Source organism: Papaver somniferum, chromosome 8 (assembly GCF_003573695.1).
Source record: "Papaver somniferum cultivar HN1 chromosome 8, ASM357369v1, whole genome shotgun sequence".
Lineage (NCBI taxonomy): Eukaryota > Viridiplantae > Streptophyta > Magnoliopsida > Ranunculales > Papaveraceae > Papaver > Papaver somniferum.
Window position 1 is genome coordinate 145,213,532 of NC_039365.1, and position 72,089 is coordinate 145,285,620.

Consider the following 72,089-nt stretch of genomic DNA (forward strand, 5'->3'; position numbering starts at 1 on the left):
TGGACTTTTTGCGGGATGGGCAAAGAAATGTATTCCAATTATGGCTCCTTAAAAGTATTGTATTTAGATGTAAAATAGTCCAAAAGGACTTGGGAGGCACACAGTTCCAATCCTAGGTTGAGAATTTTCAGAAAAGTTGGTTTAAAAGTTTTGTTACAAACCAAATCTAGGTTGGGCGGAATAATCTCAATATGCGATTTAGGTAAGAAAGTTGGTACTTCTAAGTTATTTTCATGGATAAGATCAATAGTACCAACACATACTTCCCCTAAATCAGAAATTGGTAAATCATGCTCACATTCATCGAACAAAACATCAAGACCTAAATCGGTATCATGATTGTTCGTAGTACTCAAATCAACATCGGAAGAAATAACATTTTGTGACTTAGGCAAGGAATCAGACACATCAAATTTGTTTTCATGCATATTAACATTAGTGTCTACAGAAGATTCAACTATTTCTATGTCATGCTCATCTTCGAAGAACAATTGTACAAGTACCATATCAATATCAAAATCATATGATTTTCTATGAGTATTAGAAGAAACAACATTCATGAAGGTCGAGGGCGAGAAGCCATATGTTATTGAACCAAAAGGTTCCACAATATTTTCATGTTCTTCTAACATAACATCATTATCATCATAATCTTCATAATCATCATCATGGTAACATGCATATTGGTCCTCATTAACAGTGGTGGTGTCATTAGTCGATTCATGTTCCTCTAAATAAGGTTCGTATTCAACATCATTTACATGAATGGGACTAGACACTTCATTAGGGACAACATACATTTCCTCATGAATTTCCTCCTTTTGTAGGTGAAGCAAAATCTGATCTAAATATGCCTGAATTCGTGATGTAGATCTAGCAAAGTTTTGCTCACTGAGTCTGAAAGCTTATGTGGTGGGGTCTAAATTCATGGGAGTACAAAATTCTTCATGTTCAAATTGTGGTGAATGGTACATGTGTGCATGGTCATTAGGGTTTATAAAAGATTGATCGCAACCCTCAAAGGATTGATTATGGTCCCAATGACTACCAGCCTCACAATTTGTGGGCATTTCATAATTTGGATTTTCATGGGATTCTCTAAATTGCCTATAATCATGCAAAATATAACAATATTTATCCGGGTGGTCTAAACCACCACATAAGGTACATGCATAGATTTCAGGTCGTCTATGTGAACTATATGCTACAGATTTCTCATGTGTTTGCATTTCTAAAGCAGTGATCCGAGCCTCTAACTGATTCACAAGTGACGAATGTGTGAGTTGGATATTGTCTAGATGTTCATTTTCACTCAATGGTGGATGATACATGTGTGAATAGTCATTAGGGTTTGCATATTGAGGTTCATGACCTACAGAAGGTCCATAATAATAATCCCTATAACTATTGACATCATGGTCTGTGGGAGGCTCATAAGGTGAATCTTGCCCGTAAGCTTCTCTAATAGATTTATTCCCAGTGGCAGACCAAAATTCAGACATGTTATGTTTATCAAACAATCACACAATTCAAAAAGAGAAATAAGGCCCACACTTTTCATTTATGGGTTTCAAAATTTTGGTTTTTAGGCTTTAAAGGTAAAGCCTATTTGGGATTTTTGGTTAAAAAGAGGGAGAAAAATTTTGGTTTTTGAATGGGAGAAAACTTTTGGTTTTAATTGGGAGATAAAAAGAAAAATTTGGTTTTTAATATTGGGAGAAAAACTTTGGTTTTAAAATTGGGAGCAAGCCCGCATTGGTGGAGCAAGAATTTGGTTTTGAGTTGGGAGAAAATTTTGGTTTTGTTGTTAGGAGCAAGCCCACATTGGTGGGAGAATTGTGCATCCCAAAAGGAAGTTTTGAACAGGCCCAACTGTTGGGTTGGAAGTTGGTTTGGGCTCACAAATTTGAAGCCCAACAGAAGTTTTTGAAATTGGAAAACTTGATAGATTTTCAAAAATTTTAAGCCCACTGTTCTCAAAGTTCCAAAGTTGTTGTTTTGAGTACAAGGCCCAGTTAATGTTCAAAGTTATAAGCCCATAGTCCAATTAAAATTACAAGCCCAAAAGTCCAAAAACACAAGCCCACTGTTGGGTTTAAAATGATATTACAAGCCTGGAAAAAATATAAACCCAACAGACAATAAAGAAGGCCCAGTTGGGCTTTGCTAATGGGTTCAGGCTTACTTGTTTTTGGAGGGAAGGCCAGTTGGGCTTTTATCCCCTTTTCTTTTGTTGCACAGCCCAGTTGAGCCTTGTTCAATCTTTCAACTCCAACAGCAGCAGGATCACCTCTTTATTGGCAGTAAGCTAGCTCACAGCCCACAGCAGCAACAGGTCATGGTCCCTTTTTAGCCATTGAACAAACCAATTGGGTCTTTGTCTTTGGCAAACCAATGCAGCACCACAATTCAGAATTTTTTCAGCTCTTTTCTTCACAGCACCACACCACCTGTTTGAGGCACTAGAACAGTTTTGTTCTGCTTCTCCTTCTCCTTGTTTTGCACAGCAGTTGCAGGTACCTGGTGGTTTTCAGAAGAGAGAATTAATTCTCACAGCAGCAAATTTCATGCATTCAAGATGACACATCTAACTCAGCATACAACTCAGGCATTCACAACATTAAATTTCAGCAAATTTCACAGTTGACAGCACCACACCACATTTACAGCAACAAATTTCAGGCATTCAAGACGACAGCAGCACATTCAAGCATTCACAGTATGTTAAACTTCACAGTATGTTAAACTTCACAGTTGCACTTGTTATAAAACCAAAAATGACCCAATGGTCAATATGCAGACTTAATGCTCAAGTACTCCAAGCAAATGCAGTAACAGATGCAGTTGTGGCAAGGCCAAGACTGGGAAGCAGGCAGTTACAGGGCAGGGCAAAGCTACAGACGATGACAAAATGAGCAAAGCCACAGATAATGGGCAAAGCCACAGATGCAGTGATGCTTTGCAGGTATGCAGGTGACAGAACAAAGAGAAAGCGAGCACATATATACACAAGGTTACTGTTTGCTAAGTATGCAAATGAGCAGACTATGTTACATGGCAGACTAAGCTAACACATGGCAGGCTAAGCTAACATATATATACAAACAGTATATTAAAAATCAGTAAAGTGCAAGAAAAGAAACAATCACACCGCTACCGAGTCCCCGGCAGCGGCGCCAAAAACTTGGTGTGGTTTTAGAAGAACCTACAACTTAGACCTGCAAGTATACAAGGTCAGTTGTAGTGAGTGAGGTAAGAAGGGGTTTGTCCTCAGGGACAAGGAGGGTGTAATGCTATTTCTTTGTGTTTTCCTAAATAATTTCCTAAAGTGGCAGTGACAAGAGCTAAACAATGGGAAATATACTAGGACCTTTGAGTCCACCACTAATTTACATTACTTGTTATGATCCTAACATTAACCTTGTCCTTACAACTGATAATGAAAGGGATGTCAATCCTCTACATATCTAAGGTCAATCTGATATGGATGATTCAATCACAACTAAGTTAATCCTCCTAAGAATTAACTGTCTTTTCAAGGTACAGCTAATCAAAAGGTTCATATATACTGTTAAGTATGAGTTGCAGTTCTACAACACCGAATAAATCTAACCACAATGGATGCATTACATACACTGTGAAAGTTAAGTGTTGAAGTCCTAAGACTAAATTTCATCCTAAACAATTAAGCATAACAAGGTTATTATCATGAACATGAACATCAAATAGAAAATTAGGGTTTCATCTAACCCTAGCAGAACAACTTAGAACATGAACTGTGAATTAAAATTAGAATTGAAACAAAAAAATTAAAAACCTAAAACTAACACTATTGGTACTCTGGCTAGCCCAGGCATACCCCAACAACACTAACCCCCATCTCTATTTATACCCCAAAATACAAAATTAGGGTTCTTACAAATCCCCAAATGGAAACAGTAAACTAGGGTTACAATTTTTACTTGATTGGATGGGATAATCCTTACCTATAGCGTCGACCCATTCTTTCTCTACTCTTCCTGCTCCCTCTCCTGTCTTCAATCACTTCTATAGACTCACCTATTTTACCAATTTCCCACCTAGGGTTTCAGAGATGGATAGAGGGGAAATTGGTGAAATAAGTGGCTAGAGATATAGGGTAAGGTGGTGTTTCGTTAGAGTGGTTATCGAAGTCGTAGGGTGGATGTGGCAGAGATGGTGGTGATGGCAGAGGTGGTGTCTGCGGCAGAGACAGGGTATGGGATGAAGACGGAGTGGATAAGAAAGAGAAGGTCGATGTGTTTATGGATTAGGGTGTGTTTGGGTCGACCTCTATTTTGGGTGTACATGAGTTTGGTGTTTGGGTGTTGAGCGGGAGTAGCGAACTTTGATGCACAGCGAGTAAAGAGCGTTGGATGATCCCATATAGATTGAATCGAACGGCTACGATGGAGAGGTATGTAGCGACCGTTGGATTATGAGATACAACAAAACTGACGGCTTCAGATGGAGTTAGGTACTATGGTGTTTGACAGGAGCTTCGGATTTTGATGCACAATGATGAGGTGGTCGTTGGATGATGAGATGGATCCAATCTGACGGCTCTCATGGAAATGGGTATGGATAATGGAAATGGATTTGAGTAAGTTTTTTGGGCCTTGGGTATGCCAAGCCCGTATCTTCTTTAAGAACAATTCTTCCTCTTCAAGCCCACTTTTAATTGATCCGTCTCTTGCAAACATCAATCTTCGCTGCCTTTCTGCGGGAGTCTTTGCCGTTTCTTTGCTCTTTTCGCTCCGTGAGTTAACCAGGCTTTATTTAGTACCTAAAAATGCAAAATTAATTGAGAAAGGTATTTATTCTTGAAAACAACGAAAACACAGAATATGAGATAAAATGGAGCGTTAGTGCACGAATGATGAGTTAAATGCCAATAAAAAGGTGCAAATATATACAATATTTGGCACTCATCAGTCGGCCATGCCTGGACGGTCCCACACCTTGCAATCCCTTGTCTTTTCATAATTATTATTTCCCTAATCTCATGAAACTCCTTCGTTTCAACAAAACTCATGGTTTCTCCATAGTTTCACGGTTTCATGAAAAGTAATAATATAAAACTGGGAAAGGTATTGTGGGACCGGGATACCTGGCCGGCCGTCCATGCCCTAGTCATGGCATGTCCCACACCTTACAGTCCCTAGTCTTTCATAATTATTATTTTCCTCATCTCATGAAACTCCTCAGTTTGAGCAAAAATCATGGTTTCTTCATATTTTCTCAAATATTGCTCAAATCATGAAAAGCCAAAAGCCGACATGGTCACACGGCCGGATAGCTTCTCACGGCAATGTTAAATGGTAATATATCCTTATTTTAATAGTTACAAAATATTGATCAAATAAGCACACATGCTCATTCGAGAAAAAAATCAAGAATTTCAGTCAAATATCAAACTCTTCTGAAAATTCAACATATTGCTCAAACGCACACCATAAAATACTGAAACTCTCAGGACTGAGACACGGACATTATGGTGACACGAGCATGCTTCCTTGACCGACCAGGGTAGGCCCTAAGTCTTGCACAAATTCGGTCCCACACATCTTAACAATTTTGACCTAATTTGCTCAATTTCTTATATTGGGCCCAGACTCTTTTCAATCAACTTGGAGTTTGCTCAAACGACCATCAGTTGGTCCCACGACCACCAAGGGCCGGTCTCATGACCTCTTGGTCGGTACCTCACTTTTCCATAATTAGGTTTTATCACCTAATGCTCAATCGAGCACTATTTCAATAAATGATGAAACCGGCATTTAATCATCATTCTTTCATCAACCAGTCAACTAAGGACTCGAGCACCCGGGCACCAGATGGTCGTCCATTATTCCATGTAGTCGGTCTCTCCCTCACTCATGACCTATTTTTCGGCAATTCATCAATTAACGAACAATTGATCGAAAATTAGGGTTTCGAACAAACGCTCCACAAATCATCATTCTGAGCAAGTTCAAACACTAATAATAAATTTATGTTGATCCAGCAATCAACATATGGATTAATTATATAATATTTGGTAGTCTACCAATATTTTAATTAATATTTTATTGGGTCACTTCACCAATAAATAATTCGTTGAATCGAGCAATACTTGCTCAGTTACTCGAATATTGACACAACTATCAATATTCAGTGATTTATCAGTAATTCGTCGAATTGAGCAATACTTGCTCAATTGCTCGAATATTGACCCGACTATCGATATACAGTAATTTCTCGGAAATTTTATAATCTTTCCTAATATACACAATGTCAATATCATTCAAAGAACTATACGTCTCAACAAACATGTTTGATCCATGAACCACTGAGCATTTGTCATTCATGCTCAATTCAACAAAACCTAGACTCATTGTCTAATCAGTCAACAACTGACTAACTAAATACATGTCTGTCATGCAGACTCCACAATTCGTGAGAAATCAATCACGTCACATGGGGGATATCAATTAGGGTTTTGGTCTGGCGGCCTACGGCACGTGGATTCATCCACGATGAGAAATGTGAGTAAGTCGTGCAAATATTGAAGGAGTTAGAAAAGTTGTGGGTGGACGGTTAACCAATTCTCCGCACGACTTGGAACTGGTTTCACCACGATCTTCCACTTTCCCACTATTTCACTCATGAAACCGTCACACAGCTGGATCAATGTATTCGTTATTCTGACAATATAAATAAGTTTCTGGATCCACGATTGAACAAGAACAAATTTTCGAGCAATCACTATCAGAAATTCCATCAATCGACCAGAACTTATTCGAACTCAACAGTTCATCAATTTTGCAGAAACCTTCAACACATCCACAATCCTTGATCATCATTGATCCCACAAAATTCGCAGCTTCCCTCCTACAGATCAACCCATCTCCCTCTTTGTGACCAAATTGACTCTGGAATGACCATTGACTTGGTTTAGGCCGGAGTCCTACAGATTGATCTCTCGAATCTAAGCACTCCCTTTGTAGTGCATCTGTGTGAGGTTAAGAAGTTTGCTCGGTTGAGGAGTCTCGTCCGGACGCTCGTCTCTTCATTTCCCTAAAAACCAGCAAATCGTTTTCCCCCATTTACAGATTGGCGACCACAGTAGGAGATTAATCTCTCGGTTGCAATCTCAAACTTTCACAAAATGGTTGATATTAGGTCAGATTCAATTACAAATCCTAACACAAACAACGCTAACACTAGCAACAATGGTGGTACTCCAGAAACTGATGAGTGCCAAATATTGTATATATTTATCCCTTTTTGTTGGCATTTAACTCATCTTTTGTGCATTAATTCTACATTTTATCCCATATTCTGTATTTTCATTGTTTTCAAGAATAAATATTTTTCTTACTTAATTTTGCATTTTTAGGTAATAAATAAAGTTCGGATGAGTCGCGGGGCAAAAAGAGCAGAAAAGTAGTGAAAAGCCGGGAGAAATCACGCAAGGAAACCGCGAAGAATGGTGTGCACAACCTCATTTTCTACACACAAAAGCGCCTCCGTTCTCAGCCGTCAGATCAGTTCTCAGAAGCATCCAACGGTCGCTCCCTTGTTGTTCATCAACGTTTGATATCTCCGCCTTACACTACAACACCTAACTCCATCTCACGCCGTTAGTTTCGTTGTATCTCATCATCCTACGGTTGCTGAAGGCTATGTTCCATATTATCGTTGGATGCATTTCAGATGGATCGATCCAATGCCTATCACTCGCCGAACATCGAAGTCTGATGAGTCCGATAAACACCGGAACACCAAACCCTATCTACCCTAACCGATCACACTTTTCTCTCACTCGATTTCCTCTCTTCTCCTTTCTTCTTCACAGCAACCTCCATCACCTGCTCCTCTACCTGCTACACCCATGTCCACCACCATAATCACCACCTACACCAACTGCCACCAACTACCCCCCATATCTGCAAAAACCCATCCACCTAGCCTTTATTGTTTCATCAAACCCACACTCACGCCTCTGAACCCTAGGGTGTGGAGTTGATGAAGTAATTCATGCTAGACACAGCAGCAGGAGCGTGAGAAGAATCAGAGCAGAGAGATAAAGCATGGGTCGACGATGTGGTGAAGACCTGTCAATCAAATTAGGTAAAAAAAATTCAAACCCTAGGTCTGTAAAATTAGGGTTTTTAATTTAGGGTTCATAGGTCCTTTTTTGTATAAATTGAACACAAGGGTGTCGAATAGAGGGTGTTCTTGGACTAGCCAAGTTACCAATTAGGTTTAATTTTAGTTTGTAAAATTTTAATTTCAATTTCAATTTATGCCTGATACTGTTTTAATTTAATGTTAATTTCTTGTTTGCATGTTGTTTTAACCCCACTGATAATTCCATGTTAATGTCTACTTTCAATTTCTTTTGATTTTCAACTTCAATTTCTTTATCAATTTCACTGTCTTATATACACTGTCCATGTTTAGTCTAATTTCTAGTTTCATGTTTAATTTGATGTTAGTGCACTGTCCATGCTAGGTTGTTTTATATCTGTTAATCCTCATTGTTTTGTCATTGTTAGTGCCATCTTTAGTTCACTGTAGTTGTTGTTCACTGTTGAGTAATGGAATGATAAGTTAAAACCTGGGTGCATTGTGTTGATTGAGTAGTGGGGAGAAACTAGTGCTCACTAGTGACAATGAGCAAGCTGGTTCTCTTCCCACTCTAGATGAATGCCTAAAGCCATTGCCTTGGCTTTGCTTTTCTTTCTTTTCTTTTTTTTAACTGTTTTGTTACTTCTTCTCCTCCCTTCCCTTGGCTAACAGCCTTGGTTTATTTGGTTTTGTTTCCAGCTACCTTTGCTTCACTATCACATTTACTTCACTTTCTGTCACTAATTCAGTTACACCAAAACAGCTCAGTTGTGTTTGAACACAACACAAAAATCTCTAGGAAAACAACAATAGCTCCCTCCAAGTCCCACCCCTGCTTATTCACTTTCTACTTTAGATCCTGTGCACTTGCAGGTGTAAATATAACCATAGTTTTAGGTTTAATTCCTTAGCTATCAGAAACCACTCACGCTTCCAACACCGGTGATGTTGATACCACTCCTCCACAAACCAATATTGGAAGCAATCCTCTCTTCGGACGATCTCCCGAAGAAATCAGAGAAAATCCGCCTACCATAGCTGATCTTGTGAAGGTGCAAGAGACTCTCGCCAAAAATCAGATTGACATGGATGCAACACAGAAAGAATATGCAATTATCTCAAAACTCTCAACGACAAGATGTCAGAGAAAGCTCAGGAGAAAGGAAAAGCCAAAGAAACGTCTTCGGCTGCTGATCCTGAAGTCACTCCAATCCATATAGTAGACGATGATGAAGTCCACAAGGCTGAAGATAACCCATCAACAAAGGAACCTACAGGCTTCATCACTCGTGAGGACCTGAAACGGTTCATGGAGGATCGAGGAAAAGACAAAACACCACATGTTCACCGTCATCAACCTCTATATGATCCCGCTGTTATGCAAAGATTTCCTCTCCCGAAGGGCTTCACCTCTCCAACGTTCACACTATGTAACGGGATGGGGAATGCTCGAGAACATGTATCTCGATTCCTGGAATCACTACGCGAACATGAACACAACCATGTCGTTCGTCTGAAGGAATTCTCGAAATCCCTGACAGGCCGAGTATACACATGGTACAACAACATTGCACTTGTGAGCTGGCTGGGGAGAAATGGTTAATGCTTTCTACCGGAAATAGTTCTTCGTCTCAGAGCATATTACTCTCTCTGACTTAGGAAGACTGTTTCATAAGAGCAATGAATATCCGAACGATTATGTGAAAAGATTCAGAATCCAAGCTTTGGATTGTCATGACCCGAATGGCAGTGAACAACAACTGGTGGACTTGTGCGTCAACGAAATGATCCCGGTCTACTTTCTAGAAAATCTCCGGTTCCAGACTTTCTCAGAGCTTCATGAAGCAGCCAGACGATCAGCGACTACTGCACCTGATCTACTGGAAACAACATAGTTTGCAAGGTCGAGGAACCTCAAAGCAGCCGACGCCTAGTCAACAAGCAGTACAATCTCCAACCTTCCATGAATGTTGCTCAAGGGAGTAAGAGAAAAGCCAAAGTGCATCCACATAAGAACGCTTCTCCAACATCCCAAGCTCATCCGAAAGTGGAAAGAAAGGATAACCAATCTTGCACAATCCTTGACACGGCATCAACGAATGGGGAAATGATCAAACGAGGACTCAAACTTCTCTCTTCTCATGAAGGAGTGATCGAGCTACTGGAAGTCTAGGTTCAAGATGGTGCAATCAAATTGTCGTTCATCAGAGAGAGCCAATTGAAGAAAAATGGAGAATCCCGAGTAATGTCACCGTCATAGATTCATCAATCATCCAACAAGTAACTGCAAAATTTTGAAGCACATCTTCAAAGAGAAGGTTGATCCACAATAGCTTCAACTGGGGACTGAAGGAGTACACACGAATCCTCTCCTAATCAGAACCTTTACACTCTCTGAACAACTAATCAAAGAAGCAGTTCAACCGTTGGTCGAGCATATCTGTGAAAGTGTTCTATCTATCTAAGGCACAAAGGAAACATATGTTCACAGCACCGAATTACATTGTGTCAGGGTCTGTCCATCCCGGAAACACTCCCCGGACCTTCATCCACAGACAATGAGATGCACGACTGGGGACTGCTTACCACAATGCATCTAAGAGGAAATGAATTTGGAAGAATGTTGATCGATGCTGACACTACCATCAACATAATTCCACTGAAAACCCTCATAGCTGCAGGCATCACTCGACAAGAAGCTACTCGTGATCCCATCTCAATCAGGGACCTTGAAGGAACGTTCGGAAATACTTATGGCTACATCACTCTCAAAGTGAACATAAGTTCAACCTGGACAGAAATCAAGTTTCACATAATTAGGAAGATCCAGGATATGACATGTTCTTCAGACAAGCGTGGATCCACGCTGAAAAGATGGCTATTGACAAAGTTCCTTTGGTTGTACATCTCTCCAACGAAGAAAGTTTTGATCCAGAAGATTTTGCGGATATTCCATCATCAACGCAATTTCGAACTTTGGCGAGGTTGAAGCAAGAACCTGCAAAAGATGCATAGACATTAATGAAGAGATTCCACACTCAGGAAAGTCTCATTCCTTTCATGTATGTGTCATTGATTTTCTCACATGCTATCCTAGCATGGGGACTCAATTCTTCTAGCAACTCTGCAAGACGTTATGAATGTCAGCTTCACCGCATTAGTATTTTACCAAGTGGTTTAATCTGACATTTCTCCAAATCGAGCATTGCGACATTCATTACTGAGATGATGTACAAGCATGGAAAATAATACTTTGGGCGTTTCTCCATAGACTTGCAGGAGTGTCAATATGTCCCACAAAATCAGAAAGCTCTGATGTCTGCACAAGTGTTGAATCCCACTACCATAATGAAAGGAATGCTGAATCAACAGAAGATACTCAGGGCCGAGATGATCAAACCTAAGACATTTGATGCTTAAGGGATATGACGCTTCAACGCTCAAGCATCTAAGAAGCCTTCAAATTGTACTCCCAATCGAAGAGTACACGTTCGATAATAGTGCATCTAACTTCAGCACAAATATCTCGACGATGATGCACTAATTCAACACCAGCACGATCAAAGTGTAACTAAACTACAATCTATAAGTCTTTATTATCCCATGATAAGACTTCTGAAACAGATGCAACATCATTCGTCAATAGATGGTACAAACTCCTTCAACTCTGCTGAGTGAATGAGAGATGCATCGGGGACTTGATCATATTGGAAATATCAATGCAATATGTTTCAATAAATGTTATTCACATAACAAGTCATTGCAACCTGATGTGGTTCCACGAAACGTCATCAACGGAACTTCTCTACATCACAAACCTTGCACGACCAATAAACCTTTTCTCCTCATATCCAGAATGGAGACTGTTGCTATTATCTGCCACAACAACATCGATTCCTTGACGAAGCCACTTCACAGTAAGGTTATGTTCAGGAGAATTTGGGTTGAATCCAAGTACACCTTCATCATTAGGTCAACTCACCAATTAGTTTGTGCATGTAAAGGCTCACTGGATGGACGAGCAAAGACTATATCGATAATCTAGCATTTTAGGTCTCTGGAGCAACTCCAACCATAGTTTCGACATCAACAAAGATATGTGAAGGAACTCCGTTCATGGTCTCAGCATCAACAATAATTTCTGGAGAAAATTCAATCGTGATCTCAGCATCAACAATAATCTCAGGCGCAACATCCAGCTTCATCAACTATCCATTCTCTGAAGCGTTACTCGATGGATCATACTTCTTAAAACCCTAATGATTCATATCAAGATGCATAGACATGAAAATATGTTCACATGAAAGTCTTCCCAAAGCTTGCACGACTGGTGGGCACAAGCCAAAGACTTCTACAAGATGTTCTCATCACCTCTACAAATGAGATACAATACACTTCAGGCCAGGGGTTTAGAAAAACGTACCAATGGGTGATTAATGGGACAATTCTTCCTGAATGAAAGATGTTTGTCTATGTCTCTTCTACAACATACCAAAAGGGCGCATCAATCGAACATACGAGCTGAAATATATGGCCTTTACCGTCAGGTCTATGAAATCTGAAAAATTTGTATAGGATTGCAAATTACAAATGTGCATGGTTCGTTGGCTGACCTCTACAGCTCCAAATTGAGTGATTCTTGTCTCATGAGATAACTCAGTCTCTTATCTTCAAAAGTTGGGGTCAAGCATCAAATTCCGACGTCGTATGAGGTTCTTACAGCTCCCAGAGCATACAACATGCAAGCAACAATTCTTAGACGGGATTCATAACTTCCACAGTCGATCGGTGTCCACCAGGTCTTTCCACTAAGTCCTTCATCAAGGTACCTTCAACTTCGACCACCCAGGTCTTTACATCAATTTTTCTACCTGGGTCCTCTATCCAAGTCTTGCCAGAAGAAGAGAAAACGAAAATGAGAGATTTAACAAAATACTGGGGGACTGCCGGTCTACTGATCATGATGATCAGTTTCACAGTCCAATACCCGTGGCTGATGAGTGCCAAATATTGTATATATTTATCCCTTTTTGTTGGCATTTAACTCATCCTTTGTGCATTAATTCTACATTTTATCCCATATTCTGTATTTTCATTGTTTTCAAGAATAAATATTTTTCTTACTTAATTCTATATTTTTAGGTAATAAATAAAGTTTGGATGAATTGCGGAGCGGAATAGAGCAGAAAAGTAGTGAAAAGCCGGGAGGAGTTACGCAAGGAAGCCGCGAAGAACGTTGTGCACAAAACCAAGAGGCTAGGAATGGTCTTGAAGAAGAAGAATTGTCCTTAAAGAAGATATGGGCTTGGCATACCCAAGGCCCAAAACCCTTACTCAAACACATTTCCACTATCCAAGCCCGTCTCGGATTTCAGCCGTCAGATCGAAGCATTTCAGCATCCTACGGTCGCTCCATCATCGCACATCAAACTCCGAAGCCCCCGCTTTACATCGCAACGCCCATCTCCATCTTGGGTCGTCCGTTTTGCTACATCCCTTCATCCTACGGTCGCTCCACGCTTACCTCCGTATCGCCGTTGGATCCACCTACCATCTTCCCATCCATCGCTCCTTGTCGCAGATCATCAAACCTCTCTGAACCCGCCTAACACCCAAGTATCGAACACCCTATACCCCTAGCCAAACGCCCCCTAACCCTAACTCTATCGACTTCTTCTTTCTTCTCCATCTCTTCTTCCTTCCCCCGTCTGCAGAACCCGTACCACCACCATGTCCGCCATCATCACCACCAACTCCACTTCCACAACCACCACTTCCACCAACTGCCAACAAACACCATCATCATCACTCCCAAATCCCTCTAACGTGCCCATCATTTCCTATTCACTGATTTCCCCTAGTTTAGGGTTTTGAAAATTAGGGAAAAAGAATTGATGGACATGGCAGAGAAATTAGGTGAAGCTAGAAAAGAAATCAAGGTATGGGAAAGGCACCAGGAGAAGCAGAGAAGACATGGGTCGATGCTAATTGAGGAGATTTGTCACATCAAGGTAAGAAAAACCCAAACCCTAATTTCAGTTAATTTGGGGATTTTCGAGTAAACTCTAATTACTGTTAGGGAGAAGCATGGAGGAGCATTATAGAAGATATGGGTCTGATTTGTACTGTCAAATTAGGTAGAAATAATTTACCTAATTTCTGTTTGATTTTAGGGATTTTTTTGGGAAGAACCCTAACTTGTAATTGGGTATAAATATGACTGTGGGTGTGATGTAAAGGCTTATCTCTGGACTAGCCAGTGTATCCCCATGAGGGCTGGACTAGCCAGTTCCTCTTGGGTAGATTTTTCTTCCCTGTTTTGTATTTGTAGATTTAATTTTAATTTTCAATTTTAATTCCAAATTCAGTTTTAGTTTATCTTGTTTCAATTCATGTTTTGCTATCCATGTTTTGCTATCCATGTTTTTCCATGTTCTGTGTATTGTTCAGTTTCTCCATTTGATGTAATGTTCTGTACTGTTTCTGTTATGTATGTTCTGAATCCCAAATGCTAGGACTAGATGAAATTATGAACCAGTTGAGATAGTCTTCATCATGTGCAGCTCATGTTCAGTGTTGCTAAGCCCTTAGACTAGTTGTGCTTTAATCAGACAATTAGCACTTTGGTAATTATTTTAGCTGTGATTAGAATATCCCTTAGGTTAATGGTGGATTCAACGTCCTAGTGATCATCCTCTTGTCTTCATTGTTTTCTTATTTCTACTTCACTGTTTTCTTCACATCACTGCCCTTGGCTTAGGCCTTGGTTTATTACACTGTCATTTTATTGTCTTTGCTTCACTGTTTATCTCCATTGTTGTTTGCTGTTTTGTGCCTTTCTTATCACTTGTTGTTCACTGTTAGTGGTGGAAGTTTAGGTTAGAATTCATGTAAATTGAGCTGATTGAGAAATGGAGGAATTTAGTGTCCACTGTTGCTTGTGATTGATTGTGCTGTTAAAAGACAGTCAATGCTAGGAGTAAAACAGTTGGACAAGCTTCTTCTCCTTCCATTCCATTTATGTATGCCCTGGAACATAGGCAGGCTAGAACCTCCACCTAGCTCCATTAGGGACAAGGATTTAACCAAAAACAGCCACTGCCTAGCATTTTTCCTGTTCTTCTTTGTTATCTATCTGTTTTTGTGGCTTCTTATCACTGTTTTTATAGCTGTTTTTATAACTGTTTTGTGCCCTGTTCTTCCTTTGCCTTTGGCCCTTGGCCATTGCCTTTGATTTATCACTGCCATGTCATTGTAAATTCGCATCCTTTTTCCCTGTGTTGCTTCCATGTATATGCCATTGTCACCTTCACCATCATCATTGTTGTTTGCTGTTTGCTTTTGCCATTGTAAATATCCATGTGTTTACCTTGGCCTAGTGCTCTGCTGCCTTGTTTAGCTCCAGCTGCACTAGGTCTTTTTGGCTTTTCTGCCCTTTTCCTTCCCTGGCCTTGCTGCCAGTTCTCCCCCAGCTGCTACTACTTGTTGTTGCTGTTGTTGCTGCTGTGCACTGCTTCTGCTGCTGCTGAAGCCACCACTGCTGCTGCTCCAGGTCCAGTTCAATTCTGGGCTACAAGTCCAGTCATTACAAAAGCACATTGTATCTGTTTAGAAACCTAATGCCCAACGGCCCAGTTCACATCAAAAGACATTGAGCCCAATTCACAGTCACTGTTAGCCCAAGGCCCAGTGCAATTCAAAAGACCAAAAGCCCATAAGTTCACAGTCAATCCAAAAGCCCACTGAGCCCAAAACCATTTCATTGTTACAAAAACCCACTAAGCCCAAAGCACAATTAGAAGCCCAATAGCAATTTAGAGCCCAAATAGCTAGAAACTCCAAACACCCCCAGTCTCTGTGGATCGACCCGTACTTGCACGAGCTACAACCGACGACCGTGCACTTGCGGTATTACTGTACGCCCGTTTTTATCGCTTAATTTTTCACACACCTCCGGGCCCACCAAGTTTTTGGCGCCGCTGCCGGGGACTTGGTGCTGTGTTGTTGAAGTTTTTCTTGCATCTTATCCCCAACTGCATCTGTTGTTAGCATTAGTTGTAACTTGCATATCTTGCATATTGCATTTACATCATTTTTATATTGCATTCCTGCATCTTTGATTTACTGCTTTGACTTACTGTTTTGAATGTTGTTGAGTTCACCAGGTACCATCTTCTGGTGCTCTTCCTGTTGTTGCAGCCTACCTGTGCTGCCTGGTGCTGCTGCTATTGTTGTTGTTGCTGCTGATCTGCTCCTGCTGCTAGGCCTGAAGTGGTGCTGCTGCCATTCATAAGCCAAGCCCAACTGGGCCTTGAGTATTGAAGCCAAAGCTTAGGATGATCCAAAGCCCAACTGGGCTTTTGCAACCAAACTGAGCAGCTGGGATGTGCTTAAGCAAGTAAGCCTAAACCCATTAAGAGAACCCAACCTGTGGGCTTCCATTTTTAATTTGTGGGCTTGTAATAATTTTTTCCATCTTTCTGTTGGGTTTGTAATTAATTTCTTGTGGGCTTGTTTGTTTAATTCCTTGTGGGCTTGTGGTTTTAGATTAATTTGGGCATGTTGTTTAAATTAAAGAAAACTGAACTTTTGAAAGCCCAGTTAGGCCTCATATTTTAGTTAGTAGCTAGCCAAAGCCCAACTAAATTTCTGGGACTGTGGGCTTAACATCCATTTGAAAACAAAACATTTACACTGTGGGCTTGACCCAAAAACAGAAAACGTTTTCAAAAGCCCAGTTGGGCCTCGACCTTTGGCTATTTAAGAGCCCAAATTTCAAATTGTTACCTGGGCTTGTTTATGAACTGTCGGCCTGAACCAAAGTTCAAGTGGGCCAAAATTCCAAAAACCAACAGTGAGCATTACTCACCAGCAGTGGGCCTGTTTTTCAAAAACGTAGCTGGGCTTCGCAAAACCCAACAGTGGGCTTGGTCTCCTTATCCCATTAAAAACCAAATGTTTTTCTCCCATAAAAACCAAAGTTTCCCAAATGTTTCCCTAAAAACCAAAATTTTTCTTTTTCCAATCAAAACCAAATGTCTCCCGACAAAACCAAATTTTTCCCAAAAGTCCAATCCCATTAAAAACCAAATTTTCTTGTAGATAGTTTCTTAGTTAAATCTTTTGTTTCTTTTGTATATATAGTGCTAATCCAATATGATCTCGGCTAAAAAATGTTGGATTTTTGCCTTGAATAATGGAGTTCTAATTTTGCTTTCGCCGAAATCGGGTATTCTCTTTCCTTTTTCTCTACTCAGCATAATCCTCTCCATATGTTGTATTATAATTCTTTACATCTTTTGAAACATTGAGGACAATGTTTAGTTTAGGTTTGGGGGTATAGAGTAGATACCACGATCACATGCCATAATTGAAAACAAGAACTCCTTCTTTTTGAAATCTTTTTGAAAAAATTGAAAAATTCCAAAAAAAAAAAAAAAATTGAAAAATTGAAAAAAAAAAAAAAGAAAAACATAAAAATGGAGCTCATTTACCTTGAAATGTTGACTCTTGTGCAAATATGTAATTATTAGGAGTCTTAGTCTAGATATTTAGGCACCCTGATTCTAGCACAATTCACATAGTGATAAGAAACTTGCACGCGCACGATCTACCAATACATGTATAGCCTCGATCTTCAAGGTGTTTGATAGGAAGTCACGATTGCCAATCACTTTAGAATACTGAACGAAACTTGACTAGCTTGTTCTTTGGTTGGTTGGGATAGAAGGTGGAGGTTACATTAAGAAAAACAACCATCGAATTTAACTGGGTGCATCAAAAAGGGCTACCTCTTGCAAAGTGTCATGTAATTTTTTGTTTCCTTTTGTATATGTATCAAAAGTGTCTCCTTGTCAAAAAAAAAAAAAAAAAAAATCAAAAACATAAAAAAAAAAAAGAATGAAAAAAAAATAAAAAAATCAATCAAGTATTTATCAATTCCATCCTCTCTGTTCCAAAAATAAAAGAGAGTAGTCAATGTAAATAAGAGTCATGTAAATAGTCATTTTGTTGTTTCATTGTAATAAGCAAGGAGGGTGTAGGCCATCGATGTATAACGCGGGTAAACTGAAATATCACCAACTCATTGGGTGAACATTCACAATTCTCGTAAAGCCGGACAGCTAGCTTGGCTTAGAATTCGGTTCTTAGCCTAAAAACTATCTCTTGGTGATTAGTAGTCATAACTTCAGGTCATTCTAGACACATGTGTAGATACACTTTACACTCTTATCACATGTCTTTTTTTGTTATCAGTGCTAGGATTGTGCCTTAGATAGCTAGATTGACATCTCCATTTTGCTGTGAGCTTAAACTGTCTTGCACATGTCACATTTAATGGAATCTGAGCTTATATTTTGACATAGAACTTTGTAGGTACGTTCTAAGCAAACCTTCACGAGACTTCACTCGTCCACTAGGGACACTTAGTGGTTTAAAAGGCTTAGTGCATATGCTAAATGCATTCGAGAGACCAGCGACAGTGGTATAGTTAGGATTTCCTTAGTTTTGTTTTACTTGAGGACAAGTAAAATTCAGGTTTGGGGGTATTTGATGAGTGCCAAATATTGTATATATTTATCCCTTTTTGTTGGCATTTAACTCATCCTTTGTGCATTAATTCTACATTTTATCCCATATTCTGTATTTTCATTGTTTTCAAGAATAAATATTTTTCTTACTTAATTCTATATTTTTAGGTAATAAATAAAGTTTGGATGAATTGCGGAGCGGAATAGAGCAGAAAAGTAGTGAAAAGCCGGGAGGAGTTACGCAAGGAAGCCGCGAAGAACGTTGTGCACAAAATCAAGAGGCTAGGAATGGTCTTGAAGAAGAAGAATTGTCCTTAAAGAAGATATGGGCTTGGCATACCCAAGGCCCAAAACCCTTAAACACATTTCCACTATCCAAGCCCGTCTCGGATTTCAGCCGTCAGATCGAAGCATTTCAGCATCCTACGGTCGCTCCATCATCGCACATCAAACTCCGAAGCCCCCGCTTTACATCGCAACACCCATCTCCATCTTGGGTCGTCCGTTTTGCTACATCCCTTCATCCGACGGTCGCTCCACGCTTACCTCCGTATCGCCGTTGGATCCACCTACCATCTTCCCATCCATCGCTCCTTGTCGCAGATCATCAAACCTCTCTGAACCCGCCTAACACCCAAGTATCGAACACCCTATACCCCTAGCCAAACGCCCCCTAACCCTAACTCTATCGACTTCTTCTTTCTTCTCCATCTCTTCTTCCTTCCCCCGTCTGCAGAACCCGTACCACCACCATGTCCGCCATCATCACCACCAACTCCACTTCCACAACCACCACTTCCACCAACTGCCAACAAACACCATCATCATCACTCCCAAATCCCTCTAACGTGCCCATCATTTCCTATTCACTGATTTCCCCTAGTCTAGGGTTTTGAAAATTAGGGAAAAAGAATTGATGGACATGGCAGAGAAATTAGGTGAAGCTAGAAAAGAAATCAAGGTATGGGAAAGGCACCAGGAGAAGCAGAGAAGACATGGGTCGATGCTAATTGAGGAGATTTGTCACATCAAGGTAAGAAAACCCAAACCCTAATTTCAGTTAATTTGGGGATTTTCGATTAAACTCTAATTACTGTTAGGGAGCAGCATGGAGGAGCATTATAGAAGATATGGGTCTGATTTGTACTGTCAAATTAGGTAGAAATAATTTACCTAATTTCTGTTTGATTTTAGGGATTTTTTTGGGAAGAACCCTAACTTGTAATTGGGTATAAATATGACTGTGGGTGTGATGTAAAGGCTTATCTCTGGACTAGCCAGTGTATCCCCATGAGGGCTGGACTAGCCAGTTCCTCTTGGGTAGATTTTTCTTCCCTGTTTTGTATTTGTAGATTTAATTTTAATTTTCAATTTTAATTCCAAATTCAGTTTTAGTTTATCTTGTTTCAATTCATGTTTTGCTATCCATGTTTTGCTATCCATGTTTTTCCATGTTCTGTGTATTGTTCAGTTTCTCCATTTGATGTAATGTTCTGTACTGTTTCTGTTATGTATGTTCTGAATCCCAAATGCTAGGACTAGATGAAATTATGAACCAGCTGAGATAGTCTTCATCATGTGCAGCTCATGTTCAGTGTTGCTAAGCCCTTAGACTAGTTGTGCTTTAATCAGACAATTAGCACTTTGGTAATTATTTTAGCTGTGATTAGAATATCCCTTAGGTTAATGGTGGATTCAACGTCCTAGTGATCATCCTCTTGTCTTCATTGTTTTCTTATTTCTATTTCACTGTTTTCTTCACATCACTGCCCTTGGCTTAGGCCTTGGTTTATTACACTGTCATTTTATTGTCTTTGCTTCACTGTTTATCTCCATTGTTGTTTGCTGTTTTGTGCCTTTCTTATCACTTGTTGTTCACTGTTAGTGGTGGAAGTTTAGGTTAGAATTCATGTAAATTGAGCTGATTGAGAAATGGAGGAATTTAGTGTCCACTGTTGCTTGTGATTGATTGTGCTGTTAAAAGACAGTCAATGCTAGGAGTAAAACAGTTGGACAAGCTTTTTCTCCTTCCATTCCATTTATGTATGCCCTGGAACATAGGCAGGCTAGAACCTCCACCTAGCTCCATTAGGGACAAGGATTTAACCAAAAACAGCCACTGCCTAGCATCTTTCCTGTTCTTCTTTGTTATCTATCTGTTTTTGTGGCTTCTTATCACTGTTTTTATAGCTGTTTTTATAACTGTTTTGTGCCCTGTTCTTCCTTTGCCTTTGGCCCTTGGCCATTGCCTTTGATTTATCACTGCCATGCCATTGTAAATTCGCATCCTTTTTCCCTGTGTTGCTTCCATGTATATGCCATTGTCACCTTCACCATCATCATTGTTGTTTGTTGTTTGCTTTTGCCATTGTAAATATCCATGTGTTTACCTTGGCCTAGTGCTCTGCTGCCTTGTTTAGCTCCAGCGGCACTAGGTCTTTTTGGCTTTTATGCCCTTTTCCTTCCCTGGCCTTGCTGCCAGTTCTCCCCCAGCTGCTACTACTTGTTGTTGCTGTTGCTGCTGCTGTGCACTGCTTCTGCTGCTGCTGAAGCCACCACTGATGCTGCTCCAGGTCCAGTTCAATTCTGGGCTACAAGTCCAGTCATTACAAAAGCCCACTGTATCTGTTTAGAAACCTAAGGCCCAACGGCCCAGTTCACATCAAAAGACATTGAGCCCAATTCACAGTCACTGTTAGCCCAAGGCCCAGTGCAATTCAAAAGACCAAAAGCCCATAAGTTCACAGTCAATCCAAAAGCCCACTGAGCCCAAAACCATTTCATTGTTACAAAAACCCACTAATCCCAAAGCACAATTAGAATCCCAATAGCAATTTAGAGCCCAAATAGCTAGAAACTCCAAACACCCCCAGTCTCTGTGGATCGACCCGTACTTGCACGAGCTACAACCGACGACCGTGCACTTGCGGTATTACTGTAGGCCCGTTTTTATCGCTTAATTTTTCACACACCTCCGGGCCCACCAGTGGCACCAGACTCTCATGTACTAATCATTCATCATAAAAGGAATGCTACCACCAGGACATGCAACCATGGTCATTACATCATCCCCTCTTGAGAGCAACCTCAGTTATGGTCCCGTGACCAGGGTTTCAGAATTGATGTTTCTACGGCTGACAGAAACAAGATGGCACTGCAAGCACCATGCTCATGTATCAATCAAGGGGTCCTGATCTCAAATGAATCAATAACATTAAAAACCTTCACCAACCGTTCAAGACATAAGCGAATGATCTAAAGACACAACATGAGTGTTTTACAATAAGCTCGTCTAAGATGATTTTACACTGTCCTGCACAAAGAAGCAAGCTTGGAGAAATTGGTGAAGAATCTTGGGATGGGTCATATACCATTCTCTTCGTATGGATGTCCTCTACAACATATCCAAAATTCACACCAGTTGGAGAAACGAGCAAAAAGATGTGACAAAACCTTTGGACTACATGACAGCTGGAAATTTTCTAAAAACCTCCTGGAAGTTTACTGTTTTGTCAATTTCGTCCCTTAAACATGCTCAAAAGCCTAAAATCTTCTTCACTAAAGCTTGGAAATTTTCTGAGGATGAAGAAACATGGGTAGATCACGAAAATCCGACATCGGACGAAGATTCTACAACATTTTCAATGAAGACCTGACTTCTGAATTTTCTGATGAGGAATTATGACGAAATTATTCATTCATCTACATCTGAATCAGAAGCTATGCCTTCCGTGCAAGATCAGACTTCATCTTCAGCCGCTAGTCTCATTTGCTGAAGCCGGCGACGTTTTGCTGATAAGCTGCAAGCCTTTCATCTTCAACTTTCCTTTTCAGTAATAACACATCTCGTCCTACTTCTCTTCTGCATCCGCTAAGGCTAAGAAAGCTTTGATTCCACCACGGACGACTCCCAGATGATTGAGAGACATACAATGTATCAGCTTCCCAGCGTCTCTGAGAGGTTGATTCACCTCGGCATGAACATATGCAGAAGTCTTCATCTTTGACTTGATATTTCTGGAGCGTTCCCCGAAAGAACCAGAATGGTGGTTGTAACTGGAAGTCACAATTATCTGACGCGAAAGGCATGGAGTCATGGATATACCAATAACGAACACGCAACAAAAATGGTAACCATCAAACTCTTACCTATTTACAATTTTCACTAGCTGTAGTGATCATAATCTTGAGAATTTGTTCGCTCCTTCAAACTTGCAAAGAGGAACAAAATTCGTTATTCAACACCATAACGTGATTTTCATAAAACTGTGAACAATTCACGAAACTTCCATATTTGAACAATTCACATAATTTTCACCGTGTGAGCGACCCCCACCGAGTGAACACTCATTGGTTTTGTGCATACACTATCAGGTCACAAAATCCATACAAACAATATTTTATCAAAAATTGTTTACTTCTAGCAATTGCTGAAAATCAAAATTTGATTTCATATAAATTTTCACTGTGTGAACATTCACTGGTTTTTCCAAAATTGGACAGGCGTCCATTTTACAATTGTGAAAACTCACATACAAACATTTTTTCACCGTGAATAATTGTCTACTTTCAACAATTATTCAAAATCAAAACATTGATTTTATAAAAAATATATATTTTAATGTGAAACTCACGTAACTTTGAAAATATATGTATATATTTTTGCTCCCTCTCGCGAGCATCCGTCTTTGAAACGAGAAGTGTATTTTCAAAAATTTATGAAAGCTCACATATCTAAAATAAATTTTTCCATGAAAGCTCATAGACAAAATTTTTATTGCTAACAGACGCACGTCTATTCAAATTTTTTTATTTTTTCTCTCATACGAGCATCCACCTTTAAAACGAGAGTTTATTCCCTTTTGTGAAATCTCACATATTTAAAAAAATAAAATTTTGGCTTTCGTGAAAGCAGACAAATTTTTTATCACTATATTTTGTTTATTTCTTAACCAACGAACGAACGTCTGTTCCTAAAATAAGGATTTCTTTTTGAGCTCGGGTCTGTAAACATTAAACCGACCAAAACAAGATGCCCGATCGTCCAAATCAGCAGTGCCTTATCTCTCCGTGCTCACGAGACTCTATCATTCAGGGTCCTTACCTGAACATTTGCTCGTACATGACACCATTGGAGAAAATATGAGGATTTTGAAAATACTTTTGTGCAACTGAGTTCAACCACTGATCTCGGCGACTGAAAATCACCATTTAATGCTTACCGCGGAACATGACTGTCCCTCACTAAGCAGGTTACTTAATGTAGATGGTGGATTTTCAACAAAGGTTGTTTTGTTCTCTTTGTGAATAAAACTTACCTTTCTTGTCAAATAAATTTTTCAAGCGAGTTCCTTTTGTTGATGGTGTTTTTCTGACAAGGGAAAAGCTTGTAAATTTGTGTATGAACTGTATCAGAGACACATAGTCTATGCTCACAGTCTCTGTCAATAGTCGTGAGAGTTCCATACTGACCTCTATGACCTATCTATAGAAATATATATGTGTTCGGGTTCACCCATCTAAACTCTTAGTATTTAATATATTTACAGAGTATTCCAGTATTTATATTGTACTCACCTGTGTATAGAATCTCCATTGATTCCGGTATCAATATTTATAGTCTCATTGAGTAATATTGAAGATGTCTTAAGACACGCGCAGAACTTCATGGGTGAATTCCTTGAACTTGTTCGGTATACATATTAATAAAGCCTCCATCTAACCTGGAGCCTCTCTCCACGATGCTGGGGTAGTCCCCAATGACAAGAGTTTTATTGAACGTTATCTTAAGTAACAAACTTCCACGTCTAGATTCCTCGTACATGTTATATGCGTTTCATGTGTTAAATCCTTGTATGAGAAACATTGATTTGTTATTGGCTTCGTAATGAAAGCAACACCAAAGTACCATCCCGACCAAACATGATGCTAATTCAATACCAGTGCCAACACTACCTTGGCCATGGCCTAGTAGTCTGGCCACGGCCGCGATGCCGTGGCATCTCCAAGCTTGGATATGGCTCAGTGTCATGGCCTTTCCTCTACTAGCTTGGCCACATGCATCATGTCATGACATCTCCAAGGTTGGCCATGGCCACGGTGCAATAGCCCCATCCTTGCTAGCTTGACCATGACACAGTGCCATGGTCATCTCTAAAGCATCATGGCATACCCAAGGGACAAAATGGCATGCCCACTAATGCCATGACGTTCCCCGGCCCAAAGTGGCATCTCCACGGTACAATGGCATGCCCCGCCGCCAAAATGACATTTTTCACGTCGCCATGGCAGACCACTATGCCAAAATCACATCTTCACAACCATCTCCACGCGATGGCGCCAAAATAGCATTTCTACTACAACATGGAATGTCACGACGTTAAAATCGCGTCTTCATGGTGCCACGACATCCCCCGTTGCCAAAATATGATTCCTTGAGATTCATTTTCTTTATCTATAAGGTTCGAGTGAGAATCTTACAAATCATTAGAGGAAGGTAAGAGATGCGTGAAACTCTTAAGTTTTCCAAAATTATCAACTGTCCTTAGAACGATCCGAAATCTACAAAAGAAAAAAAGAGAAAAGAAATCATTACAGGAAGTGAGATGTATGACAAAAAAAAACTTGATTTTGCAATTTTAAAACAACCTTAAAAATGTTTTCTAACGGTTTTACTACCTAGGTTGTTTGTAAACCAAATGGTGATATTTAGTCAATTACAGTAATAATTTAGTCAACTTATTTCATTTTTATTCATGGTTGCTAAAGACGAGTGCCAATCCAAAAATCCAACAACCAAAATCACTCTGTTTTGTATGGATTAATCCGCCATGTTTAAACTGGTACCGTTTTTAGCGATCATGTTTTTATTGCTAGTCCACAAGTAAGCACTTGTTTATGTCTTTTTTTTTTTTTTTGAAGCATGTTTATGTCTCTTGTCCACGGTCAAATGATGGTGGTCCAAAATCCTAAGCCAAAGCGAGACTCCTCCAGTCCTCCTTTCAAGTTTTTAACCTAACTGAGACGGGCCGTTTAGTCCCATAATCTCCACTCTCAGATCTTACCAATAAACGGCGTGGATCAAAACACGTACAAAATAAAACAACACATGTGTCGCCGTTTCTTCCCCCTAAATATCTCAAAAATCTCAACCCTAAAAGACTCGCTCATCGCCGTATATAAAACAAGTTGCTGCAATCACTTCTCAGTCTCTCTCTTTCACCTTAAACCCTAGCAGTTTTAGGGTTTTTCGCAGCCTTCACTTCTTTTTTTACCTCTTTTCTCTTCTCTGTTCGTAGATCTTTAGTCGTAATGGCTGGTAAAGATGTATGTTCCTCTCCTTGTTCCTCTTCTTCTGTTGATGTATCTAGTGTTGGTGCTTTTTCTTCTACTGGTTTTGATAATTTTTTTTCTGTTTGTTTGTTGATTTTAGGTTGCCGTTGCTAAATCAGGAAAGAAAGGTTTGTTTTTTATCATGTTCTTATGGTTTTTCTTTGTTTTCTCTGTTTATGATTTTTGTTGGTGGTTTGACTAACATCAATTTTTTTGGTTGGGTTTTTATAGGTAGCAAAAGAGATGCTGAGACTGAAATCGAGAAGAAGGTGAACCTTAAGAAGCAAAAGGTTGTTGAGAAGGTGGTTCCTAAGAAGAAGAAAGAGGAATCTAGCAGCAGTGAAGAAGAATCACCTTCTGATGATGTAAGATTTGTTTTTATTTTCAAGCACTTCACTGTTATTTAAACCCATGAAATTTTATCAAAGAAGTCTTTTTTTTTTTACCAGTTCAAAAGATAGGTCAGTCTCTTGTAGAGATTTTGTAGAGATTTTATATCTAATTTGAGAAACCCAACAATGGAAAATTGGGTTTTTCATTATGACTTTTTTATTTTGATGTTGTAGTGTAAGTTTAGTTTTTATTTTCAGTTTGTCTTGCATGTTATTTCATATTTCAATTTGTTATTTCAGGAACCTGTGGTTCCTGTTACAAAACAATTACCAGCTAAGAAAGCAAAATCTGAATCTAGCAGCTCTGAATCAGATTCTGAGAGTGATTCTGATTCTGAGGAAGTGAGTACTATGATCTTTTTTTTGTTGGTTTCTTTTGCATTAAAAGATTTTATGTGTAACGAAAGTTGTGTGTTTTAGGAAGTTAAACCCAAGGCTGCCTTTCCAACTAAAAAGGCTGCAGCTGCTCCTGTTAAGAACGGAAATGTGAAGAAGAAAGAGGAATCAAGTAGTGATGATGATTCTGATGATTCAAGCTCCGAGGCTGTGAGTTTTCTTTAGCCATGTGTAATTTATAATTTCACTTTTTGTGTGAAACCATAATTATCAGAAGAGCAGGATATGCTGTTGTTCATATCAATGAAACGTCCATTGTTCTAACTGCTGTAATTTTTTTCCGAATGATTTTGATTTTGAGGAGTTGTTTAGTTTTATTCGTATGGCACTTGTTGATTTTGTTTTGTTCAACTTTACACTTGTGCTTAAATGCCCCACCTGATTTTGTTTTGTAGGAACCTCCTGCCAAGGTAGTCCCAGCAAAGAAAGCCTCTGCACCTGCAGCAGCCAAAAAGAAAGAAGAGTCCAGTGATGATAGCTCTGATGAGAGTGATTCCGAGGATGAGGTTTGTTTTGTTTGATTTTTCATATTGGTTTTGTGGGGTTTGTTGATTTATTGATAAAAAATCCCCTGATGCAACAGCCAGTTGCAAAGAAACCTGCTGCTCCTGCAGCAGCAGCAAAGAAGGAAGAATCCAGTGATGACAGTTCAGATGATTCATCAGATGAAGAGGTAAAAATAACCAGAGCATGTTGAATACTGCGTAGATGTTGTTGTTCTGCGTTGTTGTTGTTCTGTGTTGCGTATGATTTTTATTTGTTTAAGAAGTTTTTGTTGTTGTTGGTCCCAAACGGTTTGACAGTTTAGATAGTTTGGATTACTCCTCTTAACATGCATTGGGTACACGGCTTATGTTTTTGGTTTCTTAAAATAAACTGTTTCAAATCGACTTCTTGACATACTGCTTGTCCAAGTTTGACAGCGTATCGGGATGTGTATCATCATTTCTGTCTTGTGTCCCATGATATTTTCGTGAATTCTATTTCCACTGCTCATTCTTACAGGAAGCTAAACCTGCTGCAAAACCTGCTGCCAAAAAGGAAAGTAGCTCTGATGATAGCTCTGATGAAAGTTCTGATGAAGAACCTGCTAAACCTGCTGCTGTGAAAAAGGTATCTCTCAAACAAAGCTGTGATAAACAATTTACAATATGATTCTACCCTTAGGTTTGATGTTTATTCATTCCACCGTTGATTCTACTATATACCAGGCACCTGCTGCTAAAGACAGCAGTTCTGAATCTGAGGACTCAAGCGATGAGAGTGAAGATGAAAAGCCTGCAAAGACCCCTAAGAAAGAGGTACAAAACATATTTGTGATTTCCTTGCCTGAATTGTGAGTTTAAAGTGTTAATGCACACTGGATTACATTCTGTCCATGTGCTGATTGGTTACTTGGTAAACTTGTAGGCCAGCAAAGACTCTGATGAAGAAATGGAAGAGGCTGAAGCAACACCAGCTAAAGCAGTAATGATCTTTTCTTTTGCTCATGGAAATTATAATTTGTGTTTTTTTCCAGCTCATTCTTCAATCACTCATTTGCCTGTTTCATATTGTAGCCTAAGACCCCTGCAACTCCTAAGGCTCAAAGCACTGGAGGAGGATCAAAGACACTTTTTGCTGGGAATCTCGCATTTTCTATTGACAAACCTGATGTGTGAGTATACTTTGTTAATGAGAAATTTCAATCTTTCTGACCTTTGATAAATGTCATCGTCTCAACACCTCCTGTTTGTGTAGGGTTGAGTTCTTTAAACAATGTGGGCCAATTGCTGATATCCGTTTCTCCTCAGACGAGGACGGAAGGTTCAAAGGATTCGGCCATGTTGAGTTTGAAACAGAAGAAGGTGCACAGAAGGTAACTTTCCCAGCTTATGCTCCCATGACCTGTTAAAAACCCTTTTGTTCTTTAGAATTATTCTAATTGACAATTTACTCTCGCAGGCAGTGAAGTTGAATGGTAAGGATTTATGTGGACGTCCTGTCAAGCTTGATTTTGCTCGTGAAAGAGGTGACAGGGGTGATAGGGGTGCTTTTACCCCTCAGAGCGGGTACTGCAACTTACTTTTCATGTTCTAAACCATGACTTCTGGATTTCTAATTCTTTTGGGGGTGAATGCCTTTGCTAATAATTTGGTGGGTGGTTGTCAAATTTCCAGTGGATATCAGAAACCGGAGGGACAGACCATATACATTAGAGGTTTTGATACATCTCATGGAATTGACCAGGTATAATCAGTTTGTGTATCCACGTTAGTTTTTTTCTATGCCAGTTTTGTAATTGTTTAGTAATTATTTTGATTTCCCCTACAAACAGATCCAGAGCTCCCTGGAAGAGCATTTCGGTACTTGTGGGAATATCACAAGGGTGTCTATTCCTAAAGATTACGACACTGGTGCTGCCAAGGGGTTAGTAAATTTTCTAACTGGTGTTACACCTATGAAATTATTGCTTGTTTGCATTTAGTTGCTGCGGTTTTTGAACATTATTTCTTAAAGGTTACTTGTCATAACAATGCTGCCTGTTGTATTTCTCAGGATTGCCTACATCGAATTTTCTGATGCCCAAGCTTTCAACAAGGCTCTTGAGATGAATGGAGCTGAATTTGGCGAATCCGCCTTGACAGTTGAAGAAGCCAGACCAAGAGACCGTGATGGTGCCTCTGGTGGTCGTGGCAGTAGAGGAAGTTTTGGTGGTGGTGGCAGAGGAAGATTTAGTGGAGGAAGAGGTGGTAGAGACGGAGGTAGATCTGGTGGATTTAGTGGAGGAAGGGGTGGACGTGGTGGTGGTAGAGGAGGTTTTGGTGGTGGTGCTAGAGGAGGACGCGGATCAACTCCCTACTCAGGTTAGTTTGTCTCCGTAAATAATGCAGTTCAATATCTTTCATTTTTCCCGTTCTAATGTAACATCTCTTTTTTAAATGCAGGAAGGAAAACCACCTTTGATGATTAAAGCTGAAGGGGGAGAAACAGTGAGGAGTTTTGGATTTGGGATGCCTCCTGTTCTCGTTCATAAAACTATGACCATATAATCTTATTATATTTTTGCTTTTACTGTTTTATTTTTGGATTGGAGTTTCTATAGGGGGAATCTGATGGTTTCTGTATGTTAGACTTTAGTAGTTTGAACTTAATTCTCTAAGTAGTAAACAAGTATGAATGGGATTGCATAATGTGTGATTTTCAGCAAGAGTTGTATTGATCAATATCTAGTAATCAACACCATTGTCTCTTCTCATATCTTGCACGTGCTGTTGTTCCTATTTTCTTGCACTGGTACCTGGTTTAAACTTCTCCTCTAGGTATGTCTGGGAGTTGCCACAAGACATGTGTTCCTTTTTTCCCGGTGTTGTCATCCTCCTGCACTGTAATGTTATCTACTCTTCACGGTATAGAGTCAAGTCTAGTATAGCTGATTTTGAAGTTTGGGCAGACATTTTAGTGAACACCCCAAATTCTACAGGTAGATTTAGATTTAGGAGGAGATTTGTGCAGTAACTATGAAATTCAAAAAGGCTCTTTCATTTAGGCCTTGGTTTATAATCATACACTTGACCGGTTAATATGAAACACTAGAATCCACACTTGTGTATCAGAGACTCAAATCCTATTCCCTCTCAACTCTCACCATTACAAAAACAAGGGACGGGGAAAAGAAAAAGTAAAATTAAAATCGCAAGACATGTTTTTAACGGTGATTCAAAATCCTAACTTTAGCCTGAGGGCCACCTTGAATATATACGAAACTATGTTGAGAACCGGGTTGCAATCCCTTGAGCCATGCTGGGAGCTCATAAATGTTTTTCTGATACGTCTTTGTGAGACCCCAGAGTTCTCCTGATAGGTTTTCAATCCCCATTTTCAGATATGTTATGTGCTTCTTAGATGTGTTCTTGATCACCACTTTGTGTCGGTAGAACGCCCTTGTTCCTACTTTCCATGAGCCGGTTATTGAATGAGTGAACACTACTGGTACCACTGCAAACAAAAAATACAAGACTGTTATACGATGTTTCATGAAAAAGGAACTCGCAAAACCACAGTACGAACAGTGGAAGTTGATACTCACTTGATGTTTGTTGGGGTGATACATATGGATGTCTGACTGCAGGAGTTGCTTTCTGATAAGTTGACCCTTGACCGTAAGGTCCGTAACTAACTACAGGTACTGGTTTTTGATATGAGGGGGCTGTAAAGTCCATGGTAACAAGAAGTTTCATCAGAATCGTACAATGTGATGATGGGCATTGGAAACAAGTTTGAGGTGTATACCTGGTCTTCCATGTCCTTGCAATTTGGCGAAGAGACCGATAAGTGGAGCAGTACCAGAAATGGTAGGTTCAGATTGTTCGTAGTCGTCACGTTCGTTAGTGTACTGATCATACTTATCTGGACCTCCAACAAGTGCTCCATAAATAACATTAGGGTCTGCAGAATTGCGATGGTACCAGTCCTCGTAGCCACCAGCGCATCCCACAGTGGAACGATGAACTGACATAGATGGAATTGAAGCTCCTCTGTGGTGAACATACCGTGGGTAGTTGGATCCATACCCGACTAAATAACTCATCGATTTTGGATTCTTCCCTAGAATGTAATCAGCCTGGGAGGATTTTAACAAACAAGATCAACATATTTAGTCACTTGGAACTTCCATAATGTTAAAATGAAGTGCTATTTTTTATCAAATTTATTACCTGTGATCTGGCGAATTGAAGAACAGCTTCAGGTTGAATTTGACCATCAGGGCACTTGAGAGCAGTGTTATGGGCTGAGAGATAGTCAGAATAGGCGGCGAGAAGAAATGCAGCGGATGAGACGTACTGCAAGTTATTCCATTGCCGGATGTATAATAATCCACCTATTAAACCGACAAGGAGAATATGAAAATTCGATCAAGAATCAAAGATGAGTACCTTACATTTATCACAAACTTGCTCAATATCAACATTACTATGAACAACATACCAGGAGTCCGAGGCACGTTGTAGCCACTGTTCTTTTGCATGCAGGAACAAGCAAAATACTGCGCTTTAGCTTGATATTGCTGTAAAGTGGAAGTGTATTTTCCACCCTTTCCTTCTAAGAGAACCTGCAATTCATTTTTCAGTATTCTTAGCCACAATTGAATCCAATTAAGAATACAAATCCCATTTCTTAGCAACATATCAAAAATGATCCCAATATACCTTTGTAAGGAGAATTTGCACACCAGCATATTTGTTATCCCATGAGAATTCACCAACAGCCCAACCAGTTCCTCCCAAAAAGGCACCGTTATTCACAACATATGCCAAATAGTAGTCTTCTCCTGTGGCTTGGTAAAGCCAAGTAGCAGCCCATAAAAGTTCATCCTATTCATACCAAAATGATCAAATTTAGAAAAGTCAAATACTTAAAGAACCACAAAAATTAGGAAAAAAAGGATGCAAGTCTAATGTCATACCGAATAACCAGATGCAGAAGCATAGAAGTTTTTGGCATTTTGAATGGAGTTATCGTATCGACCACGAAACCGATCAGCAAATGTGAAAAGCTGCAATACACAAGGAAAAAAAAAAGGTTCATTTGGTCTACTTCTACACCAGATATTGTTAATAGGAATTGTGCAAGTGATAATCAAAGGAAAACTATAGATTATTCTTACTTGTTTTGCATGATGCAAGAGTAGACTAGAATATGCAGAATCGTAATGCTTGAAAGCTATAGAAGCCGCAGCAAAAGCAGCTGCCGTCTCTCCTGCCAAGTCTGACCCGGGCTGTCCCGCATCAATCTTGTAAGCAGTTCGCGAGGTCGACATATCTTCGGCTCGTTCCCAACAATAATGATCAGAATTACCATCTCCAACCTGAATTTATATTTTCACCATAATTTTCATGAATACTTTTACACGAGCCCATATGGTAGAAAAATAAATGTAAAATTTGGTTCGCCAAAGAATTTATTTACCTGACCCCAAAGAACATTAGCTTGTGTATGAGCTTTAAGAAAGTAATCAGTACCCCATTTGATAGCTTCCAAAGTGTGTCCTAATTGATTACTAGATTTGATTTCATCTACAAAATCAATAGCTCCCCATGCCATCATTGTGACAGCGAATGCCATGGGTAATCCAAACTTAACATGATCACCAGCATCGTAATATCCTCCTACCAAGTTTACTCCTTGTTGAAATCCATCCCTAAGACCGGAATCGCCGCGCCATTTTACACGTTGGTTCGCAAGAAGTTTACCAGATCGTTGTGCTTCGAAAAACAGTAAACTTTTATCCAATGCATCTCCATAATTATAATTAGCAGATACAAGTGCTAGAGATGTACTTAGCACCAAAAGTAGTATGTTGATGATTTTCATGATTACAACAAGCCTTATACGATTTAGATCAAGAATGTTTGTACCGAAGAATTTGATGTCATTGCGTTTTTATAGAGACTTTGTAAATGAGAAAAATGAATTTCCTAACTCGGAACAAGTGTGCACTTTGGTTTTTAGTAGTGTTCACGTTGTAGTAGAGCTGTGCACGTATACTGTGATACATGTATGTTCATTGATTGACTTATTTTTAAATTAACTTGTTAATTTTGGGTCAACAAATAAGGCTTAATCATTAAGAAGATCTAGTCTGATGAAACTCCACATCAAGACCCACACCACACGTAGCCAGACAAACATCATTAACCAAAGTTCGATTGTCTGTTGTTGACATTGTAAGCCTAGATAGAATTGCCATAGCCTTTGGGACACAAAATACCATCGGTGAAGTGAACACTGAGAATTTGACTCTACATCCACGTTTCAATCTGATCAGAGATATTTATGGGCGTCAACTGTTTTGGATTTGCTCGGGTGCCACAGGAATTGGGAAATGAAATTATGAAACCGGTATTCTTAAATTATTGGAACTGAAATTGTAAAAAAAATTGGAATCCGGATACTAGTTGGGTATTAAAAAAATACAAATTCTTTTAATAAAAAACTGTTTTTTTTCTTCGATTTGTTTGAATTTAAATTCCCTAGAATCTCAAAAGAATATTTTAAATTCTCGTTAAAGCGCAAAAGACAACACCAACCGAGATGCTTATGCATGGATGGAGTTGAGGCATACAAAACATGTCCGAATTAGAAATGATGACATAGACAAGACTTGGAGTGGCGCTGATCGAGGGAGAAACTTATTTAACTGAGATGGTTCGGACATCTCCAACGAACGCCCCAAAAAACAATCAGTGCATGCTAGGATCATAACCTGTGTGGTAAATGCGAAGAGAGGAAAACGTCAGCCAAGACCGACAGCTATCATACCCTGTAGACGAATGAGAAGAAGCAGCGAAAAGAGACTTGATAGAATGGACTGTGGCCAAAGAGCCATCCTTAGATAGAAATGCATGGAAATCAACGATCCGCCTACTAGAAATATGACTTAGAAATCAAGGACGTAGAGCTTAGGACTTTAGCCCCTAAAAGACTAAAGCCTATCAGTACAGTCAGTGGACAATTATTCTCTAAACCAAGAAAAGAGTTCGTAATGTCAAGTGGACAATGGTCTCTAGACTAAAAGAGAAAGGTGGTCTAGATGTTAGAAGGACAAAGCAAGTGAATCGGGCTTTGCTAAAAAAATGGTGGTGGCGATTTGGTTTAGAGAAAGATGTTCCATGGAGGAAGATTATGGTCGAGAAATTTGGTGAAACACCTACCGGTTGGGAAACTCTCTAATCCAAAAAATTAAAAGGCGATAGTTTGTGGTTTAATATTTACAAAGAGCTTGAAGATTTCAATAAAGATATAAGATTCAAAATTGGTGGCGGGAAGCAAAACTAGATTTTGGGAAGACGTTTGGATTGATGATACTAAATTGTGTGGTACGTTTCCTTTGGCATTCGAAGCTTCAAATACCAAAGAGTGTGTCGTGGCTAATAAGGTGGTGTAAGACGGAAATTTATATCTAGACAAAGATACTAAAAAAATATCTCAAGTTAAATTTTATCTATACCAAACCTTCTTTCTTCCATATCTATTCAAGAAGGTGTTACAAATATCCAAATATGGATTGAAGTGATCACGAGCAATATACGGTTAAGGATGAAATTTAAGAAGTTTGTGATCAAGGTGAGCCGAATTATCCAACCAATATTGTTTGGACCCGTGACTTCTTTCTCATGATAGGGTAATGACAGCGGATAAACTTTTAAGAAGAGGGATGAATATCTCTAGTGCTTTGTCGTTTTTGTGAGGAAGATGATGAATCTAGCTTGCACTTGTTCTATGAATGTTGGAGAATCCAGAGAATATCAGATTATTTTGTTGAAAGGTGTCATTTCATATGGACTTATGACCCTAGTGTCACTAATCGATAAAGGCTTTGAAGTTTAATTGGGGAGATGAAAGACTTAGTCGAATATGGAATAACATCCCGTTGCTATATGGTGGTGCATATGTAAAGAGCGAAATGTAAGAATCTTCGATAACAAAAAGAAAACTTTGGCAAGCCTCATTAGAGATATCAAATTATAAGCATTTTTTTGAGTCGAATCGAACACAAAGATGTTAGGGCTTACATCAAATATGGTGATTTCTTTATGGGATTCCCTTTACCGACCTCCGTGATTTTTATTGGTTTTTTACTTGGGTAGCCGATCCCCTTTCGGTTTTCCCTTTTTTGTTCGGTAGTAATCACTGGTTTGAGGTACCCTTCTTAAGTGCCCCTTTTCAATGAATTTTCTAATCGACCGATCAAAAAAAAAAATCAGTACAATTAGTATCCAGACCTATTAGTATATATATTTTTGTTATATTTCTGGATTTTATGACTTCGATATGGGTTTTATTTATAACATACCTCAATTTGTTTTGGATTAAAGGATTGGTGGTTGTTGCTGTTTATTTGAATCTAATTTTTCTTTTCAAAAATTCTCTCGAATTTCGTAATAATCGTACATTGAAGGAGGTAATTCATGAGAAGGCATATAACCAATGGAAGAATGCGTTATAAATCTCAAAGCTGAATTATATTGAATTATATGATCTGACAAGTATCTCTGTCGATGCAGAAGAATTTATTGATCCTGTTATCAACGAATTCTTCAACAATGAGAAGGAATTCCCTGCTCAAGCTCTTCGGAACAACTTGATGCATTAATTCTTGTAAGAATTTATTCTTATTGTTTAAGGAGGAAAAACTAGTATTTTGAAGTAGTTTATATTAATGTTTTTCTTACATTACTACATCAAATTTATCATCTATCAATAAATTGAAGTTTATTTAACTGTATTCTATTTTGATGATGATATTTGCAATATTTGATCTTTATTTATTATTCTTTATATATTGCTTATTATTCATGAGATTGTTCTTTGTTTTGTCATAGATGTGTGATTAGAACATATTCTCATGATTTCTCTTAAGAGACATCTTTATTCTTTTTTTTGCTCGCGATTGGCTAAAAGAGGAATAATTTTCATGATTATTTTAAATGTATTACAAGGTTTCCATAATATAGTTCTTAAACATCGTTTTATTTCTCTCGTTTGTAACTAGAAGGGAATAAAGTCGAGACTTTAAATTCTACTTTTGTACATACCTATAATATAATAAAATCTTATGGGAATCTTATCACAAAAATTGCACTTTACTATCCGCTCGTAATGGCTAAGAAGAGCAAATTTTTGTTGATGATTATTTTTCTCTAAAGAATAATTACTATTAATTCCTTTAAAATCTAAGACTATTATTTAAAAAAAAAAACTTATTTCTACGCAACTAGCGAGAAGTGAGAAAAAATATTGAATACAATTTTGTTTGTATAAGGAAAGGTTCATGTTATTCTCATAGGAAATGTAAATTTGTTAACGTCTAAAGAAAATCCTTTTCTTGTATAGAAAAAGGTCGCTCATGTTAGTCTCAAAGGAATGACATTTAATAGGGGAGAGTTCGATTTTGAACTTGTGCTTAACTGTTATATATTTTTCAGAAGTGCGGATGTGGAATTTTAGAAGAAAACAATACATACAAAAAACCTTTCCTTGATGAAGATACTAAGTTGCGAAACCTAGTGGAATCATCAGAAAAAAATGGTATGTTATCTTTAGTCTTGATAATCTCTTAAGGCGTATTTTATTACTATATTCTTATTCGAAACCTTTATCAATTTATGACAAAAATAGGGATAATCATTTAGTAGTAATCTATTAATACATATGATTCCATGAAACATTTTCTAAGAGGGTCTGAATTATTTTTCGAAGGTAAGCTTCAAATCTAGCAAAAGGATACAAGTAAAAATTAAGGGAGAGAACATATCACCGTGGTATCGCTTTAAATTTTTAGTACAATTGACTTTGAAGTAGGTAAAAACACTATATGTATTAGCATAAAAACCATTGAGTAAATTGATTGTTATTAAAAATTCTCTAACTTGAGTATCATAAGTTTTCATCAAGATACAGATCTTCAAAAACAAGATGCTAAACGACACCAGTAGAATCATAAAAGAACTTGAAGAACGACGAATTATAGAGTATTGAACATTCAATAAATCAAGACACATTATGGAGATTGAGGTGAAGGTTATTTATTTTTTGAATCCATGTGTTTTTGATTGCTTTTTCATTAATATTGACATTTTTAGAGCAATGTTTGGTTGAACCCACAAGTTTTGCTATCTCAAGATTGTTGTCAATTTAGATGATCAAAAATATATCTTGATTTCTAGTCTACTAAGTCAAGTCTCGGACTAGGTTAGAATTTGGTAGTTGAGTATCATACATCACCCTCGAAGACCAAAGATCGACGAAGACATTTGGAGAACTTCTTTTATCAGGTATGTGAAGACTGAACCATTCTATTTTACTCACTATCTTACCATTCTATCATTTGAGACTATGTCGTATGACTCTAGTATATTTACAAAAAATAAATTTCGAGTCAAGCTTGTCTTGTTAAATATCTCATAATATAATTCAAGCATAATGTTCAAAGGTCCTTAATAATTAGTTCAAAACAGTTTATTATTCGAGAATCAATTTGTGGATCAATGGAAACTCGCGCATACAATTGATTTTATCATTAGAGAATGTTTCAAACGTCATAAGAGAGGAATTAAGAACTTTTGATATTTCTGCTATGGGTAGGTTGGCAAACTAGTTTGCAAACCATAGACTGAGTTTCAAAAATACAGGGAAGGTTGGTGAAACAGTTCGCAAACCACAAGTTCAGTTAGGGACAGTTCACGAACCGTGGTGAACTGAGTTTTTGTGTTGGTATAAAAGGCTTAAGGTTGGAGAACCCAGTTCACGAACTGTGTCCATATGAGTTCATAAACCGAGTACGGTTGGCGAACCATTATCGTGAACAATGTACATATGAGTTCTCGAGACGAGTAGGGTTGGAAAAACCGGTTCACTAACCGTAGCATTCTGACTCGTGGACTTTAGCCTTACGGTTCACGAACCATTTCACCAATGGATGGTCCCAGTAGAATTTATCAGACGCTCAAAGAAATTTTTTTTTTTTAAATATGTTTAACATTGGTATGACTCTCTTAAACTCTTCCAAGACTTCATTGATCACTAAAAAACTTATGTTTGTGAATCATGATTAAATTCTTAAGTGTTTATATGGATCTAAATTTGCTTATAATGCAAAAGGCATATTTTCCAAACAAAACGGTTATCATACGCGGTTCCGTAACAGAATCATAATGTATATTTTGAACACGGGGAGTACCTAAATACACCACCAACTCTTTCTTAGGCAACCTGTATGGAAAAACATAAATATAATTCCGAGATTTCAACTTAATGAATCTCAATCAAAGAATAATATTCATAGTTATATATCTCTTTCTCAAAATCAGAAAGTTTACAGAGACAAGTCCGTGAACCTGATTTGCGTGTAAGAGTACTTGAGTGTTTCCAAAGATAAGTTTCCCAAGTAATCAATCGAGTTGTATCCAACAAACAAGGATGGATGTATCTACATAGATTGATTAACACACAACCAGTGATATTTTAATTATAAAGATAAACAATATAATGCGGAAAAAGAAATAACACATACACCGAAAATTTTGTTAACGAGGAAACCTCAAATGCATAAAAACCCCGGGACCTAGTCCAGATTGAACACCAAACTGTATTAAGCCAATACAGACACTAGCCTACTACCAATTAACTTCGGACTGAAATGTAGTTGAGACCGAATTAAACCCCCATACCAATTCAGTTACAGTAGCGTTCCTTACGCCTCTTGAATCACAGCAGGACTCCACGCAATTGATTCCCTTAGCTGACGTCCTTTACAACGTACAAGTTGCTTCAACTCAATTGAAGACTTTAAACCAATCTTCCTCCCACAGATAAGCCTATATTGTGATTTCCTTTTTGATTGTGAATCCAGGTGATTGAAAATCGATAGCAATAGACAAAGTCTAGATAACCTCAAAATACGGACTTATGCAACCCGAAGTGCAACCTAGATTATTATTTACCTCACAAGTATCAAACTTGTGGTATCAATAAAAGTCTGAGACGAAGAGAACTTTGATGATTTCTATCTATCTTTTTCAAGTGAGCATCTCAAAATCGAACAAGATCAGAATACTCGAGCTATCAGATAAACAATAGCTAGACCTGGATTCATGAATCCCTATGAAGTCTTTGTAGTCGCTAAACCCTAAAAGGGTTCCTATAGAGGATGACTCTAGTTACAACTACGACGCACCAAAAAGTAGTGTCGGAATTCAAAAAAACATAGTATTATTATCTTCTTCGAAGCTCAATTGTATCACAACTTTGAAGTAATACTACGGTGATATATTTCTCCCCCTTAATCAATACTTACATCTTTTGCATAATAGGTGAAACTTATAGATTATTGATTCACTCCCCCTTACATAATGATCCGTAAACCATGTCTATGTAGTGCGAAACTATTAATTAATTCTTTCTCTTTTGCCAATGAAAATTGGCAAAGGTATGAAAATTATGGGATCGTAATGAATTCAATCAAAATATATTTTAAGATTTAAAGATATTTAAATATAATACATAATAATAACATAGTTAATACTCCTCATATCAACTTTATTTAGATGATATCACATAGTAAGAAAATACTTAGCGCTCATCTAGGAGATTTAAGATACAAGCATCCCCTGTAAATTTTACAGCCGCACACCCCACAAAGATATAACAATTAAGCACCAGTTCATTTAAGAACTCTCTCCCATTTGATGTTATTCCTAAGAGAACAACATGAGTGACCTTACTTTATGAAAAAGAAGGATTTTGTCGGACATTAAGAAATCATATAGATTTGTATCCTGAATATCGACTTACATTAATCTCAACGTCAGTTACGAACAAAGAGATAATTTTATTCGTCATGACTCAACATATGAAAATATAACGGAGTGTATCATGCAGTAATAACATAAAAGTGTGATCACAACTAGATCGATACTGCGAGAAAATTCTCAAAGAGTTTGTTTTATTTTTATTTTATAACGAAACGTATTAGATTTAACTTCTGAGCATATATGAGATATCAGTTCAATTTACAAAAAAGTAGAGGACACATATATCTCATAAGACTTTGAGCAATACACAAGAATATCCATGAGGATCAAGTATTGCGATCATCTTCTCTAGGATATAAACTTGTGAAAAACATACAAGTTGATTTTCTCCTAGAGGAAAGAATCAATCTTTTCCGTCGGGTTTTACACCAAGAATGGCTACCAAAAGCGTATAAAAATATTTCCTTGACAAATAAGAAGATGCACACACACACACATTATATATATAACTCATTAAGAATCGTACATCATATGTTCACATATAAACCAAGAAGGTCGTGAACATTCAAGCAATAACGTGTTCAATAACACTCAAGACTTTGAACTATGAAACATAATAAAAAAGTGATTAAATGATCAAAGTTATCTTAAAAGTATTAGAGAGTGTGCTTTTATAATGCCAAACGTATTGTAAAATAGTTTGAAAACATCTGAAAAGTTTCGGCAGGGATGGTATGCATACTAGCTATGTGTACCAACCCTATGCGTGAATTCAGACTGCCAAGGTACATGTACCTCAAGGTCAGGGCGTTTTGGTATGCGTACTGGGTACGTTTATCACTGGATACGGAACTCTAAAGTTACATCGGTATGTGTACTGGGTACGTGTACCGTCCCTATTCCAGTATTCAGTAGTAATTCTGTAGACTCTCTTTAATCGATTTGAAACATTCCCAAATGACACCCATAATGAATATCATTGCTCGGGCTATTTTCAAATGATTAACTTGACTTAATAACTTAGTTTATGAACAACAAATTGTTCTTCAATATATTTGTCAAGAATATGAATAACAATTGCTTATATTTCGAGATTTTAAACAAGATAAGCTTGAACTCGAAATTTCTCTTTGCAATTCACCAAAACATCAAGTCATCGGCATTGTTTGTTTCTCCAAACCTGAACATTTAAGAATCTTAAACACAAATCAAGTTAGGTAATCATGAATGATACACAAGGTACATGGATTATTAGCCGCATTGGTTTGTCTATAATTAATACTTTACCTACGAACTATTAACTCTCAGCTAATGATGAGAAAATAAGAGTACAAAAACAAAAACGTTTTTGATATCAATAGATCATGGCATGAAGCATATAATAATAATGAAATCATAAAACTTTCTCAAGTTTATGGACATACCTTTTTGGAAGAATCCAATCGTGAATCCTACGGATTTACCAAATGTTCAATATCTTACCCAGCAAAATATGTCTGCCCTAATTATGTTGCTTCCCTCACCGTATTCATAATAGGGCATTCTTGGTGACGATGCACTTTCAACACAATCAAATTGTGTTGGGGAGAACAATGTCTTGCTCAACATAGGTGATTGAAACAAACTTTTACGTATCTATGGATTTTTCACCATCTATAGTTTTTGGCTTGTTTCGTTTCTTCTTCCACCAATTCTTGTGTTAAAGATTTTGGATTATCATGAAGGCGATCACTTTTAGACCCATTCACATCTAAATCCATTTTCCCTAAGAAACTCTTAACTTCCAAAATCATGGATTTTGCCTTTTCCATAGTCATGGAATTTTCTGGGAGATCATTCCTCTTTACACTGAGTGCATTATTGAATTTCTTTGGTATCCACTTCTGAGTGCATTTAGGAACAACCGAAACCTTCTTCCCATTATTCCCTTCAAGATTTATCAACTAAAGAATGTTACTACCTGGATTCGGTGTACTGGATTTGGACGTTGATATAATTTTCTCTTTCGAATCTTAACTGCCGGTGCAGGTATTTCACTTTTTTCCATCAGTGAAAACCTTTGGTTGAGAAGAATCATTAGTTTTGAAATTTTTTTACCTCTTTGCTAATACTTGGAGCACCTATTCCCTTATATCCTAATCCTCGTGTATCACGATGATTTTTACTTGATCCTAGCATAGTGGTTAATTTGTTTGAGCTAGTATTGAACTTTTTCAAGTCCTCTTCCAATATCTTTATTTTATCAAGAGAAGCAGCTAAATCAGCCTCAAGGCATTTTTCTCGAGCGAGAGAAGCGCTTTCTCAGTAATTAAAACTTGTTTGCTGTGAGTTAATCCTTGCTTCAATTGTTGCAAGTTTTTCTTCCGACTTATAGAAATCTCTACGAAGATTATCACATTTAAGTGATTTTTTACTTAGGTCATTCTTACAATATTTGAGGATCGAATCGTTAAGGGAATTCCAACCATAAATACTCGAGTAAATCCTTCTTAATTTTTTGTTTTCTCGACATAGATGGGTCAAAAAAGGAGTGACACAAGAAGTCGTCAACTTTTAAACCTGTTTCAACAATTAACATACTCTGAGATTTCCTCATCAACGTCTCTATCAATATCCGAGTCACCTTCATCTGAAAGTTCATCAATCTGTTCTTCTAGGCGTATTTCTCAGTTATCAACAGTTTCTACATCCATAGGATGTTTAAATATTAATATAGATGTGACAGTTTCCTCAGGTGTTGGATCCAAACTTTGATCAAACTCAACTGGTTGATTCTGAGTAGGTGATATGTTATTAGAAATTACACTCCTTTCCATATAGTCAGATTGCTTCAAACAGAGTCTTGTTAGGTCTTAAACGTGTTTGCCTACTCTGATACCAATTGAAAATGCGGGGGTACCAAAATACACCACCAAATTTTCTTGGGCAACCTGTATGGACAAACTTAAATATAATTCTGAGAGTTCAACTTAATGAGTCTCAATGAAAGAATAATATTCAGAGTTATATATCTCTCTCTCACAGTCATAAAGTTTACAGAGACAAGTCCGTGAACCTGATTTGCATGTGACAGTACTTGGGTGATTCCAAAGATCAATTTCCCAAGTAATCAATCAAGTCGTATCCAACAAACAAGGATGGATGTATCTACATAGTTTGATTAACCTACAACCAGTGATATTTCAATTATAAAGATAAACGATATAATGCAGAAAAAAATAACACAGACACCAAAATTTTTGTTAACGAGGAAACCACCAATGCTGAAAAACCCCGGGACCTAGTCCAGATTGGACACCAAACTGTATTAAGCCGCTACAAACACTAGCCTACTACCAATTAACTTCGGACTGGAATGTAGTTGAGACCGAATTAAACCCTCCCAGCAATTCAGTTACATTCGCGCTCCTTACGCCTATTCAATCCCAGCAGGACTCCGCACAATTGATCTCTTAACTGACGTCCTTTACAACCTAAGAGTTGCTTCAACTCAATAGAAAACTTGAAACCTATCTGCCTCCCACATATAAGCCTATATATGCGGTTTCCTTTTTGATCGTAGATCAAGGTGATTGGAAATCGATAGCAATAGACAAAGTCTAGCTAATATCAAAATCCGTACTTATACAACCCTAAGTGCAGCCTAGATTATTATTCACCCCACATGTATCAAACTTGTGGTATCAATCAAAGTCTGAGACGAAGAGAACTTTGATGATTTATATCTGTTAGAGCATTTCTCGGTCGAACTCGCGTGCGTTGCTATCTCAAGCATGTTTGTCAATGTTAGTGATCAAAACTATAAGTCTTGATTTCTGGTCCACAATAGCTAAGTCTCAGACTAGGATAAAAAGTGTAGTTGAGCTCAAGGACTTCATGGAGATTCATCATACAAGAAGAAGAACTACTCAAGGAACCGGTGGGACTTCTCGACAAAAAGGTATGTGAAGACTTGAACTTATCTGTCACTCAAAAGTCTATCTACTCTATATCCTACTTCTTGAGACAAAAAGTCGTATGCCATATATAGACTTAGATTATACACATTTGGTATTTCGAGCCGAGTATACCTCGCCTATCTATATCTCGAAATATGTGTTGGTAAGCTTTTCGCTTCGACCATGTTTATCTTTACCTAGTGACGAAAGTCATGATGTGTTTCAACCACTTTGAAAATTGCTTTGACGAGAAATGCTGTAACAACCATATAACGTCCTCTAAGAATGTTTCAATGATTGGAATGAGAGTTTGGATTACATAACCAATGATGGACATAAGTATTGTTGTGGAAACACATATGTGCATAAGTCCTATTCCTTGAATCAAATTTTGCGAACTTTGTTGATCAAGAGAAACCGGAAGAATGGATTGTTGCCAAGTCCACGAACTCAGTACGCAAACTGCCGAACTTCTCATCCCGAGAAATTCTGCTGGAGTTGAAAAACTAGTTACGCGAGTACCATTCCGCGAACCCATTCCGCGAACCGGCGGAAAGTCTTTGCCGAGATTTTCTGCTGGAGTTTGTAAACTCTGTTCGGTTGCTTAACTCCGCGAACCTAGTGTGCGAACTTAAGAAGGTTATATATCTGAAGATGATTTCTGAACTTAAACTTATAAAGACTAAGGAATGCAATTTGCAAACCGTGGCTATAAAAGTTCATGAACCGATTCAAGTGAATCAAATCATCTTTGCTTCAATTGTGTCTTGTGTAGTACATAAGATTTCCTTGCAATTGAACAACTCTATAACTAGTTCATTTGAGTCATTTGAACTAGTTATGGTGAAGAAGAATATGGTTGGTATGAAATGCTCATATGGCTAACCTTTTGGTTAACTATTGTTGAACCAACAGTGTACACGTTTGGGTACGGTTAACAAACCTAGAAGCGTGCATCTTATTTGTGTATAACAAGCTAAGTTTTAGATCTAACGGTTGAGAAATATTAGCTTGAATCTAAATCAGGTTTTCATATAAAGATGGATATTGTTTGCTTTGTGACCAAGGCGAAACCCTGATTTGAAAGACTATATAAGGGGACATCTAGCAACTCTGCAAAACTAATCCCCACACATCACGTGTGATACTAGTTTGCGTGCTATAGTCGATTCTCCTTTAACCTTTGGTTTTCTTCTTCTAAAACTAGGTTAACGACTTAAAGACTTCATTGGGATTGTGAAGCCAGACCGATACTACTTTTATCGTAGTTGTGTTATCTGATCTTGCATCTTCTATCGTACGAGTATAATCATATTGATTGGCTTGAGATTGATATCTCTGATAGGGAAGATATAAAAAGTAATCACAAACATCTTCGTCTCGTTGTTTGTGATTCCACAACATCTTGTTTCGCTACCATACGATTAAGATTGTTGTGAGCAGATTAATTTATCTAGGCTGTTCTTCGGGAATATAAGACCGGATTATCAATTGGTTCCTGTTCACCTTGAATATTATCAAAAGACGGAACAAAAAATTTAGGGTTTTTCTGTGGGAGACAGATTGATCCTTTGATAGACTTGTCTGTGGGAGACAAATTTATTTATTGTCAAAGCCTGCGATTTTGGGTCGTAGCAACTCTTAGTTGTGGGTGAGATCAGCTAAGAGAATCAAGTGCGCAGTATCCTCCTGGGATCAGAGGCGTAGGGAGTACAATTGTACCTTGGATCAGTGGGAGACTGATTGGGGTTCAACTACAGTCCAGTCTGAAGTTAGCTTGGAGTAGGCTAGTGTCTTTAGCGGCTTAATACAGTGTATGTTCAATCTGGACTAGGTCCCGAGGTTTTTCTGCATTTGCAGTTTCCTCGTTAACAAAATTTCTGGTGTCTGTGTTATTTAAATTTCCGCATTATATTGTTTTATCTTTGTAATTGAAATAATACAGGTTGTGGGTTAGATCATCAATTAGAGTAATCCAACCTTTGGTTGTTGATTGTCATTGATTGATCCTTGGATATTGTTCTTTCGTACCATCCAAGTTATTCCTTGTATTTGATTAGTACTCGCAGTTTCTGTTTCAGGAATTCAAATCAATAGAGAGAGATATAAACTCGTTGATGTAATTTTAATTGATTGAGTCTTGTTGATTCTCTTAAAAGTATATTGGATTTTTTCCATACAAATTGCTAAGAGAAATATTAGGTGGTGTTGTTATACCCCCGCTTTTTCAATTGGTATCAGAGCAGGCAAACAAGTTCAAGACCTACAAGTCTGTATTTGTAGCGATCTGACTCTATGGACAGAGGTGGTATCTCTACTAACGTACCACCAGTCTTCGATGGCTCTAATTACTTATGGTGGAAAATTGTTATGCGAGCTTTTCTTCTAGCGCGTGATTTTCAATCATGGGTATATGTTTTTAATGGCTATGATGCTCCCGTTGTGGCAGTTGGAGATGTAAACTTTCCCAAGAATATTGGTGAATATAATCCTGCCGAGATACTTACTGCAAATAAAAATTACTTCGGTTTGAATGCCATCATACATGCCATTACCCTAAATCTTCAGCACCATGTGTCAAATTGCAATAGGTCTAAAGATGCTTGGGATATCTTAGAAACCGTATTTGAAGGTAACTCCAGTGAAAAGGAAGATAGGCTTCAAAACCTTAATTCCGATTGGGAGAACCTTCGTATGGCAGATGAAGATACATTTGATGAGTTTAATCACAAAGTGTCTGAAATTGTTAATGCATCTTTTGCATTGGGTAAGACTATTCCTGAAAAGGACATTGTGATGAAAATTCTCAGATCGCTGCCATCTAGATACGTGTCTAAGAAGCATGCCATCATTGAGGGAAATAACCTTGATAATCTTTCCAGAAATAGATTGGTTGGAAAGCTAAAGATCTTTGATCATGAGCATTCATCCAAAATCGGAAATGATGTTTCCTTTAAAGCACAAAATAACACTAAGTTACTTGATAAAAGTAAAAGTGTTTATGTCTCTGAGGATGATCAGTCTGAGGGTGATTTTTCGGATGAAGATATTGACAAATCAGTCTCCTTGATCACAAGACAGTTTAGGGATTTTCTATTGAAGAGAAGTAAACGGTTTTCAAGAGACAAACCTAGGTCGTCAGATAAACCTCACAATCGCGTCCCTCCTAAAAACAGGATGCTGACGAGGCTGTTGACGAGGATATTCCACAGTGCTTTAAGTGTAAAGGTTTTGGTCATTTTGCAAACGAGTGCCAAAATCGTAAAAAATATACTGGGAACAAAGGTCTAGCTGTAACACTTGATGAGATGTCTGAGATCTTTGATTCTGATGAAGATAGGAAATCAAGTGTTGATCTTCTATGTGAAAACATTGATTTTGATAATTGGAGCAATATATATATCAACTATGATTGTTTCGGTGAAGAAGAGAATCCAATCAAGCTGGAAGAATCAATTGACCTATCTTTTGGAAACTCTGGTTGTAATGTTTCAGGATCTACTATGTGTCTGGATGCTTTCACACCACAGATGCCTGAATACTATCCAAGTTTGACGTGCTCGTTTTGTTCTCAGAAGGGTCATGAACTATCAAGATGTTACAAGTACAAACATCAAGTGAGGCACGCTAATAAACTGCAACGAAGATCAAATCGATTGGAAAGGAAGCTTAAACTTTCTCAGAAGACTGTTGAGGTATGTAGGATTTTATCTTCGTCTAAGAAGTTGGTTTCCAAAGACAAAATAAGACCATTAGAGAAGAAAGTATAGTCAAATCGCTTTGATAGACAGAAGTCCGAGGATTCCTCCCTAGAGGAAAATGGTGGACAAATTGTTGTTCACCACAACACAAATTGATTGTGTTGTTAGGTAAATCTTGTCTCATGTACCTGATCAAAAGAGGCAAAGTTGTGTACCAATCAGGCTTTAGGAAAAGTTTTTCTTCTTCTTTTCTTAGTTGTTTGTCTATCAAAATAAAGTAAAGGGTTATTATCGACAATTCTACTCTTTATAGGGTTTAATTGGGCGTCCACGAACCTGTTTAAAGGTTGCGAACCCTACATTCATTTTTCCTCTCTGATATATTTTATATCTTAAGACTGTTTGATGATATTGTGAATTCCACTCACAAAAACCAGTTGTTTATAACTGTTCTCTAAGCATCATGTCTTTGGATGGAAAAGATGTCAATATGATTGTTAAGCCATCAATCAAGGAAAAAGATAAATCTCCAGTAACTCCTTCCTTGAAAAGAAAGAGGAGGAATACAAGAAAGCCAAGGGCCATCCCTTATAACTCTCAGAAGTTTTCCGATGTTCTTGATGAGTTGAAGGAAGTAAGAAAGGAGATTAGTGAAATAAAGGCTTGCGTTTTAAGATCTTTGGAAATTCAAAAGACCCTGGTTCGACATCATCAGCCAAGACGGTTTGTTGGTATTGACTCCTTCCTCCATGAACCTTATATTCCGATGGCTATTGACGACAAGGAATTCGGGAATGATAAGGAATTTCTCAAAGATATTGTTGCCTAGTATGTCTTCTTTTTGGTTTAGTTGGAAGAATAGCTAGTGCTCGAATAACAATGATTGTGACTACACATAGCTATTATTTTTCATCTTCTTGTTCCTTTTTAGGTTTATTGGTTTTAAATTCTAAAAATATTTGGATGAGGATGTTTTGCAGTATTAATCTTTATGATTTTTTATATTGTAATTTTTTATGGGATTGGTATTTACGTCCGTGAACTATGTTTGTCCCATACTTTGGCAAAAGTAAAGTCGTTCGTGGTCGGTATTCACGTACTGGTAAAAGAATGAATGGACTTTTGACAAATTCAAAAGTTAAGCCTATATTGTCATTTATTTGATGGAAGATAGGTTAAAATCTTTTTTTCTTTCAAGGATTATGTCTATTAACGTCGTTATGCAAATAGTGATGGGAAGATAGAGTGAATCCGTGTGTATTCCACAATATTGTTCTTCACTGATCCATATTTTATGTAATATTGTGAGGCTCCGTAATGTGTCTTATGTTGAGCACGATACAACCAAGTTGATTAATTTTTGATTAGCTTTGTTGGTTGTTCCGTAAGGTACTTTATGTTGAGCATTTTTGAACTAAATTAATCATCTTGTTTGGTTATTTAGTTGTTGCTCCATAAGTCTTTTTATGTCGAGCAAAACAAATGACAATTAAATTGATTACTTTTGTAATTAGTTTGGTTGTGTATTCCAATTATATTAATTATGGGTTCTCCTGTAACTAATCTAGTTGAGTATTTTCATACTTCGTAAGATTCCTCTTAAGTTGAGTATATGAATGACTATCCTATTCATTTTTTAATGGTTATGTTAGTCGTATGCTCCGTAAGTTCTCTTATGTCGAGCACAATCAATTAAGTTGATCACTTTTATGTTTAATTTGATTGCGTATTTCGATTAAATTAATCATGGGTTTACTTGTGATTAATTTGATTGAGTTTTTGGATATAGAAAATCATTCTCATGGTTTTTGGTGTCCAATAAAAATTCTTCTTTTCTTTTGAAATTAAGGTCGATCTTGTTGTTCCCTTGGGAATGACATCAAATGTGGGGGAGTTTTTTGAACTTGTGCTTAATGGTCATATCTTGAGGGGTGTGCGGCTGTGGAATTTTAGAGGGGTTATCTTATATCTTTAAACTCCTTGATGAATGCTATTAGCTTCGGATATATGATTGCATCTAACTTAGATGGTATGTATTATTTTTCTTTTAGTCATGAAATGTCTCTTACGGGAATTTCAATATGATCCCGTTATTGTACCTTTGCCAATTTTATTGACAAAAAGGGGGAGAATTAATATGTAGTTCACACTACAAATACATATGGTTTTCAGATCATTGTGTAAGGGGGAGTGGTTTCCATGTGAGATGGAGTATTGACTAAGGGGGAGTGATACATATCACCATAGTATTATTGTTGAAGTTGTGATACAATTGGACTTTGACACTGTATAACAATGACCGAGAACTATGTTTTCTCATTGTTATAGCTACGGATCTTCAACAATGGTGATGCTAAACTTACAACCTTTGGGATCATTGGAGTACTTGGAAGTGATGAAGATTTCGAGGAATGTTGAAGATTAGACATGTGGAATAGGAGCTACTAAAGTTTCTTTATCTTTTTTGTATTCCATATGTATTGATAGTTTTGTCACTAAAATTGATAAAGGGGGAGATTGTTAGAGCATTGCTCGGTCGAGCTCGCATGCGTTGCTATCTCAAGCATGTTTGTCAATATTAGTGTTCAAAACTATAAGTCTTGATTTCTAGTCTACTATAGCTAAGTCTCGGACTAGGATAGAAAGTGTAGTTGAGCTCAAGGACTTCATGGCGATTCATCATACAAGAAGAAGAACTACTCAAGGAACCGGTGGGACTTCTCGACAAAAAGGTATGTGAAGACTTGAACTTATCTGTCACTCAATAGTCTATCTACTCTATCTCCTACTTCTTGAGACAAAAAGTCGTATGCTATATATAGACTTAGATTATACACATTTGGTATTTCGAGCCGAGTATACCTCGCCTATCTATATCTCGAAATATGTGTTGGTAAGCTTTTCGCTTCGACCATGTTTATCTTTACCTAGTGACTAAAGTCATGATGTGTTTCAATCACTTTGAAAATTGCTTTGACGAGAAATGGTGTAAAAACCATATAACGTCCTCTAAGAATGTTTCAATGATTGGAGTGAGAGTTTAGATTACGTAACCAATGATGTACATAAGTATTGTTGTAGAAACACATATGTGCATAAGTCATATTCCTTGAACCAAAGTTTGCGAACTTTGTTGATCAAGAGAAACCGGAAGAATGTCTTGTTGCCAAGTCCGCGAACTGCCGAACTTCTCATCCCGAGAAATTCTGCTGGAGTTGACAAAATAGTTGCGTGAGTACCTGTCCGCGAACCCAGTCCACGAACCGGCGGAAAGTATTTGCCGAGATTTTCTGCTGGAGTTTGTAAACTCTGTCCGGTTGCTTAAGTCCGCGAACCTAGTGTGCGAACTTAAGAAGGTTATATATCTGAAGATGATTTCTGAAGTTAAACTTATAAAGACTAAAGAATGCAATTTGCAAACCATAGCTATAAAAGTTCATGAACCGATTCAAGTGAATCAAAGCATCTTTGTTTCAATTGTGTCTTGTGTAGTACATAAGATTTCCTTGCAATTGAATAACACTCTAACTAGTTCATTTGAGTCATTTGAACTAGTTACGGTGAGGAAAATATGGTTGGTATGAAATGCTCATATGGCTAACCTTTTGGTTAACTATTGTTGAACCAACAATGTATACGTTTGGGTACGGTTAACAAACATAGAAGCATGCATCTCATTTGTGTATAACAAGCTAAGTTTTCGATCTAACGGTTGAGAAATATTAACTTGAATCTAAATCAGGTTTTCATCTAACGATAGATATTGTTTGCTTTGTGACCAAGGCGAAACCATGATTTGAAAGACTATATAAGGGGACATCTAGCAACTCTGCAAAACTAATCCCCACACATCACGTGTGATACTAGTTTGCGTGCTAGAGTCGATTCTCCTTTAACCTTTGGTTTTCTTCTTCTAAAAACCAGGTTAACGACTTAAAGACTTCATTGGGATTGTGAAGCCAGACCGATACTACTTTTATCGTAGTTGTGTGATCTGATCTTGCATCTTCTATCGTACGAGTACAATCAGATTTATTGGATTGAGATTGATATCTCCGATAGGCAAGATATAAAAAGTAATCATAAACATCTTCGTATTACTGTTTGTGATTCCGCAACATCTTGTTTCGCTACCATACAATTAAGATTGTTGTGAGGTGATTGATTTATCTAGGCTGTTCTTCGGTAATATAAGACCGGATTATCAATTGGTTCCTGTTCACCTTGATTATTATCAAAAGACGGAACAAAAACTTTAGGGTTTTTCTATGGGAGACAGATTGATCATTTGATAGACTTGTCTGTGGGAGACATATTTGTTTATTGTCAAAGCCTGCGATTTTTGGTCGTAACAACTCTTAGTTGTGGGTGAGATCAGCTAAGGGAATCAAGTGCGCAGTATCCTGCTGGGATCAGAGGCGTAGGGAGTACAAATGTACCTTGGATCAGTGGGAGACTGATTGGGGTTCAACTACAGTCCATTCTGAAGTTAGCTTGGAGTAGGCTAGTGTCTGTAGCGGCTTAATACAGTGTGTGTTCAATCTGGATTAGGTCCCAGGGTTTTTCTGCATTTGCGGTTTCCTCGTTAACAAAATTTCTGGTGTCTGTGTTATTTCAATTTCCGCACTATATTGTTTTATCTTTGTAATTGAAATAATACAGGTTGTGCGTTAGATCATCAATTAGAGTAATCCAACTTTTGGTTTTTGATTGTCATTGATTGATCCTTGGATATTGGTCTTTGGTACCATCCAAGTTATTCCTTGTATTTGATTAGTACTCGCAGTTTCTGTTTGAGGAAATCAAATCAAGAGAGATAGAGATATAAACTCGTTGATGTACTTTTAATTGATTGAGTCTTGTTGATTCTCTTAAAAGTATATTCGAGTTTGTCCATTCAGATTGTTAAGCGAAATATTGGGTGGTGTTGTTAGACCCCCGCTTTTTCACTATCTATCTTGTTCAAGTGAGCAGCTCGACAATCGAATAAGATCTAGATACTCGAACTATCAGAAAAACAATAGTTGGACCTGGACTCACGAATCCCTATGAAGTATTTGTAGTCGTTTAACCCTAAAAGGGTTTCTGGATTGGACGACTCTAGTTACAAGTAGGACACACCAAAAAGTAGTGTCGGGATTCAAAGATCCTAGTTGCTTGAGGTCCCCTTTTATAGACATTCGAAGCATAGGTTGCTTTAGGTTTAAGCTAATATAGCTTAGGAACCAAGCAAACAATATCCACCGTTAGATGAATCTTTGAGTCTAATTTACATAACAATATGTACACTAGTTAGGATGAACCGTAACCGAACCGTGTACAAAGACCACACTCATGAATGGTTAGTCGAAACTAGCCAACTGAACTATAAACTTGAGCATTTTCATAAACACTTAATGTTAGAGCACCGCTCAGTTGAACACACAAGCGTTGGTATGTCAAGTTTGGTTGTCATATTTAGTTTCAAAACTCCAGTCGCTTAATTATTGAACTAGAGTCAACTTCGTTAAGTTAGGATAGAAACGATAGAAATACTATGCTCCAGGTACTCACGAAGATCTGAAGATGGATTGAAGACAACGAAGACATTATCCTTCAGCTTGAGGTTAGTCTACAACTTGACTTATTCCATATCTTGTTTCTTTCAAATCTTTTAGATTGAAAACGTAACATGCGCAGTTATAGATGATACTCTAGTATTATACTTGGTCATATTATTATGATCAAAGTGTCAAGGAATTTATTGAATTACGATGTATAATGCTTATCTTTTGAACTTCGTAAATACGACCTCAACATAATCTTGTATATACTTTTGTGATTATGTGTATGGGTTTATGGTGAAGATTTCATCCTAGGAAACGATGTTTTACATTTGTTTAAAGGAAGTGGGTTCGTGAACTTGTTTCATGAATTGAAATGGAAATCAATTGTAACCGATCCTAAGTAATCACCATGCGATGGTTTGATCGATCATTTTAATTGGTGTGACCGATCCTTGTAATTGGTGTGCCCGATCATAAGTATGTATAATCGACCCTTGTAATTTGTGTAACCGTTCCTGGTAACTGGTGTGACCGATCACAAGTAATACCACGTGTATATGGAACCGATCCTTGTAACTAGTGTAATCGATCCTAGTGACTGGTGTGACCGATCACAAGTATTTCCATAATTAGGTATAACCGATCCTAGTGATTGGTAGAACCGATTGAACCCATGTATGTGATTTGGTATTTGATCAATCACATAGTAGTCTTGGAATACAGGTGAACCAATTCTAAACTTGTTTGGAAGTGTGGTATAATCAATTCCAAGAATGCAAACCCATGTAAATATAAAATAAGGATTTGCAGTGAAAAGATGTCAATATACTTTGAACACGAGCATTAACTCTTATCATTTATTGTTCAAAGATATTCCTTAGTACTCAAGGTGATCATGTGCCAAAATAAATTGAGAATATTTTAATTAAGGTGTTTGGTTTTAAATGCTTTAATTACCAGCAATTAAATGCATATTGTTAGAGCACTGCTCGGTCGAACTCGCAAGCGTTGCTATCTCAATTGTTTGTCAAGTTTAGTTGTCAAAACTATAAGTCTTGATTTCTGGTCTACTTATAGCTAAGTCTCAGATTAGGATAGAAAGTGTAGTTGAGCATTAGACTTCACGGCGTTCATCGATTTAAGACGAATAACTACTAAGGGGAGCTTGTGGAACTTCATCAACAAAAGCTATGTGGAGACTTGAACTCATCTACCACTCAAAAGTCTACCTACTCTATCTCCTATTTGAGATAAAAGTCGTATGGCTATATAGACTTCGATTGTACACATTTGATATTTCGAGCTGAGTGTAACTCGCTTACATATTTCTCAAAATATGTGTTGGTAAGCTTTCGCTTTAACCAAGTTCATCTTATATTCTTGAAGAAAGTGTTAAATCATAGCTCGGTTGAACCCACCAAGCGTTGGTATGTCAAGTTTGGTCGTCATATTTTAGTGAACCAAAACTCATTTAAAGAGTTGCTTGATTATTTACTAGAGTCAACTTCGTATAGGTTAGCTAGAAAGTTACTAGGATATGAGAGTTACAAGTATTACGTGAAGACTTGAAGAATGTGAAGAAGTAAAGAGCTACATCGACGACATCATCCTTCCTCTTGAGGTTAGTAATATTTGACTTGAAATGTTTCATTCCTAACGTATATTTCAAGTCGTGCATATTGAAAACATAACTGCGAAGCTATGAATGATTATACTCTAGTTAGACATAGTATTAGGAAATTATAATACGAAGTATAACGTCCATCTTTTGAACTTCGTATATAAGACATCGACATAATCGTAGGAATGCTATTTTGATTATGTATGGGTATGGGTGAAGATTTCATCCTAGGAACAATGTTTTATATTTGTTTAAAGGAAGTACAATTCATAAACTTGTTTTGTGAATCGAAAGAGAAATCGCTAGGATTATTGGTATTGTTATTCATTGCAAATCTTTGGATTACCAATATGTGTGTTTAGTATAACCAATCATAACTTATTTATGTATCTTGGTAAAACTATTCACAATGCCTGACTTTTGTATTGGTATGACTTTTATTAGTGAAACCGATCTTAAGTAATCACATGAGATGGTATGATCGATATATTGTAATTGGTATGACCAACTCTAGACATTGGGGAACCGATCCTAGTAAGAGGTGCAACCAATCACAAGCATGTGGAATCGATCTTTGTAAGAGGTGCAACAAATCTTAGTAATTGGTAGCCGATCCTATGAATTGTGCAACCGATCACAAGTAACATACCATAAGAATGTGGTAACCGATCCTAGTACCTAGTCAACCAATTTTTAGAAAGCTAGTGTGACCGATCCTAGTACCCACATGGAGGCAGAACCGAAGATTTTTTTTTGGTAGAACCGTGAAACCCATTAATGGTGATTTGATAGGATAATCAATCACATATTTCTTGGAAGTCAGATGAACCAATTCTAAACTCGTTTGGAAGTGTGGAAAATCGGTTCCAAGATTGTAAATATGAAAAAGGATTTACAAAGTAAAGATGTCGACATACTCTGAACATGTGCAATAATTCTTACCTTTTATTGTTCAAAGATATTCCTTAATAACTAAAGGAGAATCCAGGATCGAAATAAATTGAGAATCTTTTAATTAAGGTTTTTAGTTTTATATGCTTTTAATTTCCAACAATTAAATGCATATATTTAGAAAATAAAAATTGATAATGTGCATTTACTAATTGGAGATTTTCGACTAAGATTTCGGTCAATATTTGGACAGAGCATTTCTAAGAATTATGAAAACCGAATTTGGAAATATATTGCATATATTGAGAATATTTTCGGTTTTGGAAATTCCTTGGCGTCCAAACTTTCTTGGTCTATAAATATTGAAGTTTGCATTTCAAGCAAACTAATCCTCAGAGCCAGCAAAACTACCTAGTTGTGTTGTTACTAGTGGAGCCGTCTATTCAGAGAGGAAAGTAACCTAACTAGGCGAAATCTCTTACGATCGCTCGTTTTAAAGACTTCTTTGGGATTGAGAATCTCTACGAGTACCATTGGTGGTAAACTAGATAATTGCATTATATTATTAGTTTTCGATTGATTTGATTGACCAACGGTTATTGAACTTTGATTGCACCTAGTCTGTTTATGCTTGAGAATCTTCTCTTCTGATATAAGATTCATTCAAACTAGATCGAAGTATCAACGGGGATCTTTAGAACTGTTTGTAGATCTAAAGACGTCTTGTGATAATCCATCGTTAACATACTCCGTTCTGTGTGTGATTGATCACAAGAGATTCAAGTTGTTTGTGCGCAGGTGTTTATTGAAGATCTAAGAAGATTTGAAGACAAAAAAGATTTATTATTTGAGTTCATAATCTTTGGTTTGCACAAAACTTGATCGGCTGGGGATCCAACTATAATCGGTTTATCTTTGTGATAACTTTGATTGATTAGTTGAGTAGATCGGAATCAACACGTTTCTTTGTGATTAAGGGTATTGATTGCATAGTCTAAATAATTACCTTGGTTGTTGTTAAATAGATATATCTAAGAACCTGACAAAGGAGTTTATTGGGATAAACGGAAGAGCCTTTTGTCAAACTCATATCACGTTGTTTGAAAAGAGTAGTTACCAAACAGATTTGTTGTTCCTTTACTGTTTGGAATACAAACCAAAGGAATTGTTCCAAGTACGTGACTTATTACAAGTTGAAGGCGCAGGAATACTGAGGGAACTAGGTGAACTATAGGTTTAGTTTCTTGGTCCCAACTATACGAAGTTGGTTTAGATTTTGTATAACGGCTTAATTATGAGAGTATTCAATTATGGACAAGGTCCCGGGGTTTTCCCGCATTTGCGGTTTCCTCGTTAATAAAATCTTGTTGTGTCTTTTACTTTTCTATTTCCGTAATTATAATAATTTTATTATAACTAGAGTAAAATACACAAACATTATTTCCTAATTACTTGATATCAATTTTATTGTGTTTGGTTAAGTCCGAACCTATTATCAAGTAATCATACTTCATTGTTGTATTTTCTCGATCTTGTACCCATAGTCAATCACACAAGTTATCTTGTTGTCGTATTGTCTCGATCTCGTATCCATAGACGATCACACGAAGTGTGAACCGATTAGTTATATTGTATCAACTCAGTCCATAGACAATCACTTTATAGGTGTAAAAGTTTTAGATTGAGGTATATTTGGGTACCCTCGTCTTTTCAATTGGTATCAGAGCAGGCAAACACGAAAAGATCTAAGAATATGTGTTTGGTGCGATCCAACCTATAAGATATGAGTCAAAATAAGAAAAGCAAAGCTAAACTTATGAAGAACTCAGTTAACGTATGTCAAGATAATGAGAATAATATCTCAGAGAAAGTCAATGAAAATTGGTCTCGTAATTCTTTTCGAAAATCAAAGAAAAAGTCTATGACTAATAACTTGATTGAGATTCAGGTTCCTTATTAGAAAAGAATGAATCCGAAACTCAAGAAACATGTTTTGGATCCGACTCCAATCTCTATTGAAAAATCGTCTGAAAAGAGATTAGATTCACTAGTCTGCCCAAGTTCTGGTTTTCGTAAAATGTTAGAAAATTTTTCAAACATGTTGAAAACTATTCAGAAAAAGGGAAAACCATTGACAGTCTAGATGATGTCCTAGAACTTATTGTTCAATTCAATGTAAGAATTTGTGAAGGAAAGCGAGAAACACTCAGTCTTCAAAATAATCTGACAGATTATTTGGAACAAAAATTGGCTCTATGCAAGGAAGTTCATCAACAGTCTACAGAGTGTGAAATTCTTACTCAATCGCTGGAGCATTCACAAATAAGTAATAAGATCCTTATTGAAGATCTTCTTACAGAGACATGTCGAAAGGTATATCTAGATAAGTTTTTAGAAAAACATTTCCAACAAGGAATGGATACCTTAAGAGGACATATAGAATGTCTTGAACAAAAGACATCAACAATTTGTCTAATGGCATGTCAAGATCACACGGGTTCAAGTTCAAGGAACATACCATCCTGGGCACAAGATGTAATCAAGGATATAACATCTCGCAATATTCCTAATGAAGAGAATGGTTTCAAAACACACACAAGGGATCATGATAATATCCCTAAGAGTAAGAGGGTAGAATTCCCCAAAAGGTATTTGGTGAGAAATATCCTCACCTCAATGCTTAATTGCGTTGGAATGTGCATCCTTACAATGACCAATCTTCTGATGTAAGGAAGCACACATATCTGGGCAATCTGTATCCTGTCAATAATCTCTTATTCAACATAGAGAGTTTACACAATCTACCTGAAGATGCTTAATCTGTCTCCATGTGTAGAAAAGTTGTCTTATAAACAAATTGTGTAAACAGGATAAGTTTTCCCATCTAAAGTAGTTTTAGATACGTGATCTAGAAGTTTGATTCTTAAGAAGAATCTTTGTGATTTTCCAACATATTAGATTCGATTTTTTTTAAATCTGGTCAGAAATATTTTGAAAAAGAGGGGGTCCAACAACACCACTCAATATTTGGCTTAGAAATCTGTATGGACAAACTCGAATATACTTTTAAGAGAATCAACAAGACTCAATCAATTAAAAGTACATCAACGAGTTTATATCTCTTTCTCTTGATTTTATTTCCTCAAACAGAAACTGCGAGTACTAATCAAATACAAGGAATAACTTGGATGGTACCAAAGACCAATATCCAAAGATCAATCAATGACAATCAACAACCAAAGGTTGGATTACTCTAATTGATGATGTAACACACAACCTGTATTATTTCAATTATAAAGATAAAACAATATAATGCGGAAACTGAAATAACACAGACACCAGAAATTTTGTTAACGAGGAAACGCAAATGCATAAAAACCCCGGGACCTAGTCCAGATTGAACACACACTGTATTAAGCCGCTACAGACACTAGCCTACTCCAAGCTAACTTCGGACTGGACTGTAGTTGAACCCAAATCAGTCTACCACTGTTCCAAGGTACAATTGTACTCCCTACGCATATGATCCCAGCAGGATACTGCGCACTTGATTCCCTTAGATGATCTCACCTACAACTAAGAGTTGCTACGACCCAAAACCGCAGGCTTTGACAATAAACAAATCTGTCTCCCACAGACAAGTCTATGAAAGGATCAATCTATCTCCCACAGAAAAACCCTAAAGTTATTGTTCCGTCTTTTGATAATAATCAAGGTGAACATGAACCAATTGATAATCCGGTCTTATATTCCCAAATGACATCCTAGATAAATCAATCACCTCACAACAATCTTAATCGTATGGTAGCGAAACAAGATGTTGCGGAATCACAAACAATGAGATGAATATGTTTGTGACTACTTTTTATATCTTTCCTATCGGAGATATTAATCTCAAGCCAATCAATCTGATTGTACTCGTACGATAGAAGATGCAAGATCAGATCACACAACTACGATAAAAGTAGTATCGGTCTGGCTTCACAATCCCAATGAAGTCTTTAAGTCGTTAACCTGGTTTTAGAAGAAGAAAACCAAAGGTTAAAGGAGACACGACTCTAGAACGCAAACTAGTATCACACATGAAGTGTGGGGATTAGTTTTGCAGAGTTGTTAGATGTCCCCTTATATAGTCTTTCAAATCAGGGTTTCGCCTTGGTCACAAAGCAAACAATATCCATCGTTATATGAAAACTTGATTTAGATTCAAGCTAATATTTCTCAACCGTTAGATCGAAAACTTAGCTTGTTATACACAAATGAAATACACGCTTCTGGGTTTGTTAACCGTACCCAAACGTGTACATTGTTGGTTCAACAATAGTTAACCAAAAGGTTAGCCATATGATAATTTCATACCAACCATATTCTTCTTCACCATAACTAGTTTAAATGACTCAAATGAACTAGTTAGAGAGTTGTTCACTTGCAAGGAAATCTTATGTACTACATAAGACACAATTGAAGCAAAGATGATTTGATTCACTCGAATCATTTCATGAACTTTGTAGCCACGTTTGCAAATTGCATTCCTTAGTCTTTATAAGTTTAAGTTCAGAAATCATCTTCAGATATATAACCTTCTTAAGTTCGCACACTAGGTTCACGAACTTAAGCAACCGGGCAGAGTTTACAAACTCTAGCAGAATATCTCGGCAAAGACTTTCCGCCGGTTCGCAGACTGGTACTCATGCAACAAGTTTGTCAAATCCAGCAGAATTTCTCGGGATGAGAAGTTCGGCAGTTCGCGGACTTGTCCACAAGCCATTCTTCCGGTTTCTCTTGATCAACAAAGTTCTCAAACTTTGGTTCAAGGGATAGGACTTATGCACATATGTGTTTCCACAACAATAATTATGTCCATCATAGGTTATGTAATCGAAACTCTCATTCCTACCATTGAAACATTCTTAGAGGACGTTATACAGTTATTGCACCATTTCTCGTCAAAGCAATTTTCAAAGTGATTGAAACATATCATGACTTTCGTCACTAGGTAAATATAAACATGGTCGAAGCGAAACTCTTACCAACACATATTTCGAGATATAGATAGGCGAGGTATACTCGGCTCGAAATACGAAATGTGTATAATCTAAGTCTATATATAGCATACGACTTTTTGTCTCAAGAAGTAGGAGATAGAGTAGATAGACTTTTGAGTGACAGATAAGTTCAAGTCTTCACATACCTTTTTGTCGAGAAGTTCCACCGGTTCCTTGAGTAGTTCTTCTTCTTGTATGATGAATCGCCATGAAGTCCTTGAGCTCAACTACACTTTCTATCCTAGTCCGAGACTTAGCTATAGTAGACTGGAAATCAAGACTTATAGTTTTGATCACTAACATTGACAAACATGCTTGAGATAGCAACGCATGCGAGTTCGACCGAGCAATGCTCTAAAAATCTCCCCCTTTGTCAATTTTAGTGACAAAACTATCAATACATATGGAATACAAAAAATATAAAGAAACTTTAGTAGCTCCTATTCCACATGTCTAATCTTCAACATTCCTCGAAATCTTCATCACTTCCAAGTACTCCAATGATCCCAAAGGTTGTAAGTTTAGCATCACCATTGTTGAAGATCCGTAGCTATAACAATGAGAAAGCATCGGTCTCGATCATTGTTATACAGTGTCATAGTATTATTACACAATGTCAAAGTCCAATTGTATCACAACTTCAACAATAATACTATGGTAATATGTACACTCCCCCTTAGTCAATACTCCATCTCACATGGAAACCACTCCCCCTTACACAATGATCCGAAAACCATATGTATTTGTAGTGTGAACTACATATTAATTCTCCCCCTTTTTGTCAATAAAATTGGCAAAGGTACATGAACGGGATCATAATGAAATTTCCGTAAGAGACATTTCATGACTAAAAGAAAATACATACCATCTAATTTAGATGCAATCATATAGCCGAAGCTAATAGCATTTATCAAGGAGTTTAAAGATACAAGATAACCCCTTTAAAATTCCACGACCGCACACCCCTCAAGATACCCCCCCTCCCCATTTGATGTCATACCCATGAGAATAACAAGAGCGACCTTGCTTTCAAAAGAAAAGAAGGATTTTTATTGGACACCAAAAACCATGAGAATGATTTTCTATATCCAAAAACTCAATCAAATTAATCACAAGTAAACCCATGATTAATTTAATCGTAATACGCAATCAAATTAAACACAAAAGTGATCAACTTAATTGATTATGCTCGACATAAGAGAACTTACAGAGCATACGACTAACATAACCATTAGAAAATGAATAGGATAGTCGTTCATATACTCAACATAAGAGGAATCTTACGGAGTATGAAAATACTCAACTAGATTAATTACAAGAGAACCCATAATTAATTTAATTGGAATACACAACCAAGCTAATTACAAAAGTAATCAATTCAATTGTCACTTGTTTTGCTTGGCATAAAAAGACTTATGGAGCAATAACTAAATAACCAAACAAGATGATTAATTTAGTTCAAGAATGCTCAACATAAAGTACCTTACGGAACAACCAACAAAGCTAATTAATCAACTTGGTTGTATCGTGCTCAACATAAGACACATTACGGAGCCTCACAGTATTACATAAAATATGGATCAGTGAAGATCAATACTGTGGAATACACAAGAATTCATTCTATCTTCCATCACTATTTGCATAACGAAATTTAATAGACATAATCCTTGAACACAAAAGATTTTAACCTATCTTCCATCAAAGAATTGATAATATAGGATTAAGTTTTGTATATGTCAAAAGTCTATTCATCCTTAAATCAATACATGAATACCGATCATGAACGACTTTACTTTTGACAAAATATGGGACAACATAGTTCACGGACGTAAACACCAATATCCCATAACAAATTGCAATATAACAAATCATAAAGATTAAATACTGCAAACCATCATCCTCCAAATATTTTTAGAATTTAATACCCAATAAACATAAAAAAGAACAAGAAGATGAAAAATAGTAGTTATGCATAGTCACAATCATTGCTATTCAAGCACTAGTTATTCTTCCAACTAAACCAAAAATAAGACATACTAGGCAACAATATCTTTGAGAAATTCCTTATCATTCCCGAACTCCTTGTCGTCAACAGCCATCGGAATATAAGGTTCATGGAGGAAGGAGTCAATACCAACAAACCGTCTTGGCTGATGATGTCGAACCAGGGCCTTTTGAATTTCCAAAGATCTTAAAACGCAAGCGTTTATTTCACTAATTTCCTTTCTTAATTCCTTCAACTCGTCAAGAACATCGAAAAACTTTTGAGAGTTAGAAGGGACAGCCCTTGGCTTTCTTGTATTCCTCCTCTTTCTTTTCAAGGGAGGAGTTACCGGAGATTTATCTTTTTCCTTGATTGATGGCTTAACAATCATATTGACATCTTTTCCATCCAAATACATGATGCTTAGAGAACAGTTATAAACAACTGGTTTTTGTGAGTGGAATTCACAATCTCATCAAGCAGTCTTAAGATATAAAAGATATCAGAGAGGAAAAGGAATGTAGGGTTCGCAACCTTTAAACAAGTTCGTGGACGCCCAATTCTAAACCCTATAAAGAGTAGAATTGACGATAATAACCCTTTACTTTATTTGATAGACAGGAAAAACAATCCTAAGAAAAAAACATTTTCCTAAAGCCTGAGCGGTACACAATCTTATCTCTTTTTGATCAGGCATATGAGATAAGATTTACCAAACAACACAATTAATTTGTGCTGTGGTGAACAACAATTTGTCCACCATTTTCCTCTTGAGAGGAATCCTCATACTTCTATCTATTAACGCGATTTGACCATACCTTCTTCTCTAATGGTCTTATTTTGTCTTTGGAAACCAACTTCTTAGACGAAGATAAAATCCTACATACCTCAGTTGTCTTCTGAGCAAGTTTAAGCTTCCTTGCCAATCGATTTGATCTTCGTTGAAGTTTGTTGGCGTGCCTCACTTGATGTTTGTACTTGTAACATCTTGATAGTTCATGACCCTTCTGAGAACAAAACGAGCACGTCATACTTGGATAATATTCAGGCACTTGTGGTGTGAAAGCAGCCAGACACATAGTAGATCCTGAAACATTACAACCAGAGTTTCCAAAGGATAGGTCAATTGATTCTTCCAGCTTGATTGGATTCTCTTCTTCACCAAAACCATCAAGGTTGATATATGTTTTTCTACAATTATCAAAATCAATGTTTTCACATAGAATACCAACACTTGATTCCCTATCTTCATCAGAATCATAGATCTCAGACATCTCATCAAGTGTTACAGCAAGACCTTTGTTCCCAGTGTATTTTTTACGATTTGGACACTCGTTTGCAAAATGACTAAAACCTTTACACTTAAAGCACTGTGTCATATCCTCATCATTAGCCTCGTCAGCATCCCTGTTTTTAGGAGGGATACGATTGTGAGGTTTATCTGACGACCTAGGTTTATCTCTTGAAAACCGTTTACTTCTCTTCAATAGAAGATCCCTAAAATGTCTTGTGATCAAGGAGACTGATTTGTCAAGGTCTTCATCCAAAAAATCACCCTCAGACTGATTATCCTCAGAGACATAAACACTTTTACTTTTATCAAGTAACTTAGTATTCTTCTGTGCTTTAAAGGCAACATCCTTTCCGATTTTGGATGTATGCTCATGATCAAAGATCTTTAGCTTTCCAACCAATGTGTTTCTGGAAATATTATCAAGGTTATTTCCCTCAACGATGGCATGCTTCTTAGACTCGTATCTAGATGGCAGCGATCTGAGAATTTTCATCACAATGTCCTTTTCAGGAATAGTCTTACCCAATGCAAAAGATGCATTAACAATTTCAGACACTTTGTGATTAAACTCATCAAATGTATCTTCATCTGCCATACGAAGGTTCTCCCAATAGGAATTAAGGTTTTGAAGCCTAGCTTCCTTTTCACTGGAGTTTCCTTCAAATACGGTTTCTAAGATATCCCAAGCATCTTTAGACCTAGTGCAATTTGACACATGGTGCTGAAGATTTGGGGTAATGGCATGTATGATGGCATTTAAACCGTCGGAATTTTGCTTTGCATCAAGTATCTCGGCAGGATTATACTCACCAATATTCTTGGGAACGTTTACATCTCCAACTGCCACAATGGGAGCATCATAGCCATTAACAACATATACCCATGATTGAAAATCTTGCATTTGAAGAAAAGCTCGCATAGCAATTTTCCACCATAAGTAATTAGAGCCATATAAGACTGGTGGTACGTTAATAGAGATAACACCTCTGTACTTAGAGTCAGATCGCTACAAACACAAACTTGTAAGGTCTTGAACGTGTTTGCCTGCTCTAATATCAATTGAAAAAACGGGGGTCTAACAATAGCACCCAATATTTCGCTTAGCAATCTGTGTGGATAAACTCGAGTATACTTTTAAGAGAATCAACAAGACTCAATCAATTAAAAGTACAACAACGAGTTTATATCTCTTTCTCTTGATTTGATTTCCTCAAACAGAAACTGCGAGTACTAATCAAATACAAGGAATAACTTGGATGGTACCAAAGACCAATATCCAAGGATCAATCAATGACAATCAACAACCAAAGTTTGAATTACTCTAATTGATGATCTAACACACAACCTGTATTATTTCAACTATAAAGACAAAAAAATATAATGCGGAAACTGAAATAACACAGATACCAGAAATTTTGTTAACGAGGAAACCGCAAATGCAGAAAAACCCCGGGACCTTGTCCAGATTGAACACACACTGTATTAAGCCGCTACAGACACTAGCCTACTCCAAGATAACTTCGGAATGGACTGTAGTTGAACCCCAATCAGTCTCCCACTGATCCAAGGTATAGTTGTACTCCCTAAGCCTCTAATCCCAGCAGGATACTTCGCACTTGATTCCCTTAGCTGATCTCACCCACAACTGAGAATTGATACTGTTAGAGCATTGCTCGGTCGAACTCGCATGCGTTGCTATATCAAGCATGTTTGTCAATGTTAGTGATCAAAACTATAAGTCTTGATTTCTAGTCTACTATAGCTAAGTCTCGGACTAGGATAGAAAGTGTAGTTGAGCTCAAGGACTTCATGGCGACTCATCATACAAAAGGAAGAACTAATCAAGGAACCGGTGGAACTTCTCGAAAAAAAGGTGTGTGAAGACTTGAACTTATCTGTCACTCAAAAGTCTATCTACTCCATCTCCTACTTCTTGAGACAAAAAGTCGTATGCTATATATAGACTTAGATTATACACATTTGGTATTTCGAGCCGAGTATACCTCGCCTATCTATATCTCAAAATATGTATTAGTAAGCGTTTCTCTTTGACCATGTTTATCTTTACCTAGTGACGAAAGTCATGATATGTTTCAATCACTTTGAAAATTGCTTTGACGAGAAATGGTGTAACAACTATATAACGTCTTCTAAGAATGTTTCAATGGTTGGAATGAGAGTTTAGATTACATAACCAATGATGGACAAAAGTATCGTTGTGGAAACACATATGTGCATAACTCCTATTCCTTGAACCAAAGTTTGCGAACTTTGTTGATCTAGAGAAACCGGAAGAATGGCTTTTTGACAAGTCCGCGAACTGCCAAACTTCTCATCCCGAGAAATTCTGTTGGAGTTGACAAACTTGTTACGTGAGTACCAGTCCGCGAACCTAGTCCGCGAACCGGCGGAAAGTCTTTGCCGAGATTTTCTGTTGGAGATTGTAAACTCTGCCCGGTTTCTTAAGTCCGCGAATCTAGTGTGCGAACTTAAGAAGTTTATATATCTGAAGATGATTTCTGAACTTAAAATTATAAATACTAAGGAATGCAAATTGCAAACCTTGGCTATAAAGTTCATAAACCGATTCAAGTGAATCAAATCATCTTTTCTTCAATTGTGTCTTGTGTAGTACATAATATTTGCTTGAAATTGGACAACTCTCTAACTAGTTCATTTGAGTCACTTGAACTAGTTATGGTGAAGAAGAATATGGTTGGTATGAAATGCTCATATGGCTAACCTTTTGGTTAACTATTGTTGAACCAACAATGTACACGTTTGGGTACGGTTAACAAACCTAGAAGCGTACATTTCATTTGTGTATAACAAGCTAAGTTTTCGATCTAACGGTTGAAAAATATTAGCTTGAATCTAAATCAGGTTTTCATCTAACGGTGGATATTGTTTTCTTTGTGACCAAGGCGAAACCCTGATTTGAAAGACTTTATAAGGGGACATCTAGCAACTCTGCAAAACTAATCCCCACACGTCACATGTGATACTAGTTTGCGTGCTAGAGTCGTTTCTCCTTTAACCTTTGGTTTTCTTCTTCAAATACCAGGTTAAAGACTTAAAGACTTCATTGGGATTGTGAAGCCAGACCGATACTACTTTTATCGTAGTTGTGTGATCTGATCTTGCATCTTCTATCGTACGAGTACAATCAGATTGATTGGCTTGAGATTAATATCTCTGATAGGCAAGATATAAAAAGTAGTCACAAACATCTTCGTCTCATTGTTTGTGATTCCGCAACATCTTGTTTCGTTACCATACGATTAAGATTGTTGTGAGGTGATTGATTTATCTAGGCTGTTCTTCGGGAATATAAGAACGGATTATCAATTGGTTCCTGTTCAACTTGATTATTATCAAAAGACGGAACAAAAACTTTAGGGTTTTTCTGTGGGAGACAGATTGATCCTTTGATAGACTTGTCTGTGTGAGACAGATTTGTTTATTGTCAAAGCCTGCGATTTTGGGTCGTAGCAACTCTTAGTTGTGGGTGATATCATCTAAGGGAATCAAATCCGCAATATCCTGATGGGATCAGAGGCGTAGGGAGTACAACTGTACCTTGGATCAGTGGGAGACTGATTGGGTTTCAACTACAGTCCAGTCCGAAGTTAGCTTGGAGTAGGCTAGTGTCTGTAGCGGATTAATACAGTGTGTGTTCAATCTGGAGTAGGTCCCGGGGTTTTTCTGCATTTGCGGTTTCCTCGTTAACAAAATTCTGGTGTCTGTGTTATTTCTATTTCCGCATTATGTTGTTTATCGTTATAATTGAAATAATACAGGTTGTGCGTTGTAGATCATCAATTAGAATATCCGACCTTTGGTTGTTGATTTAAATTGATTGATCCTAGGATATTGGTCTTTGGTACCATCCAAGTTATTCCTTGTATTTGATTAAAGACTCGCTCATTCTATTAGCTCGAGTAAATCAAATAAAGAGAGAGATATTAACTCCTTGAGATACTTTTATCTAGATTGAGTCTGACTTTCTAGTTGATTCTCTAGAAAGTATATCGGAGTTAGTCCATACAGATTTCTAAGCGAAATATTGGGTGGTGTTGTTAGACCCCCGCTTTTTCAGCTACGACCCAAAATCGCAGGCTTTGACAATAAACAAATCTCTCTCCCATAGACAAGTCTATCAAAGGATCAATCTGTCTCCCACAGAAAAACTCTAAAGTTTTTGTTCCATCTTTTGATAATAATCAAGGTGAACAGGAACCAATTGATAATCTGGTCTTATATTCCCGAAGAACAACCTAGATAAATCAGTCACCTCACAACAATCTTAATCGTATGGTAGCGAAAAAAGATGTCGCGGAATCACAAACAATGAGACGAAGATGTTTGTGACTACTTTTTATATCTTGTGTATCAGAGATATTAATCTCAATCCAATCAATATGATTGTACTCGTACGATAGAAGATGCAAGATCAAATTACACAACTACGATAAAAGTAGTATCGGTCTGGCTTCACAATCCCAATGAAGTCTTTAAGTCGTTAATCTGGTTTTAGAAGAATAAAACCAAAGGTTAAAGGAGACACGACTCTAGCAGGCAAACTAGTATCACACGTGAAGTGTGGGGATTAGTTTTGCAGACTTGCTAGATGTCCCCTTATATAGTTTTTCAAATCAGGGTTTCGCCTTGGTCACAAAGCAAAAAATATCCACCGTTAGATGAAAACCTGATTTATATTCAAGCTAATATTTCTCAACCGTTAGATCGAAAACTTAGATTGTTATACACAAATGAAATGCACGCTTCTAGGTTTGTTTATTTTACCCAAACGTGTACATTGTTGGTTCAACAATAGTTAACCAAAAGGTTATCCATATGAGAATTACATACCAACCATATTCTTCTTCACCATAACTAGTTCAAATGACTCAAATGAACTAGTTAGAGAGTTGTTCAATTGCAACGAAATCTTATGTACTACACAAGACACAATTGAAGAAAATATGATTTGATTCACTCAAATCGGTTCATGAAATTTATAGCCATGGTTTGCAAATTGCATTCCTTAGTATTTATAAGTTTAAGTTCAGAAATCATATTCAGATATATAACCTTCTTAAGTTCGCACACTAGGTTCGCGGACTTAAGAAACCGGGCAGAGTTTGCAAACTCCAGCAGAAAATATCGGCAAAGACTTTCCTCCAGTTCGTGGACTGGTACTCACGCAACAAGTTTGTCAACTCCAGCAGAATTTCTCGGAATGAGAAGTTCGGCAGTTCGCGGACTTGGCAACAAGCCATTCTTCCGGTTTTTCTTGATCAACAAAGTTCGCAAACTTTGGTTCAAGGGATAGGACTTATGCACATATGTGTTTCCACAACAATAATTTTGTCCATCATTGGTTATCTAATCTAAACTCTCATTCCAACCATTGAAACAATCTTAGAGGACGTTATATAGTTGTTACACCATTTCTCGTCAAAGCAATTTTCAAAGTGATTGAAACATATCATGACTTTCGTCACTAGGTAAAGATAAACATGGTCTAAGTGAAACACTTACCAACACATATTTCGAGATATAGATAGGCGAGGTATACTCGGCTCGAAATACGAAATGTGTATAATCTAAGTCTATATATAGCATACGAATTTTTGTCTCAAGAAGTAGGAGATAGAGTAGGTAGACTTTTGAGTGACAGATAAGTTCAAGTCTTCACATACCTTTTTGTCGAGAAGTTCCACCGGTTCCTTGAGTAGTTCTTCTTCTTGTATGATGAATCACCATGAAGTCCTTGAGCTCAACTACACTTTCTATCCTAGTACGAGACTTAGCTATAGTAGACTAGAAATCAAGACTTATAGTTTTGATCACTAACATTGATAAACATGCTTGAGATAGCAACGCATGCGAGTTCGACCGATAATTGCTCTAATATATCTATTTAAGGACGACTCCTATGTTTGGAATGTGTTAAATGTTTCTCGAATATATGAACTCATATTATTTGAGAACCTATGGTAACATGATGTATCCTCAAACAAAATCTCAAGCATAACTCCTGAAATCCTTGAGTGGAATGACTTCTAGGAAATTGCTCATCTTGATGATACCTTCAAGAAATCTGTTTGTGAAGATATAAAAATAAAAAGGAAGATATGACTCATCTCCTTGTCCAAAACAGTTTGGATACTAAGATTGATATTATCAGTCTACGACAAGTCCTCCTCAATACTGTTGAAACACATCATAGACAGGCAGCACTACTAAGAACTGTTATCTGTAACCAAAGAAAGTGGATTAAACTTGGAATCGGTAATAGGGGAGTATGCTCGAAATATTAATCGAAAGGTTAATGCTTTAGCCTGTGTACATAATCAAGATACTGTGTGCAGAATCCGAGATATCAGTCGAGATGCTGTTGATGAAGATCCTGGAAAATTTGAGGAAATTGAAGATGATCTTTGAAAAATTGGTTGAAAAATTGACATCAGTTTTTGATTTCTTTCAATTATTGTTTAAGTTCTATTATGAATAAAACTATCTATTATTTATGAATAAAATTATTATTTTATAATTTTTCTTGTGATAGTTTTTCGATTACATTGCTTGTGCTTGAATGCTTTATATTATTGCTATGTATGTTTATGTGATGTTGGATTTCGGTTTTCATAACCTTAATATTCGAACTCATATTGTGTGAACCCTTATGGTTTGGGTGACTTTTTGGTTTAGCAGGATTAAGTTCTAGCCTATGTTGGTAGGCTTTATCAAATGATCATAAGGGGTTCCTATTGAAACTAATATGTGAAAAAGTCACAATATGTTGAATCATTTTGGTTTAGCATAAAAGCATATGTGTTTCGGGGTTTCAACTTTTGCATCGCATTAGTTAAAACCGATTTTCAACCTTTCTTTGGTAAAGGTTGGCGTTTGTTGTTGTTCTTTTATCTTGCAAGAGGATGACAACACGTTGATATTCCTCCCCAGAAAGATGCGAACAAAAGGTGAAGAGGATGCAGAGCTTGAGGTAACCAATTTGTCAGTTAATCGTTTTCCTGTTTAAGAAAAGCCTGATTTTATTGCATATATTTATTGCTTTTGCTTAACAAAATTTTGGTACAATTGATGTTTATTTCATTATTTGTGTATGGATGTGTGTGTGATTCAATTGTTTCCGGTTAAGAAAAACTATTGTTATCTTTCTTTATGGTTTGGTAACAATTGTTTAGGCTTACGAAATTTCGGTGCAATTGCGGTACTATAATGTCTATGTTTGTTTCAATTGCTTTCGGTTGAGGTAAATAATTATGCAAGTTGATTTATTTGGTTTGTATGAATTGTTTATGGCTTAACAAAAAGGTTTTCGGGATCAATTGTTTAGTCCAATTCGATTCCGGATAAGAGAAACTAAGTTAATTCTGATCTTAGTTAGATTTATCAAAGTGGAGGTCTCGGTTGTTCAAGTCTACTCGAATACCTTAACAAGATAAGATAGTTAACTAACCTAGTACTTGTCTTGTTTAAAAGTGAAAGGTCTAAGTTATTATATGAATAATTAGAACCTGATGAGAAAAATAAATTTAATTCTGATCTTTATTTTGGTCTTATCGAACAAGCGATTATATTTTTACAATCGGTTTAGCAAAAGAACTAAGGTGCTTAGTTAATTTTTGATATGCTAAACTATTAGGGAAAATTTCTTCGGACAATTGTTTCCTTGGTAACATATCAAAACAAAATTACTTTGTAGTTTCAGTTTTGATATTGGTTATCTGAAATGGTTTGTGGAACCTTCGTGCTTAACTCTATAGGTTTTGCAAGTCCTTAAGATTTGTAAGATCCTTTCGGTTTGTCCTTTATTTGCTCGTAACTTTGTCATTTTGTGACAAAAATATATGGTGTAAACAAGTGATTTGGTATCACTAAGGAAAGGACAATGGTGCTTAAACGTTATATCTAACGACAGAGTAAAGCATAGACTAAGGGGAGTAACATATCATATTG

General features: G+C 37.3%; 2 protein-coding genes across 4 annotated transcripts; one reads left to right on the plus strand and one right to left on the minus strand.

The window, feature by feature from the left end:
- The first annotated feature begins 25,828 nt into the window (after nucleotides 1-25,828).
- LOC113303342 (nucleolin 1-like) lies at nucleotides 25,829-30,025 on the plus strand. 3 transcript variants are annotated; one of them, XM_026552367.1, is made up of 17 exons: nucleotides 25,829-25,991; nucleotides 26,098-26,125; nucleotides 26,229-26,362; nucleotides 26,630-26,731; nucleotides 26,810-26,935; nucleotides 27,181-27,291; nucleotides 27,369-27,458; nucleotides 27,791-27,898; nucleotides 27,997-28,086; nucleotides 28,196-28,252; nucleotides 28,345-28,442; nucleotides 28,526-28,643; nucleotides 28,730-28,836; nucleotides 28,945-29,014; nucleotides 29,103-29,194; nucleotides 29,324-29,631; nucleotides 29,713-30,025. In XM_026552367.1, exons 1-17 carry the CDS (start codon nucleotides 25,977-25,979, stop codon nucleotides 29,736-29,738), a joined length of 1,680 nt encoding a protein of 559 aa, XP_026408152.1. In that variant the 5' UTR covers nucleotides 25,829-25,976; the 3' UTR covers nucleotides 29,739-30,025. The 3 variants fall into 3 exon arrangements, with proteins under 3 accessions (XP_026408152.1, XP_026408153.1, XP_026408154.1); XM_026552368.1 differs by having other exon boundaries at nucleotides 28,351-28,442; XM_026552369.1 differs by lacking the exon at nucleotides 26,630-26,731.
- Nucleotides 30,026-30,286: 261 nt separating this feature from the next.
- LOC113306934 (endoglucanase 5-like) lies at nucleotides 30,287-33,160 on the minus strand. Its single transcript, XM_026555847.1, has 9 exons — nucleotides 32,735-33,160; nucleotides 32,433-32,633; nucleotides 32,232-32,321; nucleotides 31,975-32,139; nucleotides 31,754-31,877; nucleotides 31,483-31,646; nucleotides 31,058-31,388; nucleotides 30,855-30,974; nucleotides 30,287-30,763 (listed from the first exon to the last, which is right to left on the minus strand). Exons 1-9 carry the CDS (start codon nucleotides 33,137-33,139, stop codon nucleotides 30,474-30,476), a joined length of 1,890 nt encoding a protein of 629 aa, XP_026411632.1. The 5' UTR covers nucleotides 33,140-33,160; the 3' UTR covers nucleotides 30,287-30,473.
- Nucleotides 33,161-72,089: the final 38,929 nt, after the last annotated feature.

Excerpts from the sequence above, each read along its gene's own strand:
- LOC113303342 (XM_026552367.1), top strand. Across the intron at positions 26,936-27,180 it reads ATGATTCAAGCTCCGAGGCT|GAACCTCCTGCCAAGGTAGT; the intron begins GTGAGTTTTCTT and ends TTTGTTTTGTAG. Across the intron at positions 29,015-29,102 it reads CATCTCATGGAATTGACCAG|ATCCAGAGCTCCCTGGAAGA; the intron begins GTATAATCAGTT and ends CCCTACAAACAG.
- LOC113306934 (XM_026555847.1), bottom strand. The coding sequence starts at position 33,139 with ATGAAAATCATCAACATACTACTTTTGGTGCTAAGTACATCTCTAGCA. Across the intron at positions 31,878-31,974 it reads TGCAAATTCTCCTTACAAAG|GTTCTCTTAGAAGGAAAGGG; the intron begins GTATATTGGGAT and ends AATGAATTGCAG. Across the intron at positions 31,389-31,482 it reads TTCAATTCGCCAGATCACAG|GCTGATTACATTCTAGGGAA; the intron begins GTAATAAATTTG and ends AAATCCTCCCAG.